At 49.2% G+C, this 60948-nt stretch overlaps 2 protein-coding genes and 1 pseudogene across 7 annotated transcripts in view; 1 reads left to right on the top strand and 2 right to left on the bottom strand.

Annotated features, from left to right (window-relative positions):
* The first annotated feature begins 23818 nt into the window (after positions 1-23818).
* TMEM185B (transmembrane protein 185B) lies at positions 23819-29355 on the top strand. The gene has a single exon (XM_032412151.1). The coding sequence runs from the start codon at positions 24258-24260 to the stop codon at positions 25308-25310; it is 1053 nt and encodes a 350-aa protein (XP_032268042.1). The 5' UTR covers positions 23819-24257; the 3' UTR covers positions 25311-29355.
* A 14146-nt stretch (positions 29356-43501) lies between these two features.
* Positions 43502-43750, bottom strand: LOC116632930 (annotated as a pseudogene).
* A 3947-nt stretch (positions 43751-47697) lies between these two features.
* EPB41L5 (erythrocyte membrane protein band 4.1 like 5) overlaps positions 47698-60948 on the bottom strand; it is a 138199-nt gene continuing 124948 nt past the window's right edge. The window contains exons 21-23 of one of the 6 annotated variants that reach the window (XM_032412124.1): positions 58181-58222; positions 57687-57817; positions 47705-52621 (exon numbers count right to left, since the gene is read on the bottom strand). In XM_032412124.1, coding sequence (XP_032268015.1) covers positions 52555-52621; positions 57687-57817; positions 58181-58222 — 240 coding nt within the window. In that variant the 3' untranslated portion in view covers positions 47705-52554. Of the gene's footprint in view, positions 52622-57686; positions 57818-58180; positions 58223-60948 lie in introns of those variants that run through there. The other 5 variants (XM_032412117.1, XM_032412111.1, XR_004300406.1 and 2 more) reach the window with 5 other exon arrangements.

Below are 60948 nucleotides of genomic sequence, written 5' to 3'. Positions count from 1 at the left end.
CTCTCAACCCCCAACCACCTGTCTACCCACCTCAACCTCAGTACTCTGAGACTCTGGACTTTACCAGTAGGATCATCTATTCAGCTCCTGGATATGCCAGGCCCTAGCTGAGTGTGGTAGGTTCAGAGGATAATGGCAGGACTCTTTTGGAGGGGCTGTCCCCCAGCGCAGGAACAGGTCCCACCAGAGAAAGAGCACTGGTAGACCCCAGCTGTCGCTGCCTCTACGGTTGACCACGTCAGGCCTCAGGATGCTCTTGTCCGCTGAGCTGCTCTTGAGGGGACTCTGCCTCCCAGCAGAGCCAGGGGCCTGAGCAACAGGAATACAAGATCCCCAGCAGGTCCTGCAAGGTCCCTCTAACCCTTTGCAGCTGTGGAAAGAACATTCTAGACACTCCCTCCTTCAAAAGTATTTACTGAGTATTGCATGAGTCTTCAGTGCCGTTTAACAAATATTTCCCCTTCTGTCTCCTGGGCACTGGGTAGGATGGAACTTTCTAGCTCCCTGTGTGGGGTGAGGCTATGTGACTGGCTCTAACCAATGACTTGTGAGTGGAAGGGACACATACATCACTTGGGGGCCGGAGAACTTATTTGCCAATGCGACACCCCCCATAGCTCTTGTCTCTATGGTATGGCCACTGGGAATGTTTGGGTGGTGGCTGCTCCATGGCCTGGGACCCTCCAGTGTGCACAGTGCTCCCGCTGCCAACCCGTGATGGACATTTAGCATGACCGAGAAACAAACCTTTGTGGTTTGAGGGCACTAAGATTTGGAAATTGTCTGTTACTGCCGCAGAGCCTAGCCTGCTCAGACGGATACAGAGCCCTCGGGTGTGCTAAGCTGGGGACACAGTGGTGAACAGCTCAGAGAAGAGAACTGATGATAAACCAGTAGACAAACAAGCACGTCAATAGTTATGAATTGTCTCCTTACGCATTACTTGAGACAGGGTAGTGAAAAAAGTCTCTGTTAGGAGGTGACATTTAAGCTATGTCCTGGAGGGTGCAAAGGAATCCATCTTGGAAAAGTCTGATGGAGAGGGGAAAGAGAGGGGCCCATCTCAGGCAGAGGAACAAGCATGCACAAATTCCTAAGGCAGAAAGAGACTTGGTCCTCTTAAGAACAGACCGGAGACCCGGGTGGGGTGCCATAAGCAGGGGGAAGTGAGGCCACACAAGGATAGAGAGGGAGGTGGGAGCCAGATTAGGTGGGGGCTTCTAGGTGTTGATGAGGAGATTGGAATTTGCTGCAAGTGTGACAGGGAGCTACTGAGGAGGTTCAAGCCAGGAGGGTGACATGTTTGATTCAGGTTTTAAAACGACTGCTCTGGCTGTTGTGTGGGAAATGGGCTGCAAGGGGCAGATGTGGGAATGCAAGGGGCAGTTGCAGGAATCCAAGCGAAGTGGGGTCCACCAGAGCAGAGGCTAGAAGGGTAATCTGCCCTCAGATAACAGGAGATGTGGGGAGACTGCGGGGGGAGGGGAGCAAGACAGCTGATGACTAAACCAGGGTTTCTCCTACCAAATCCCAGAGGAAGCAGGGACAAGTTGGAAGCCAGGCCCCCCAGAGGTGCTTAGACCCCAGGAAGACAGCGCTCAAAAGCCAGGCAGGAACAGGGGAGGGTGTGGAACAGATAGCCGACCAATGTCCTAGGACATCAGCTGGCATTGGAGACTTGTTCCCATGAGCCTGCAGTGTTATCTAAACAGATGGTATTACTAGACAGGGTCTGACAAGCTCCAACAGCCCTGTGGGCATTTGATACTTGGTGTCCACCTGGATTGGAAAAGAAAGGGTGCCACCAATCTATGGATGGAAAAACAAAAACCATTCTTGCCTACTGAACTTTATGAATCTACTGTAAATAGCAAAACTAGGGGCACCTGGGTGGCTCAGTCGGTCAAATGTCCGACTCTTGATTTCAGCTCAGGTCATGATCTCAGGGTCAGGAGACTGAGCCCCACGTCAGGCTCCACGCTCAGTGAGGAGCCTGCTCGAGATTCTCTCTTCCCCTCTCCCTCTGCCCCTATCCCCAGTCACACGTACTCTCTCTCTCTCTCTCTCTCTCAAATAAATAAATAAATAAATAAATCTTTAAAAAGAAATAGCAAAAGTCGATGGAGTTCACCTTTAGCACTTGGGTCATCTTTCTATTCTGTTTCTCCTCCCCTCCATGCCCATGTGTTCTCTCCCCACTTCCTGTGATCTCATCCTATTCTCAGGAGTGGGTCTCGCAGCCTCATTCACATGCAAGACTAAATGATTAATGACAGCTCAGTAGGTGCCTAATTCTTCCAAGACATTTGGATCATCCAGTTGATCAAAACCTAAGGTCCTAGGCCAGCGGAAGTCTTCAGGGGAGAACTGGAGATCTTTAATTCACAACTACTAGAACGGAATTATTTACCCCTCCTCAGGAAAAGGGTCAAACCCCGGAGTCCTCACCCAAGGTGCCAGATAAGGGTAGCACATGATTAGAATCTTCTCCAAAGCCTGGGTACCATCCCCAAGCCTTCCTTTCTTGCAGCTGTTTGCTGGCAGCTACCAAGAAAAGCCCCTGGCATTTACTTATTCCCAAACATACTCAAACTCTTGACTTTGCTGCTCAATCTAGGTATTGCCACTATAAAAGACTTACTAGAGGGGTTTAAAAAACACTTTTTGCTACTTGTCTTAATGAGAGCCTCCTTTCTTCATTATCATCCTTCTCTGTGGTCGCTGCAGCCCCAGCCAGCCAGCCAGCAGGAGCTAACCAGATGTTCCTGGGAATGGCCCTGCTGGAAAGGCAGAGGCCCAAGTAATTAGCTAGAGGATGAGCTTTCATCTTCCAAAAGAAATTCATCTACTTGGGAAACACGTTAGGGGAAAAAAAAAAAAAAAAAGACTCGTTTCTATTCTAAATTATTGAATTAGCTAGATTTATCTTTCTGCCATCATAGCTTACAAAGAGCGATCTCCCAGAAATGAAGTCGAATCTGTCTTGTCATCAAATACTAAGTCTTTGTCTTTATCGCTAATCCCCACTACCTGCCAGCTCATTTGTGTTCTCCCCTCCCTTCATGCCCTCTCCTCTCCCTCCCCTCCCGTGGAGACACGCGCTCCTGGCTTCTGAAAGTCTGCGCGGTGATCCACCACCACAGAGCTGGTACTGACCTCCGGGTAACCAGATCAAAGCCCCTGCGGGGGGAGGGGTCCGCACAAAGCCCCCTGGCACAATCTGGGCAGGTGACAAGCCCAGTCTTGGCACTCAGGGCCATAAATTGCAGGAAGTAATGTACTCTCCCGGTAGTTGTGTAGACCAGACACAGCAGCTGGCAGGCCAGAGGTCGGAACTCTGCTCTCTGCCCCTCTGGTCCCACTCCTGCCTGCCCTCACCTCCCACAGGGAGGAGGAGAGGTCCAGAGCTCAGAAGGGACATGTTTGGGGCAGGTGAGGCTGTGGGGAGCCTCTTAGCTGAGACCAAGGTCCACCCTCCCCCTGGCAGTTCAGGCTGGCAGCGCACCAGGTCCTGTGCCCAGCACTTTATAACGTCATCATGGCATCCTTTATGGCCACATAGCCTAAGAGGGAGCTGTGAGTTTCTATTTACAGATAGGTCAGTGAGGTTGATAGGCAGATGAGGCCTCAAATCAGCTGTGCCTGACAACAAAAATCCATACTCTTTAGCACAGTCTACCACCTTCCCACCAACAGTTGCAAGCTGTGTGACCTCGGACAAGATACCTCCCCTTTCTGACCTCAGTTTTCTCTGACAATCAGACTCAAGTCTACACTGAGCACCTGCAATGGGCAGGAGCTGTGCCAGGCGCCAGCTGTCTGAGACCTCTAGGGTCTGTGCCCTACCACCTCCTAAGTGGACACCTGGATAAGGTAGAGACCACACCTTGGCAGAACCAGCTTAGCTCCTGACTGTTGAGGTCCCACCGGACTCCTGGCCCCTCTGTATTTCTACCCCCTTTTCCTCACAGCCTGAAGCCATCTCCAGGAACTTCCTCAGAGGAATGGCTGATATGTAAAGGGCAAGGCTAAAAATCACCTGATGCTTAAACATAGGAGATCAGGACCTACGGTTAACCAAAAATTAGAGCTTATGGCTATTGTCAGCCACTCACATTTTAGAATTCTTTTAATCCCTCCTAGCAGCTGAGGTGTTATACATCAAAGTGCCTGCTACAGTGGCCCATAGTAAGCCTCAACAAATATTTGTTATGGATGGATGGGTGGGTGAGTGGATGGATAGATGGATGGTTGGATGGATGGATGGATGGATGGTTGGATGGATGGATTGGATGGGTGAGTGGATGGATGGATGGATTGGATGGATTAGATGGGTGAGTGGATGGATGGATGGATGGTTGGATGGATGGATTGGATGGGTGAGTGGATGGATGGATTGGATGGATTGGATGGGTGAGTGGATGGATGGATGGATGGATGGTTGGGTGGATGGATGGATGGTTGGATGGATGGATTGGATGGGTGAGTGGATGGATGGATTGGATGGGTGAGTGGATGGATGGATGGATGGTTGGATGGATGGTTGGATGGATGGATTGGATGGGTGAGTGGATGGATAGATGGATGGATGGATGAGTGGATGGATGGTTAGATGATTGGATGGGTGAGTGGATGGATGGATGGATGGATGGATGAGGGAATAGCTGGAGAAAGTTTGATTGGGAGGCCCAAAGACAAGGGCATGCTTTTCATGACCTGGGGTGCCCTGGTAAGGTAGGCATGGGATGGTAGACATAGGAAAGGGAACTTGGCAGCTGGAGGGCTGTCTGAGGACCTGGGCAATATAGGTAGATGACGGGGAAGGCACACACAGAGAACAGCGTGCCCCGTCTGGAACACAGATCCCAACATGTTGACAGCACCAGTCTCTCACTGCAGGCTCTGCCTGGCCCACAGAGCAGTGTCAGGAGAACTGCAGGTGTTACTCACACCTGCCAGTTAGGGACCCTGCTCTCTGCCTGGTCAGCTCACACTGGGTAGAAGCCCGACTGAGGCTGCCTCATACATCTCAGCAGAGCTGTGACAGGCTGGGTCTGGTACTCAGTGACCAACATCTGTGGCAGGCCTGGCTCTGCCTGAGGCCAGGAGGCCCCTGACCTGGGACACCCAGAGTGTCCATCCAGCTGCCACAAAGCCCAAGACTAGGCATTGCCACATCAAGTATAGATGCAATAAGGGGGACAGACTTACACTACAAATTATTCATTATTGACCTGAAATGCAACTTCAACTGGGCATCCTGTATTTTTATTTGCAAAATCTGACAACCCTACCCAAGCCCAGGGATCTCTGGGTGGGCAAATCTCAGTGGCCCCCACCCACCAACATTGTCAAAGCCCCCAGCTGCAGTGCTTGCTGAGAGGGGAGGAAGGACCGAAGGACTGTTCCCCCCCCCACCGGCACCACAGGTCATATAACATCTCCCCAGTCAGGACAGCTGGGGGACTCAATGAAACGGTGTGTGGCAGTGCTAAGCCTCAGGAGGGAGGATGGGGTGAGGGCTGCCCTTCCAGGCCCAGCTCCTTCCCCGTCATTTCCTGCAGCTTTCCTCCTAAGGAAGCCCCCCCCCAACCGCCAACCTGCTCCCATTCACTCCCTCAGCGTATAATGACTGAGCACCTCTTAGGGGCCCAGGGTGACAGTGGCAGATCAGCCACGACCTCCAGCCTTATCCAATCTCACCTCATCCTCTAGGAAGCCTCCTCCATGACTCAGCCCCCTCTGATCTGTCTGTGCATTTTCACAACCAATCACACAGCTCCTCTGTTCTGCTCTCTGATGGGTGTGAGGGCCCCCAACTGGAATCCTAAGACCCCAGCAACCCAGAGCGCCCAGTGCTACAGCATGACAGACCTATTGCCTTGAACAGAAAGATGGTTTAAATCCTGGCCTGCTACCTCCCAGCTGGGGCCTGGGGCAAGACTTGTCATGCCTCTAAGCCTCAGTTTCCTTGTCTGCAAGGAGAGAGCTGTCGCACGGAGGTTGGTGGGGGGATTAAAGAATACGATGCAAAGCGCGCTTGGTGCCAATCTGGCCTGTAGGAGCCCCTTGGGTTCCTGTAGCTCACTTTGCTTTGAGTTAGCATTTTATTATCATTTTTACTTGTGGTAAAATGCACAGAATTTAAAAATTTAAAAATTCACCATCCCGACCAGGTTTAAGCACGCAGTTCCGCGGCATTAAGCACGCTCACATTGTTGCGCAACCACCATCCATCCCCGGAGCTCTTTTCATCCTACAAAACTGAAACCTGCCCTCATTAAACACTGACTCCCCTCCTCCCGTCCCCCAGCCGCTGGCAACCGCCATCCTCCTTTCTGTCTCCATGACTTCGACCACTCTGAGTACCTCCTATAAGTGCAGCATACAGTATTTTCGTTGTTGTGGCCACTGGCTCATTTCACGTAGCATAACGTCCTCAAGGTTCAACCATGTTGTGGCATGTGTCAGAATTTCCTTCCTTCTTAAGGATGAATAATAATAAGCCATTGTGTGTATGCACCACATTTTGCTTATCCATTCATCTGTCGGTGGACACTTGGGCTGCTTCCAACTTTTGGCTCCTATGAATAACACTGCTGTGAACACGGGGGAGGGGGAGGGAGGCGAACGTCTCCTCGAGCCCCTGCTTCCCATGCTTGTGGGTACTTACCCAGGAGTGGGAGTGCTGGATCATATGCTAGTTCTATTTTTAATTTTTTGAGGAACCGCCGTACCATTTTACATGCCCACCAATGGGGCACAAGAGTTTCCATTTCTCCACATCCTCTCCAACACTTGCTTTCTGTTCTCTGATAGTAGCCCCCCCCCCAGTGGGGGTGAAGTGGCCATTTCCTCTATCTGGGGACCCTGCTCTCAGCAGGCACCCCATGGACGTTTGTCCCATGAACTGGATTCTGTCCCCAGCTTTCTCCACTGCTCTCTGGCTCCCTAGGATGCAAACAAGGTTGTTTCTCTGCCTGTAGGGAAACCTCAGGCCCGGTGGCTCTGGGGGATTATATGCAGCTAAAGCCACCTCGGTCTGCTTTCTGGGGCAGGCTTGGGAGTGGGGGGGAGGGCAAGGGTCCTCAGCACGGGGTAAGCACGGCCCTGTGGCTTGTCTGCTGGTGCGGCCCAGCGACGACATGCCCTGTCAGCTCTGACAGAGCCAAGGACAAACACAGGCCTGTCACTGATGGAGCCTGCGTCCTGTGGCTGCTGATTCCTTTCCAGCTTTCGGTATTGACTTTGGTCCTCTTCCCGGTTCCCAGTAGAGAGGCCTCCCCTCCTCCCCGGGAGCCCCCGGTTCTCACTGCCCTATCCAAAGGCAGAGTGGGTGGTGGCCTGAAATCCCACCAGGAGGGCCCCACATCCAAGTCCCCAACACTCACAAGTGGGGGAAGCCGACCTCTCACGGACTCAGCAGCACACGAAGGAGAAGGCACCCCCGAGGAGGCTGGGATGTGAAAACGGTAAGCTCCAATGGAAAATGGTAAGCTCCCATCTCTGGAATGATCTAGAACAAGACTGGGGATGGATAGCCTGCTGTTCCTCCCTTTGAGGGGGATGCTTTAACATGGCTTTGGAGCCAGAGACCTGGCTGGGTTCAAATCACAGCTCCATCAACACATGCTGTGTGACCTCACACAAGCTCTTAACCTCTCTGAGTACGTCTAGGCACGTGAGGACATAACACCCAAATCCCAGGGTTGCCCTGTGGCTTTTCAGAGCAATCTGGGTCCTCCTCACTGCACCTGGGGGGATCACACCCACCGGCCTGCCACTAATTAATGCAGAATCTCTGCTCTGTCCATCCCCACCCCCAGCTGCTACAATCCCATACATATTGAGACCATGGGTCAGAACAACACATGAAATTGAAGGATAACAGCCTTCCTTCTTCTGACATGATCTGGCTGGTTCTTAAGGGAAAAAACAGCCCCTCTGCGGCACCGGCTCCACACCACCCTTTGTGTTTGGGCTTCTAGGGAAACGGCAGTCCACTGGTGGTTTCCTTCCAGGACCACCCCGCCTCCAGAAATTCCCCAACGGCTGCCAAGCCCACTGATAAGAAAAGTGAGCAATTTCCAGAAAGAGGCCAGCACATTTCAGAGATGTGGAACAGAGGCAACACCTCTCCAGTGCCCCCCATCCCCACCCGACCCCACTCCCTGCATACACAGTCCCAGGTCACCTGGCCACACTCCCAACAGCACAGGACCTCCTGGAATGCACCAAAGACATGGGACAGTTCAACCCTGATGAGGGTTGAGATGATCATCTCCTCCACTGCTTGTGGCTCCTGTCCCTGCCCCCAAATCCTGGACATTCAGACTATGGGGGGGGGGTATTGGACACCCACAACACACCCGGAACTTGGAGGGACAGAGATTCCGGCATTCGATACACATCCCTTTAGCCATTATTTATTGACCACAAACCAGCTGCCAGGCACTGTCCTGCACACGAGTGAGCAAAACAGACCCTCTGGGCCCAGGGACAGGAGTCCCTCCGCCCTCCCCGCCCCCATGTTGCTGGTGTTCAAAGCCTCCACACACTCTGCCCGCTGGAAACCTCCTCCGCTGAGGGAGCAGAGGAGATAGTGGGAACCCCAACAGAAGAGCAAAGTCCGGGAAGGAGAAACCACCCAGCCAAAGACAAACAAGGAGTTCCGTGCACAACGTGATTACAACCATGAATGCAAGGAAGTGGGGACGCACAGGGAAATGAAAGCTGGGGACCCTAAGGAAGGACCCATCCATCTTCTTTACCCAGGTCAAGTTCAAGACAACTCCGAAAAGCAAATCCAAATTTTCCACTTTTTATTCCAGGAAGGGTGACGTGAGGCTGCAGGGCCAGGCCCAGGGTCTCTGACTAAGCCTGAGTCAGGGCCGCCCACTTGCAGCCTCCCCTGGGGTCAGCAGCCTCCTCCACCTCCTGGCCTCCTGGTCTGCCTCTCCCAAACCCGCCCCACACACAGTCAGGATGGGTGCGGTCCCTCAACACCTTCAGTGACTTCCCCGCCTCTGCCTCCTTCCTCCCTGCTGCTCCCCACACGGTGCCCTGCAATCATTTGCACCCTCCTCCTTCTGCCCCACTGCCTTCCCTCACTCCCTCTCCCCTGCTCCTCTCCAGCAGATCCACTCCTCCTCCAAACTCAACCACGCCGTGGGGCTCCCCTGCCACCCCACCCCTCTCCAGAGAAGTAAGTTGCCCCTCCGCTGGCCTTCCATCCCCCCGAGAGCCTGGGGATTTCGTCTTCTGTCTGTATCCTGGTGCCTGGCACAGAAGCATTTATTGAGTGCCTACAGTGTGGTGGCCACTGCCACGAAGGCCATCCCAAATAACGTTCGCAACAAAGCTCCATGGTATCGTCCCAGTTTGCGGAGAAGGAAACTGGGACCTCAGGAGAAGAGAGGGCTTCGGAGCAAAGAGTCATCACAGTAAAGTGAAGTAGGCAGCCAGCTGTGTCTAGAAGGAGGTGGAGCTGGAATTGGGCTCAAAAAATGAAGAGGATTCTGGCAAACCCAAAGGAGGGAGGGAGAGAAGATGGACGCATTCAAGGCAGGGGGCCACTGAGAGAAACAAAGACCCAGAGGTGGGGAAGCCCGAGAAGTGATTGGCAAGGCTACATAGGACTGTTTCACAGAGGAATCGGGGATGTGGTTAGAGGAATCGATCAGGAGTAGAAAGCCTGGAATGACAAGAAGAGTGCCCGCCTGCCATGGAAACAGGGAAGCCTCTGAGTAAGGGCTGGCAGAGTTTTCGAGAAGGGGATCCCTGGTTGGCAACCTCCAGGTACAAAGCCCTTCCCAGAAGGTTCAGAGACACTCGAATTTCCATCTGCAGAAATGGCTCTGGGAGGCAAACCCACTGTCCCCGTCCCCACCTTCCATGACTCACCTCTCCTCCTCCCAGGGGCCCTCCCATGCTGGGCACTCCTTAGCTCAACTTCCCTCAGCCCTTGCTCTGGTTGCGACCGAGGTCAGCGTTCCTTAGGGAAGCAAGTGTGCGTGTTGTATGTGTGTGGGTACACATGGGCCAGCAAACCAAAGGTGGGGCCTGTCTGCCTCTTTCTTCAGGACCCACCCGACATCTGCACACAGCTCTGGCTCCAGTTAGCTCGGCTCCCTGACCAGCTGTAGCAAGAGCACCCGGTGCCCCGCCAGCCGGCATGGGGGCTCTCACGCCCCTGCTAGACCTGGAGAACTGCACAGAAGTCATCTGGGAAACCAGGACCACCAGCCCAGGGGCTGATGAGGGCACCTGTCTCACACACGCTGCCAACCCCACTAAAGGAAAAAAGTCCTAACAGAACGGGGAAGGTCCCAGATGGTTACACTTTGGGGGGAACCCCCAACTCATGCTCCCTGCACTTGTTCTAGAATGATCAGAGTGGAAATGTAGTTGGTGGTCCAGCTCCCTGGTCCCAAATCAGCCCCAGGGATCCTGTGTACACCAGACCCTCCATCTGTAAGGCGGCCAGGCGGAAAGCTCACTACTGCCTCTGCACACACCCCCCACCCCTGCCCCAAGGCTCTTCCAGGGGCTTGGCTCTGACCCTGACCGACACCTCAGCCCTTGAATGTGATAAGGCATCCTTGGAACTGCCTGTGGGCTCAATGGAGGCTGTTGCTTGGCATGCAAGGAAAGTGGGTCTGGAGGAATTGATGGAGACACAGTTGCCGAGGAGCCCCTCACCCTGGATATGCCCCCACTGCAGTCAGGAGGGACGACACGGCTAAGTGGGGCAAGAAGCATCGCAGGGGGTCCTGTCCTACTTGGCAGTAGCCAGCCCTGAACCGTAGTCACGGCACACAACCTGACTGGCTCTTCTGTCTTCAGCGATTGAAGATCTGGCCAAACCACCAGTCAGACAGATTTTCCCCCAAGCCCCAAATTAATTGGTTTTTGGATTCTACAACCCACGCTGCTGAGCTGGAGCTCCCGGTTGTCCCACGGGGGCTTAGATGTGGAGGCCATGACCCTGAAGCCAAAGCTGGCAGACACCTGGGCTCTGCTTGCCTGCACAGCGAGCCCGGGGAAAGGAGCTCTGGGGGCTGGGCCCAAGGTGCCCTGGCTTGTGGGCTTCCAAGTTCAGGGAGGCCCCATGGCACAGGCACTGGGCCGGCCGCCCTGGTGGCCACTAATGAGCAGATGTGTTCTGGGCTGTCTGTGCGGGTTGTCTCCCTGGGGGCGGCTGCACCGGGCGGGGAGAGCCGGAAGCTGCCTGCCTTGCAGCCTCTGCTCTCCTCCCAGGATGAGCCCGCTGAGCCTGGCCTCATCAGCCACCTGTCCTTTCGGCTCCAGCCTGGCAGAACCCAGCCGAGGAAGGCAACCTTCTTGCCTGCTACCCCTTCTCCCTCTCTCCCTCTCCAACGTTCCTTGGGAGGAAGGAGGTGATCCGAGATCGTAGTTATTCCTACATCATGCTTGGCACATGGTAGGTGCTCAATAAATACTACTTTCTCCTCCATGGGTGATGAGAGGCCACCCACAGATGGTTCTGGGCTGGGCTCCGGAGTCAGACCACCCGTGCACTCTGGCTCTGCCGCTTTCCGGCTACCTGAGCTTGAACAAATCACCACCCACCGTGAGCACCGACTGCAGTGGTGCCTGGCCCCGGTCTGTGCCATGTAAGCATCTGATATTATTTATCTTTTTTGTTAAAGATTGTATTTATTTATTTGAGAGAGAGAGAGAAAGCGAGTGAGAGAGCACAAGCAGGGGGAGCAGCAGAGGGAGAGGGAGAAGCAGACTCCCCGCCAAGCACGGAGCCCGATGCAGGGCTCGATCCCAGGATCCCAGGATCATGACCTGAGCCAAAGGCAGACGCTTAACCGACTGAGCCACCCAGGCCCCTGATATTATTTATCTTAGAAGAATCCAGCTGTGTCCAAATGAGGGACTGAAACAAAATAAAAGCTCGAATCCGGTCTTAGGGGGTAACCCCTGGGTCCCTACCCTGACTAATGCCTCTGTTCTTTCATATGCCATCTAGAGATGGGGTCCAGGCTCTGAGAATTCACAGACAATCCGTGTGTTAGCCCCACCACCACCTCCCTTGAGGACCATGCAGGAAATGCCTCTGTCACACATTGCGGCCTGGCTTTAAGCACAGACCAAGTAGAAAATAACTTTTCCCACCAAAGAGGGAATACAATCAGATTCCCTTCTCCAAAGCTACACACAGAACGCTGATCTTGACAGAGGTTAGAATACAGCTTCTGGAAGAGCTCCTTCTCATCCGAGAGAGAGAGAGAGAGGGATCGGGTTGGTGGGGAAGCATTGCAGCTGGTGGGCAGCATTCTCCAGAAGCCGTCGAAGGGAATCAGTGGATAAAGACTGAAGACGACAAGACTACTATAAAAAGAACCACCCGGGCCGCCTAGGTGGCTCAGTCATTAAGCGTCTGCCTTCGGCTCAGCTCATGATCCCAGGGTCCTGGGATCAAGCCCCGCATCGGGCTCCCGGCTCATCGGGAAGCCTGCTTCTCCCTTTCCCACTCCCCCTGCTTGTGTTCCCTCTCTTGCTGTGTCTCTCTCTGTCAAATAAATAAAATCTTAAAAATAAATAGATAAATAAAAAGAACCTTCTAAACAGGAGAGCGGCTGATGGTCATGGGCCTGGGGCTTGCCAAGCCTGCACTCGGCCAATCCCTCAGCAGCCCTCCAGGGTGGGCTTGATCCACACCCCCTTTTACAGGAAGGGAAAAGATGGGTGCAATGACGAAGCTGTTTGCCCAAGATCTTGTAGCAGGTAAGCAACAAAGGTGGGATCCAGACCAGGGCTGCCTTGCCTAAAACCCAGGCTTTAAACCACAACTCTAGGGGTGCCTGGGTGGCTCAGTCGGTTAAGCATCTGCCTTCGGCTCAGGTCATGATCCCAGGGTCCTGGGATCGAGCCCCACGCCAGGCTCCCTGCTCAGTGGGGAGCCTGCTTCTTCCTCTCCTCCTCGCCCCTGCTCTCTCTTGCTGTCAAATAAATAAATAAAATCTTTTAAAATAAATAAATCACAACTCTATGCCACAACCAGAGGCGAGAATCTCCACACAAGGGCACTAGGCCAGAGGACAGAAGGCAGGACAGGAAAACTGGGGCCACACAACACTGTACCAAGGCGCTGGAAGAACTACAACTACCCCCTTCGCCAGTTCTGCTGGGCCATTTGCTTCTGGGGAGAAGGAAATGAGGCCAGAGGCCACCACTTGCCATGTGTGCTTAGAAGCCAGACTTGAGAGGTGCCCACAGGGAGGCAGACTCACCCCGGGTCTAATGTTCCTGTCCTCTCCCCCACATCCCCGTCGGTCCCCATGTTCAGGTGGGGGGATGCAGGAAAGAAGTGAACGGATGATTACATCCAGATTTCCACACTGCCACCCTGGGACAAGACAGCCGTGATTAGAGCCCTTGCTCACGGGAAGTACGCAGGATCTGCTGGCTGGATTTGTGCTCTCCTCGACACAAATGTGGATTTCAGTGCTCTGACCAAGGCCACAAGGAAAGGAGAAAAACCAGCTGTTCAGGAGTGTGTCACCTCCTCACCTCCCTGTCGCCCAGCACTGGCCTCACCCATCTTGCTGCTCCAGGTGGCTGGGACCTGCGCTGGGCCAGCAGGGCCTCACCACGACCTGGGGGTGGGACAAAGTCCCTTCCCCACACCTCGGCAAAATCCTGGGCGCTGCCTAAATTATTACCTCAGAAAACGGGTTCTTACCCACTCACCCCTCAGTTCACCCAACAGCAACACACACACACATTTCTTAATGGTTAGAAACCAGCCACTTAGGAAATAATTCTTTAAACACAACTTGGAACCAGCTCTTTGGCAGACGTCTTCCGGGTGTTTTTCCTAGGTGAACGGCCAAGCTGAGCAGTAGCGTGGACATCATTCCACTCACTCCTTGCACTGAGACCGGGGACAATGTGGTAGAGTACAGGGGCCTGGGTTCAAATCTTGACTGTGTGCTCGGTCTCCATTGGCCTGAGCCTCCTCCCTATATTGTGGGCAGCCTGCCCACCCGTACACCATGCCACATACACGGTAGCTCTTCTCTCTTATCACGCCCTTGTCATCATTATTCTACGCAACAGTGAAAATAGGTCTCTCGCCTCCTCCTTTCGAAGACCTTTTTGCTAGAAAGGGGAAACTGGGCCCTCTATTTACTTCGAAATGTGTTCTTGGTTTTTTGGCAATTAAAAAAAAATCCCAGATAGTCTTTGTACTCTGCTCCCCACACACACCCCCTCCCCCATATAATTTATGACATTCCCTTTTGCTGATACATCTGCCGTTTTTGTACCAATGGTCATAAACCATTTTTGCTGAGTTTTTTTTAACCACTTACTTAGAAACTGTAAAGTAAAACCTCTTTCTTTAACCCCCCTGCTCTGTAAAAGCACTTAGAGTTCCACAAATTACCTGTCTTCGTGGGGGGAAATCTGGTAAGGCTGGATTTGCAATAGGAATTCATTACGTGAACAGTAACTCACCACCGCAAAGGCTCCCTGGATAAAGCCGGGAAGTTTATAGCCGCTTCGGGCAATTTGGAAAGATCCTCAACGCTGGTAAATAATGTTTATGTTCTTACAGGAGAAAAATCTAAGACCAGCAGGAACTGTGCAGAATTTCATTTTTTTTCTTGGGGAGGGAGCTGCTGCTCCATGAGAAGAAAGGGTTGCTTGGTTTAGGTTTTGTTTCTTGTTTTTTTTTTTTTTTTTAATTTTAATTATATATTTGACAGAGAGAGAGAGAGTGCACAAGCAGGGGGAGTGGGAGAGGGAGAAGCAGACTCCCCGCTGAGCAGGGAGCCCGATGCGGGGCTCGATCCCAGGACCCTGGGATCATGACCTGAGCTGAAAGCAGACGCTTAACAACTGAGCCACCCAGGCACCCGCTTGGTCTAGGTTTTAACCTGTGATGTATCTCCACCCTCGGAGATGTATTTCCACTCTATATTTAGCTGAAAGGTGGTGAGAAAACATCCTGGGTGTCCGAGGTGAGCTTGTCTCCTCCCCTCACCGACGATGTCCGGAGCAAGGTACCGGACAGGGCTCAAGATTTATTTCTAAACTTAGTGGTCCCGAACTCTGGTTTAGTGGCATGAGCAGCACCAGGGAAACCTCCCTATCTCTGACGAAATCAGATGAACTCTGGCCCAGACGTACTGACATGAGACCCCCATGCGGCACAGGGTTTTTGATGGGGATGGAAACACAGACTCTAAGGGCTGGAAAGGCTTTTCAGGGGGCACCTGGCTGATAGTTCTGAGACCTGGCTGCACATGGAATCATCTGGGGGAGCTTTAAAGTAATTTGGATTCCAGGGCCCACCCTCCAGGTGTCTGATTTGGTGAGTCTGGGTGGAGGCCCAGGGATCTGCACTTGGACCTGCACTTGGAGACCCCGGACCCACCCAGCCCACTTAATCTATAAAGCAGAACCAGGCCTAGGGAGAAGTGAGTCAGGTGCCAGTCACCTGGGTTATTTATTTTAGTTATATAAGTTCACCTTTATTTTTTATTTATTTTTAAAAAATTTTTTGTGATCCCTACACCCAACTTGGGGCTCAAACTCAACCCCAAGATCAAGAGTCACATGTTCCTCTGACTGAGCCAGCCAGGCGCCCAGTTCACCTTTAGTTACAGGCCGCCTGACTCTAACAGGGATCTGAGAGCGGCCCACCCCCTGCCAGGCATTCTGCTCTCCAGCCGCAGCTTCAGGGGGGTGGGCAGAGGGCAGGGGATTGTGCTCAGACGTTGATCATCTCCTAAATGTGCCAGGCCCTATGTCTCTACTTTCTCCCCTCTGTCCTGTGAAGTAGGTGTTATTATCCCCACTTTACAGATGAGAAAACTTAGCCTCAGAGAGGCTGAGTCATTGGGTTGGAGACACACAGCTGGCTAAATGACAGAGCTGGGGTTTAAATCCAGGCGGTCCTTCTTTGGCTCACGCCGAAACACAGCATGGGCCCCCCCTCAGCGGTGGTCTCGTTCAGAGTTCTGTTACAGCCAATAGTAGAGCCTTCTCCCCTGATCACCCAGCTGTCCTCCAACCTTCACCCCACAGCTTACATGCGATGTTTCTTTCTTCTAGTTTCTAGTTGACTTTCCATTGCTTTCAGCCCCGTGACCTCAGGTTCACTCTCTGGCTCTTTCAGGGTGGCTCAGTGTTTCGTGTTAGCGCCCTTCGCAGAGAAGAATAATCAGTCCTTGGCAACAGGGGCCACAGAGCCTAGCCCACGCCAGAGCCTAGCAGACGGCCCGCCCACAGCCGCCGAGTGACAAGCGGGTGGCTTGAAGCACGAGGGTGGGCCCAGGCTGTCACAATCTCCCCATGAAGGCGTCTGCCCAGCGCACAACTCCATGACTGCCCCCGAGGCAGCAATGGTCTGGGGATTTGAGAAACAGAAAGAAGCTGGTAGGGCGGCAGGAGCCCAGCAAGCGGTGAGATGAGATCAGAGAGATAAGCCAAGGCCGGTCAACCAGAGCCTTGAAGGGCATGGTAAGGCCTGTGGATTTTTCCCAAGAAACGAGAAGCCACTGACGGTTTCGGGCAGGGAGTGCACGCTCTTGTGCTGTCTGTCCCCTGCACGGTGGGACTGACAGCCCCTTCGAGGCGAGAGCCCCAAACTGTGAGCAGGGTAACCCCAGGGCCTGGCTCTGAATGACCTGCAGAGGCGAGTGTTTGTCGGTGATTGTTGGGCTATTTAGCACCCATCACTGAAAGGGTAAAAGACAATCCATAGTGAATTTGGGATTACAGTGTTACAAGTGTCCATTCCTGCCCCCAGTAAACACATCATTCATCCAGGACACATTGCCTATGAATTTACAACAAATCCAGGTGAGAGCAGGACTGAGGATCACCTTTGTAAAACAAAGAGATCTTTTGCTGAGTAAATTAATCATGCAAACAACACTGGAGAAGAAAGCTTACATCACATAGGCAAACTGCTTAAAATAGTTAAGTGGCACCGATGTAAATGCAAACAATTGGCAACTGAAATACCTACCTTCCGTAATTCAGAAGTTTCCCACCCATGCCCCCCCAACACAAAATCAGTTTGAATTAGTAATACATAACTCTATTTGAATGCCTCACATTAAATTATCCCAGGGCTCAGCTTATCGATTCATAACATTTGGAGGTTACCGTGATCGAACCCAAAGAGACCCCTGACCCCGCATGGCCACACTCGCACGTCCAAACCAGTCCTGGTTTTTAGTTGGCTTTTAATTTTATGCGGCCCTATACCCAAGTAAGCTTCTAATTCCAGCCTCTTTATCTCGTTTCACATTAATTCTTCACCCTTACAGAGGTTTCCGGACCAAAAGCACTGAACCAGCCACTGTCAGCAGAAGTGGACTCGCACCCTCAACTTGTGAAGAAGGCACCAACCCCGTGTCTGCAAAGGCAACACAGAAAAAAGAAAAAAAATCCGCCTCGAAAAACGCCAGGCTTCATGTATCAGCATATTCACTCCTTCAGCCCGGCAATTTGATTTCTGGGAATTACCCTGAAGAAATCCTCTGGATGAGAAAGCAGCTGTGTGTAGTGGGAAAGACCACGAGGCTCCTTATCTCAGAGAAGAACAGAAATAACCCCAAGATGCAGTGAAGGAATGGGCGAGGGGAATACTGGACAACACTGATGTAATATTGCAGAGCTGTTCAAAAGAGGCTCACAGGGGCGCCTGGGTGGCTCAGTCGGTTAAGCGTCTGCCTTTGGCTCAGGTCATGATCCCGGGGTCCTGGATCGAGTCCTGCATGGGGCTCCTGCTTGGTGGGAAGCCTGCTTCTCCCTCTGCCTCTGCCTGCCCCTCCCCCTCCTTGGGCGTTCTCTCTCTCTCTCTCTAATAACTAAATAAAATCTTAAAAAAAAAAAAAGATGCTCACAATGCATTAATGGTCATCTGAGGAACGTTTCTAGTGATGGCATATCATCACATTTAAGACACCATTGATTATAAGACATGCCACGATTTCATGTATCAGGAAGGAAGAAAAAATACCCAGGATGGGTTATCTAACAAGGGGCATCTAAGTAGCTAGGACCCCAAGGGACTATTCCCTAAATGCATGGGGGATGAAAAACAGCCCTTTCCGGGCAGAAAGTATGTCTCATCCTTGCCCTGGGTGCAGGAAGGAAACAAAATCACCCTTGAGAATGTGAAGAAGCCCATACCCATACAGGTTGGAGTCTGAATTTGCACTACAGACACGGTCTCCAAACACCCCCAGCGAAAGCTGAAAATTTAAATTTAATGTAAAGTCTGCTCAAGTTGGCCGTGCCCCCAGGAGACTGTCAGAAGCAATACGAACCCACTTTGGAAGAGGTGAACTTCAAGAGGCTGACGGCGCCCGGAAAACCATCCGTTGTGTGGTGCAAGATCCAGAGATGTTAGAATGTGAAGATAGGCCAGTCTTAGAATTGATGTTAAACAAAAAGCAGAATAAAATGGCCTGTGGGCAATGATATGTCTTTGCAGAGATGACCAACTGGAAGGAAATACACTAAAATGTTAACTGTGGTTTTCTGTAGTTGTAACACTAGAACTTTTTTTTCTTTAAATGACTACATTTCCCCGATTTTCCTAAAGAAACTGTGTGTTTAGTGACCATAGAGGAAACAGAAGAGAAATAAATCGGGGTGATAGAAGTAGGGAGGGGGTGACTTCAGGTGAGGTGGTCAGGGAGGGCACCTCGGAGGTGACACCTGAACTGAGAAGGGGTCAGCATGGGAGAAGCTGTAGGAACTGCTCACGCTGCCTCCCGTGTCAGGATGGGGCTTGGATCATGGGGCAGATGCCTGAAACATATGCGTTAAATGAATATAGGAATTAAGGAATAGTTGCTAAGTCTCAAGGGGTCCCAACCAGAGTCTGCAGTCTCTTCAGTGGGGCCACTCATCAGACTGAGCTGATGAACAGGGCCAGGATACCAGCTGGACCAACGGCAGGGCTCAGCAGAGAACTGTAGTCAGAGTGCTGGACCTCAGTTTCCCCACCTGCGAAATGAGGTGAGTGCCTTTGCCGCCACAGCCCCTCAAAGTCAGCTTCGGATGACACAGTGCTTTGAAATACTGAGCCCAGTGCAGGCACGAGGGGCTGGCATGCTCCAGGAGGTCCTCGTGAGAGCCCAGCGACACCTCCCTGCAAAGCCAACACCCAGTGGCTTTAGACAAGCTGCTTTGTCGCACAGAGCTGACCTTGCTCCACGCTCAGCCAGGGGAAAAGATGCTGCATCAGCTCCAACCTTCCTGGCCGCCTGTGCTTTCCCGATACATTTACTCTGTGCAGGCCCGTGCTGGACGCTGCAGATCCAGAGATGAGAGATGGGGGCCTGCCCTTGGGAGAGGCACAGTGCACCTGGGACAGCCGGATGAGCGGGGGATCACGATGCCCCGGTGTGGGAGCGACCGCGCAGCAGGGGAAACAGGCCAAAGGAGGCTCGCTGCATCTGCTGCCCAGGCAGGAACAGTAGCCACCAACGGGGGGCAGGAACTGAGCATATTCTGGGTTTTCATACATTGTTTCCTTCTGTCTTCACCAAGTGGTGAGGTTATCGCCATTTCACAGATGGGGGCCAGAGGCTCGATTAGTTGTCAAGGTCACAGAGCTTGGAGACGGCCGAGCGAGAACTCCTGCGTTGGCCCGAGGGATTCTGGAGTCCGTGCCCCTAGCCCACTAGCACGCTGAGAGTGTGTGTGCGCGTGTGTGTTGCCAGTGGGGGAGCCAAAAGGGGGGGCAGGAGGCTACTGCAGGCAGAGGTGAGAGCCTGCTGCATTTAAGGACTGAGGGCCAAGGGCTGATGGCAGGCGCTGAGGCAGACACAAAGGGCCAGGTGCTCCGTGACTTTCCCGTGCAGCAAACTCACAAAGGGGCCTGAAAGTGAAATGCCCCTGGGCTTTCTGTAAAGGTCATCCCCCTGCCCTAAGCTGCCACTCAGAGGACATTCAGCAAAGGGCCAGGGGACCATGGCTGAATCCTGAATCCTACCCGGGTTCTAGCTGCTCAGAGGGACTGGCCCAGTGGGACAGGGAGCATACCCAGGTGTCGCCAAGGGCAACCCGGGAACCCAGCGTTGTCCCCCTGGTCTGTGTGTGGAGGGCACTCGGGCAAAGGCTCCCTGTGGCTCTCCCAGAGCAGTGGCCCCTCACGGAGCTCGGAGAAGGAAGAGCCACACTGGGCCTGAATGGAATTCTAAAGATGCCCCTGGCTGGCTCCGGCAGTACAGCATGCGACTCTTGATCTCAGGGTCGGGAGTTCAAGCCCCACGTGGGGCGTGGAGCCTACTTTTAAAAAAAATTAAAAAATGAAAAAATGAAAAAATAAAGATGCCCCAGCTTTCCCGTGGGTCCTCTGCTCATGCAAACACTAATCGAAGTGCTGCCTGTAAAGGGACTTTGCCGATGGAATCAAGTTTACTACTAGGTTGACCTTAAAATAGAGAGATTATCCCGGCTTATTGGTGGCGCCCAATGTCATCACGTGAGCCCTCAAAAACAGAAAAGGGAGGCAGAAGAGAGATGCAGCCGAACGGTCAGAGACCAGAAAGCCTGAGAACTCCATTCACCATGGGAGGCTTTGAAGGGGGCCACATGCCGGGAAATGCGGGTGGCGGACAATGTCCCCGGCCCACAGCTAGCGAGGACACGGGAGCCTCAGTCCCACAACTCCACAGGAACAAATTCTGCCAACGAGCCTAATGAACTCGGAGGCAGATTCACCAGCAGAGCCTCCAGAAGGGAATGCCGCCCGGCTGACACCCTGATTTGGGTCTTGAGAGACCCCAGCAGGGCCAGCTGAGCCGCCCTATGCCCCGACTTCTGACTTACAGAAACTGGGGGATAAGAAATGGGCATTTTTTTAAGCTGCTAAGTTTGTGGCAACTTGTTATGACAGCATTGGAAATGAATGACTAATTCATGAGCTGAGGACGGACCACCCAGGCCCAGGAGGGGCCGGCACAGGGCCTGGGGTGCGGGCAGGCTCCGGGTGTCGGCTCCACACTGCTCCGAGGAGAGGGAGGAAGGGAACCACCAGATCTGGGCCAGTCACGGTCACCAGTAGGGCCAAATTATTCACTCATTCACTCGACCAGCATTTCTCAAGCCTGTGCTATGGCCTAAGCACTGGCTGGGTTTCTGGAACTCAAATCTCACGAGGGGAAAGATGGCCCAACAGACTCAAGCCAGTGAAATGAGTCCTGTGACAGGAACAAAGTCCCTGATGCTGTGGGAGGTCAGAGAAGGGTCACCAGTCCCCCAGGGGTCAACAAGGTTTCCCAAGGCCTGAAGCTGCCTTGGGTCTTGGTGGTCAGGAAAGAAGGAAGTTAGGTAGGGGTGGGCCACCCTGAGAAGAGAACAGCACGGCCGCGGGATGCAGAGATCATGCATGGCCCATTCGGCAGACAGGGGATGTGGTAGACCACAGGAAAGGGACTTGGCCAGCAGGTGGGCCAGGGCAAGCTCAGGAGGGCCCTGAGGTCAAAAAGGGAAGATGGACTGAGGATGCTAAGCTGGGGGGGGGAGACTTTGGGGGGAGGGGACACATCTCAGGACTCTATTCACCCTGCCTCGGGATAGGCTGGCTGAGCTGGTGGACTAGAGCACCCATGTGCCCTCTGTAAATGAATGAATGCACACTTAGTGTACCGGCCTCACGGGTGGCTATGTCATCAGTACCTGGCACATAACAATCCATGTTAGTTTTCAAGGTTAACATAAAGGGCAAGGCCCTGAGAGACTGAGCACATCAGAGAAAACAGCAGGGGTGTCCAATGCGCAGCACTGGGAGTCCAGGCCTGAGCGCCCAGGAAAGCCAGCTGAGGGGACGGCACGCAGCAGGTCCCCACCTGCGGCTTTGGCACAGAGCTGGAAGCAGGCTCTGACGTCCTCCAGGAATGGGGCAGCAGCGGCACACGGTGCGGTGACCGGCCACCTCAAAACTGCCTTCCTGGATGAGAACCAGGCGCTTGTCCTAAAGGAGGAGCTCTAGAGATGGGAAAACACCCTCCAAACTCCTGTCTTCACCACAGAGCTGGCACCAGAGGCCCTGAGGTCATCTAGCTACAGGGAGGAGCTGGGGAGGATTTCTGACTGCTCTAACAAAGTATAGGGGACGTGGGTCTAGCAAGCCCTCCCCTCTTCAGGCTTTACACTCCCCAGTGTGGTAATATTAATAGCTCACATTTCTTTAAATGCAAAGTGCTTTCCATGTATTGATTCATCTGATCCTCAAAACAACCCTCCATGTTTTTCTTAGCCCATTTCAGAGTTGGATGGGAACAAAGGTTTTGAATTTTAAATTGTTTTAACCAGCAAATCCCTTCTTGAAAGGAAATAGTAAAAGAAAAACCAACGTAAGAAACAGTACAGCAACTCTGGATGGGACAAAGGCTAGAGGCCCACTTAGCTAACATCCCCCCCACAATGACTCTGAGGGGTTCTTTAGAAACCAGGGGCCCTGAAGACACATCTAGGAGGACTGGGAGGGCTCACTTGGTTGGGAGTCCCTCCCCCAGGACCACCCGATTGCCCCTAGCTGAGGTGGGAGCTGGTGAAGTTATAGGGAGATCTCTGAGGGCTAGGATTATCCACATCGCACCATGCTTCAGGAGTATCCCGTTAATGCTGACCTGGAAAAGCCAGCTCCTGCATCTGGACTGTGGCCCCTACCTCTCTCGGGAAGCCCTTCCTTGTTACCCTACAGAGACCCTGACTGACACTAGGCATGTTCTTCTGATGACCTTCCCCTCAGAGCCCAGTACTTGAGTGTCGACATTCCATTCCCATTGCAGGGGATGGACTGCGTGGGACGGGTGGGGGTCTGAAAGACAGGAAGGATAAGCAGCCGGGGCTCAGCTGGGCAGGGGGATGAGTGGAGAAGAGAGGGAGGAGTACTCCAGGGTCTGTCAAGTGGGCAAGAGAGAGGGGAGTGCTCCAAATCACAGACCTGCTGCAACAGGGCTGGCCCTTGGAAACCACTAACAGCCCAGGAAATTGAGGCCGAGATAGACCGGGGTGAATCTGCTGAGGTCTCTCAGCTGGTGGGTGGCAGAGCCTAGACTAGAACCCAAATTTCTTGACCTCTCTGGTCCAGTGCCCGTTTCCCAACACCGCTCTGTGAGACTCAGATTTAGGCAGGGCCAAATAAGTAAAACTGAGGATTCGGGACTTAAAAGTCGAGAGCCCTGAATCTGAGTTTCATTCTCTGCTCCGAACCTGCCAGGTGACCTGGGGCAGTAAGCACCTGCTCCCAGGGACTTTGCCTGGGGGCCCCACAGGGACCTAACACCCTCCCCAGCACCTGCCCTCCACCTCTGGGGTGAAAGGGGCGGTATGAGGGCGGTGGGCACCGCCGCCGCCTAGGCACTGTGCCTCAACTATTCCACAGGCAGCCTGAGAACCCGCATTGCAGAGTCCAGCCCTGGAGGTCATCTGTTCCAGGCAGAGGCCCCCACCCCACCCCGCGCGGGCCCCCCCTCGTCGGCACAGGGTAAACCCACCGCCTCACTGCACACACACCAAGCGCACTCACGTCTCCACACAGGCACGCCCCGCCCTGCGCATTCGTGGCTACCCGCACCCACCCCGTCGCTCCCAAACTCCCACACCCGCCCGGCCACGCGCCTTCGCTCGTGCCCACGCCGTTGCCCCTGCGCGCGGCCGGCGCCCGACCTCACGACGGTGCCCCAGCCCCGGCGCCAGTTGCCGGCGAGGGGAGGCCCCCCGACGGGCCCCGCCCCGGCCCCGCCCCCGGGCCCGGCCCCTGGGCCGGCCGGGAGGATGTGAGCTCACTCCCGCCTTCCCGCTGCCGGCGCCGGCAGGAAGCGTCCGCCCGAAGTCAGCCAACCGGCCGCCGGGGTGTCAGCGGCGCGCCGGGCCCCGTCCCTCCCGGCGCCACACGCAGGAGCCGCTTTCCGGATGGGTACGGAATGAAGGCGGGCGGCGGGGCCGAGGCAGCGCCACGCTCCTAGACGCCGCGCCGCCCGGGGCCCTCGGGTAGCGGGCAGAGCTCGGGCGCACTCCCACCCCCCCGCCGCGTTTCCGGCCGGGCCACGTGACCGCGCGCGCACGTGTTCCGGCCACTCGGCGCCGCGGGTCGGAACCTCCTCCGGGTCCGCCCCGGCCGCTGCCCACCTAGACCTGCGGCAGGCCGGCCGGGGAGGCGGCGGGCCCGGGAAGCGGCGGAGACGCGGCGTCCGCCGAGTCGGGCGGAGCAGCGGGCCCAGTGGGCTGGCGGCGGCTTCGCCATGAACCCCAGGGGCCTGTTCCAGGACTTCAACCCGAGTAAGTTCCTCATCTACGCCAGCCTGCTGCTCTTCTCGGTGCTGCTGCCCCTCCGCCTGGACGGCATCATCCAGTGGAGCTACTGGGCCGTCTTCGCCCCCATATGGCTGTGGAAGCTGCTGGTCATCGCCGGCGCCTCGGTGGGCGCGGCCGTTTGGGCCCGCAACCCTCGATACCGCACCGAGGGGGAGGCCTGCGTGGAGTTCAAAGCCATGTTGATCGCCGTGGCCATCCACCTGCTGCTGCTCATGTTCGAAGTCCTGGTCTGCGACAGGGTGGAGAGGGGGACCCACTTCTGGCTGCTCGTCTTCATGCCACTTTTCTTCGTATCCCCAGTGTCCGTGGCCGCCTGCGTCTGGGGCTTCCGACACGATAGGTCGCTAGAGCTGGAGATCCTGTGCTCTGTCAACATCCTGCAGTTCATCTTCATCGCCCTGAGGCTGGACAGGATTATCCACTGGCCGTGGCTGGTGGTGTTCGTGCCTCTGTGGATTCTCATGTCGTTCCTCTGCCTAGTCGTCCTCTATTACATCGTCTGGTCCCTCCTGTTCCTGCGCTCCTTGGATGTGGTTGCGGAACAGCGGAGGACGCATGTGACCATGGCCATCAGCTGGATAACGATTGTCGTGCCCCTGCTCACTTTTGAGGTTCTGCTGGTTCACAGATTAGATGGCCACAATACATTCTCTTACATCTCCATATTTGTCCCCCTTTGGCTTTCACTAATAACTCTAATGGCCACGACATTTAGGCGAAAAGGAGGCAACCATTGGTGGTTTGGTATTCGCAGAGATTTCTGTCAGTTTCTGCTTGAAATTTTCCCATTTTTAAGAGAATATGGGAACATTTCCTATGATCTACATCATGAAGACAGTGAAGATGCTGAAGAAACCTCAGTTCCAGATGCTCCTAAAATTGCTCCGATGTTTGGAAAGAAGGCCAGGGTAGTTATAACCCAGAGTCCTGGGAAATATGTTCCCCCGCCTCCCAAGTTAAATATTGATATGCCGGATTAAACTCTTCTGGGGAGCACCCATCTGTGGATCGGGCACCATATACACATGCAAAATCCACCTTACTTTTGCCTCTGTGTTCATCCATCCCAAACTTGGAACTGAAAATAGGCCCCAAACACCATCATCTCATGCCTTGTTTGAGATTGATGCCTGTCAGTCACTCCTCAGTATGCACCATAGATGTAGGTTATTTTAATACATGGCTCTGTGTATGTGTGCGCATGTGTGTGTGCGTGTGGGGTGTGTGTGGTGTATATGTGTGAGAGAACTTGCATTCCAGGCTAATGCTTTAAAAGCTAGCTTGGGAGCAGTCAGTTGAATAGTAGGTCCTCAAACGAAATAAATACACAACTGGGTTTTGTTTTGTTTTTAATGGTACCGTGACTATCGAAAGTATTGTTTCAAAGTATTTTTATACACTGCTAGTCTATAGTTGTATTTCAGATTGTACCTGTTGTGACATGATAGCAAATGTAAAGAATTCTCTTTCCCTCCACTTGTTTATAAGCCTTAGAGTTGTTATTTTTAGTGTTCCTCCTGTTAAAATAGTTTTTCTTTGGGCTTTCCTGATACTGGTCTTTAATATCATAAAAGGTGACTTTTTCTAATGAAATGAATCCATGCATATATGATATTTATATGAATATTTTAGCAACGTATTTTGTTGAATTCTAGTTCTGTGCATTACAATGTATTACGTGACAGTATTTTTTTAAGTTTCTGTGTGAAGATATATGTCTGTTGCAGCTGTCCTTAAAGATTGCTTAAAACATTAATATGTACCCAGTATAGGATCTTCTCAAAGTACCAGCATGAATATAGGGATCGAAAATCCCATGGCTTTTAATATTCAGGTGTTAGACAACTCAGTCTACACAGTTTTAAGGTCTCTGTTAGTAGAGGGAGGAGCCACCATCCTTTGGGAACAGGTGACATGCTCTGGTGTGATACCAGGCCATAAAGCGATACTGTTAATTTAGCACCTTCTAATTTTCCAACACAGGTAGTAACCTGTCTTCAGGAACAACCAAAATAAGCAACAAGTGATTTGTTCATTGCTGAGAGTCTTAGAATTTACTTGGCTATAATAAAAAAAAATGTTACTTGTTATCAGAATGCTAGAAAGAGTAGCCTTAACCAAAACACGGCCAACAGGATCAGGTATTATTTTAAGGTCCAAACTTTTTGATCTGTCAGCAACAGGGCAAGAAGACGTTATTTGTAAAGTAAGTCCTGGGTACTTATTTAGGTACTAGTGGTACACCAGGGAATCAGAAAAGCAAAAACCAAATTCTGGGAGAATAATGTTCTTCTGACTGAACAAATAAATACTTTCAAAAGGAGATTGAAATAGAAAAGTGTAGTGATATTATTACTGGAGAAAAGGAAAGGGAATCCATTTTATCATTAGCAACTTAGTAAAAATGATCCAAATTGCTAGTCGAGTATTGCAAGTCAATAGCTTGATTTACCCAGCGAGGGGCCATGCCAGCAACAAAAGCTAGTCCTGGGAGCCTGGCTCCCTGAAAGCCTGAGGACGCCACAGCTCAATTCAGTCCCCTGGACTGTGCCAAGCTCTCTCGCTGTCTCTCTCTCTCTCTCTCTCTCTCTCACACACACACACACACACACACACACGCACGCACTCTCCGTTTACACCAGCTCTCGGAATGTGGGAAGCAGCCCTGGGCAGCAGTAACATTTCGTCAACAAGGATTCATTCGTTTCTCAAATATTTATCGAGGACCTACTCTGAGCCAGCCGTGATTCAAATGCCATCCCTCCCCACACTCACGAAGTACACAATCGAAAGTGGCCACGAGAAGATAGATAGGGCTCATCACAGCAGCCTGCCTGTGGGAGGGAAAAGCCAAGAGCGGGATACGCAAAATGCCACCCAGAACTTCAGGCCCCTCTTTGTTTTCAGGAGCCTAGAGCCCCTGATCACATCTCCACTCCCAGACAATATCCCAAAGACACTGACTTGCACTTGAGTAAGATTTGGGAGTGGAGGCGCAGGTTGCTGGAGGAATCCAGGGTAGGGCTTGGGGGATCCCAGCCCCTCCTGCCTACAGTTTGAGGCTAGGGGCTTCTCGACATGGGGTGCAGTCCCTCCCCACCGCGATGGGTCCTTCCAGCGCTCACCCAGCCCCCCGGCGTTAAGAGAGCCAGGGTCTGAAAGCGATCAGCTTTCTCCCCCAGGTGGGCCATCCCCTGTCGTGCTGGCGTCAAAAGCATTAGATAACAGCGGGAGTGACAAGGTGTGGAGTGTCAGTCTGTAAGACACAATCTCTCTGCTGTGCCTGTGGACTAACCAGTTGCCTTTTGTAACGCGGACTCTCCCCAGTATGTCGCACGTGTCAAATTCTGTAACTGCAGTTTCTCCTGTCGGATGATGGATTCGCCTTTGCTCAGAAATCTCCGCGGCTTCCGAGTACAGACCCCGCGCCCCGGGCCACGAGTCCGCTGCGGGGGTGACGGTGCAGGCTGTGGGTCTGATGCGGGTGTCGGCTCCACCGCGCGCCCGGGTTCTGTCCTGGGTCCCCGGCGAAGGAGTAGTGGTTCCTGGGGCACGTTCCTCTTTCCCCGGCAGACGCACACGAGGCCAGGCCAAGCCCCCGCCAGCACCACACGGCCCCCGGCCCCCCGTGGTGAATGTGGGGGGGTACAGGTTCCGTGGCCGAAGCACAAAGCCAAGCCAGGCCCTCGGCGGGGTGGGCCCGCACACGCCCAGGGAACCACGACAGGCTGCACCCATGTCGCAACATAGTTCTAAAGACTGGAAAGGAATCACGACATCTGTAGTAGATCGTGAATGATTGTCCTCCGCTGTTTTACAAACAAACTGTGATTTTCCAAAAGTTCATTGTTTCTAATAAAAATGAGGAAATCTGTTTGGAGAGGGGGCGACGAGGCATTTGAGGGGACACGAGGAAGACCCTGCGCCTAGACCCCTCCGCAGACTAGGGCGAGGCCCTGGAGGCCCCACCTGGGACGGTTCTGCAACCTCGCTGTCCTCGGAGGACGCCCCGGGGCGGTGGTTTCTGCAGGATGCTTGGGAATGGAGGTTTCTGCAGGATGCTTCCCGGCTCGGAAGAAGCAGAGTCTAGAGGGGCCTCGGCCGCACCGAGATAGAAGAGGCGGGCCCTCCCGTCTGCCTGCCCCTGGGTTCTGGGTGGCAGAAGGCGACAGGATGGACTCCACACACGGAACTGTCAGGAGCAAAGGGTAGTTCCGTGCTGACTGGAGGCCTGGGATCCAGTGGGTGCACGGGGGTCAAGGGAAGCTGTGCTGCCCCAAACCCAGGCCGGGGTGCATCACGGGGCCCACTTGGCCACCTGACACTGCCACCAAACATAGCACATGCCACCAGCACCCCCCCCCCCCCCTCGGCCACAAGTAATCCTCAGCTGTCTCTGCCAGGAGGGAGATGATTGCTTTCCTCTCCAGAGACTCTCTGGCCTTTAGCTTTAGTAGGAGGGAGGCCTCTGCCAGAACCCACTCAGTAGAGGGTTTGCCTAAAAAGGAAGGGCGCTCAGATGCTGGGTCACCAAGGATGAGGACCAAAGTGCTCCAAGCCCTCGGCGGTCTGACATACAGCTTCCCCCATGCCTACACGTCAGAGCTACCAGCCCCATCTAGCCTGCTCCGCCTGTGCCCCCAGCAAGGCAGGGGCTCCTTCCCCAGGGAGAAGAGAGGTGATCCCCAACCCCGATCCCGATCCCCGGCTGCTTCACCCATCACTTCATCCAACCCGCAATCCAGCATCCTTGGAGGTGTCTCGCCCTCCTCTGGTTTGTCATGTTCCCATCTATTCTAGAAGGTGTGGATTGAACTTAACGACCACGACAGGGCCCCCCCTTTGCCAACCGCACCTCTGGGAGAAGCCCATTCTCCTCCTGTCTCCCACCAAGCGGCCACAGACGGGGTGCAGGACAGACACGGGAGGGCAGTTGCCTTCCTTCTGCGCAGCCAGACCAGAAAGGTTTGCAAAATGCAAAATCAGTATCACTCCTCTGCGCAGCCACTTTTTTTTTTTTTTGTCTTGGAAAATACGGTTATTTTTCATTAAAGGAAGTTAACATAATGGATTTATTGTTTTTACATGAGTTACTATTTTTAAAAGCTACTGGCTTTAATTTCTTCCATGCTAAATGTTGATATAACTCACTTAAACCAAAGCTCCTTGGGGTCCTCAACCATTTTTAAGAGTGTGAAAGGGGGTCTATGACCACAGACTTTGAGAACAGCCACCCTATGTTACGGTGGGGGAAAGAGAGGAAACTGGGTGTAATACATTAAAATCGGTATGACATAGCACGGTTGCAAAATAACAGACACTGTCTTTTAAAAAAAAAAAATTTTAGAGAGAGCAGGGGGAGGTGCAGAGGGAGAGGGAGAGAGAGAATCTCAAGCAGACTCCACGCTGAGCTCAGAGCCAGATGCGGGGCTCGATCTCACATCCCTGAGATCACGACCTGAGCCGAAATTGAGAGTCACACTTAACAAACTGAGCCACCACCCAGGAGGCCCCAGATGCTGTCCTTTCTGCAACAGATCACAGGATGGCTTCTCCCCTCTGCGACTCTCCACACTCCCTTTGTCCTCTGCAGGCCCCTGGTTTAGTTGGGTTACTTAGCGCAGTGCGGTAATTCACGTTTGCCCCTGCAGGGCCAGAGACCTTTGCTGGTCCTGCTGGTGGCTTTCATTTCACGAGAACTAAGAGGAGCCTAGGGGACCACCCAGATTCTGGCCACAAGCCTCTCTCCATTTTGTGGCAGCGACGCCATTTGCCCTCGATAGTCCTTCCAAAGGGCAGTCGTGTTGGCTAGGGTGCTTGAATCTGACCTCCAGGAGGAAATGGGGATGGACAGCCACCCGCCAGGGTTCACAGGCCACCTTCTGTCCGCATTTGCAGGATGTCCTGTTTGTTCAACAGCTAGCGGAAGGGCAGGGCAGGGGAAGTGGGTTTTGAAGCCTTTCTCCACCGCAGCTCAGCTCTCTGCTCCCCACAGCCCCTGTCTCCTCCCTCCCCTGTGTCTGTGTGTCCCGCCTCTCCCCCTGCACCAGGCCTCAGCCACAGCCCCCCTGGGGCCTGGAGCTCTCTCCTGGGACATGAGCAACACTCCTGTGCAGAATCTTGGGCCCCGCGTCCATCCCAGCTCTTGCCCCGCCCAAACCCCTACCCCTGCCCTCCTGGACAGGTGCCTCCCCCATCCCTCCCATGAGTGACAGCAGCCCTCCTTCCTCTTCTCCACGCCATGGCCCGCCTCCCCTTGGCCCGAGCCACTCCTGGAGCTGGAACGTGACCAGCCACATGCGGCAGAAGTTCCACTCCTTACAGCCGCCCTGTCATTTTGACCTTGCCCTTCCAGGCTTTAACCAGGGGCACTGAGTAGGGTGGGAAGTTCAAAGACTTGCCCACCAGCCTGAGACCTTTCCAGGAAGCCAGCCCCCACCTTCCTCCCCCACGCGCACTGGGTAACCAGCAGACAATGAGAACAAAGTCTGGGCCCCCTACTCTTGGTTGCCCCAGGCCAGTGCCGATGTCCATCCAGGGCTGCCCCTGACCTGCCCCTCAGGTTGCCCTGTCCCCCCCCTTCCCACTGGGCAGCATGTTCAATGACATGTTGGTGGAGAGGGGGGCCTTGCTGTCCTGATCATTTGAACATTGCTTAAGGCTCCTTTCTCTACTCAAGGCCTGGCTTGTCCTTCTCTCAGTCCACCTCCACTTAGCCTTCCACTCTGTCCTTGGTCCCTGACAGATTCTTGTCCCTTTGCATAAGATACCTGAGCCTGGCCTCCTGGCTCACCTTGAGGACCAAGCCAGGCTCTGCCCCAGTCCGGGGGTGCTCACTGTGACTCACAGGGACTCTAACAACATTAGGCACACACCCAAGAGCTGGGGGATCAGGGCTGTGGCCACCTTGGCCCAGGCCCAGTCCTCAGGAGTCCAGACAGGGCCAGAATGTCCTGTCTGGGAGTGTCTCTGATGGTCACAGTCCTCCCAAGAGGCTTCAGGCAGAAGTCATGAGTGGGGAGAAGGAGCCTGGCCTGAGATGTCCCTGAGGCCCTGTCTATCCATACACCCCCGTGGAGGACCCTTAGCAGGGGGGAAAGGGCCATTTCAGAGCAGGCCATGGGGGCCATCGGGTCCTCCACTGGTGGCCTGGGACAGCCGCCCGGGTCCATGGGAGGGAGAGGCCAGAAAGGAAGAGGGTGCAGGCTCCACCCTGAGAAGGACAGCATGCTCCCACACCCCAAAGGTCAAGCAACAGTTGGCCACGGCCAAAAACACAGTCTTAGCTCAGGCTGCCATAACAAAACACCAGAAACTGGATGGCCTAACACAGATGTATTTCTTGTAGTTCTGGAGGCTGGAAGTCCAACCAGGGAGCAGCATGATCAGATTCTGGTGAGGACTCTCTTCGCAGCTTGCAGATGGCTACCTTCTTGCTGTGTCCTCACATGGTGGAGAGAGAGAGGAAGTAAGGCCCTCCTGTCTCTTCCTATAAGGACACTACCCTCATGACCTCATCAGAGCCTAATAACCTAATAAAGACCCCACCCCCGAATATTATCACATTGGGACGTAGGGCTTCAGTGTATGAGTTTGGGGGGTGGGGGCCCCCCAAATGATTCAGTCCATAGCGCACACTAAGCCCAAAAGGCCTAAAGGCAGGGGACCAAGCCCAACATTCACTCAGCTCACATTTCCCGAGCACCTGTGTACCAAGTGCAGCACGCTCACCGCAAACGAGACATGGCCGGTCACCCAAGGCCTGAGAGTGTCCAGGGGAGTGACAGCGGTGCCCAGCAGGGCCTCAGGAGGGCAGGCCCAGGAGAGGGGAGTGGGGCAGTGCTGGAGCGTGAATGGGGCCTGCCCACGGCAGCTCAGGCTGGCCCAGGACCGTGGAGGGAAGGAGGAAAACTCTGTCAGGACGCCCTGGCGAGAATTAATAGTGACTTAAACAGTCAGGGACATCACAAGAAATCCCGAGGCGGAGTGAACTGTGACCCAGATGCCCTGCTCCACATTTCATCAAGGAAGGCTGGCCTTCCATCTTGTTGCGGTGCCATTCGCACCCTCAACTCTGGGGGACATCTGCCCCCATAGTCACCGGGCACAACTGCAGGTGTCACAGTCACGTGGAGTGACGGTCATCCGAGAGGACTGGTGGTTCCCCTGGATCTCTTTCTATCAGAATGGAGAGCATCCCCCAGAGTCCCAAGACCCTTCCTTCCTTCCGTCTGTCCCTCCTTCCTTCTGTCCGAAGTTCCACTCCCTTTGTCCTCTGCAGGCCCCTGGTTTAGTCCATCCTTCCTTCCTTCCTTCCTTCCGTCCATCCTTCCTTCCTTTCTTCTGTCCATCCTTCCGTCCTTCCTTCCGTCTGTCCGTCCTTCCGTCCTTCTGTCCGTCCTTCCTTCCTCCCACTAGGCGGGGATCAGGACACAGACCGAAGCACTAGCAAGGAGGATGCAGCTGCCCGCAAGGGCAGAGAACTACCCTGATCCCCAACCTCACAGGGGGTGGAGGATCACCTCCTGAGCCATGGAGGTGAAGGCGGGAACAGCCGAGTCCCTTATGGGTGATGGTGGACAGAGGGGCACTCAGGACACCAGATGTCCATGGTCCTTTGGGAGCGATCCAGGAGATGAGGGAGGGAAGCACATATCAGGTCATGACTAGCCTCGAGAGCTGAATGGTGAATTTTAATACCCAGAAGGCCATGGAAACTGCCAGAGGATTTAAGCAGATTTATGTTTTAAAAGATCATTCTATCACAGCAAAAAAACCTGGAAAGAACCTAAATGCCCAAGAATTGGGGATTAGTTAAATACTTCAGGGAGACAAAGGCTAGAATCTTTTTTTTTTTTTAAGATTTCATTTATTTATCAGAGAGAGCGCACTCACAAGCAGGGGGAGGGGCAGACAGAGGGAGTGGGAGAAGCAGGCTCCCTGCCGAGCAGGGAGCCCGATGTGGGGCTCGATCCCAGGATCCCCAGGACCATGACCTGAGCCGAAGGCAGACACTTAACCGACTGAGCCACCCAGGCGTCCCCAAAGGCTGGAATCTTAAGCAGTCTCTTAAATATATATTTTATAAAGAAATTTCATAAAATAAATATTTTATAAAGAAATATTTTATAAAATAAATATTTTATAAGGAATTTTCAGAGTCCAAGAAAATACAATATTATACTAAGTTGGGGGAGGGCAGGGAGGGCAATGCCAGATAAAAACAATGTTAAAATAGTCACAGAAAAAAGACTGAAAGGAAGTAAACCCAAGTGGTGCAGCTGCTTTGCCCTTCTTTCTACTTCTCCCTATTTAATCATTTTCCTACAGTGAACGCATTTAACTTTGATATTCAGAAAGGGGAGTCGTTTTGCATTTTGACGAAGTACAGTTGTTGTAGGAACAATGAGTAAAGGGGAAGGGAAAGGTATGAGAGCCACTTATGAGGAAAATCTGCTAGGAAGGTGGGAAGGACGTAGGCATGCTGAGTTTGAGATGTGACCCCAGTGGTGAGGCGGGAGGATGATTCCGAAACTCTTCCAACCTGGATGACCTCAAACATCTATTCCCTCACAGATCTGGAGGCTAGAAATCCAAAGTCAGGGTGTCCACATGGCCGTGCCTCCTCTGAACGTTCTAGGGAAGAATCTTTCCTGGGTGCTCTCCTTACTTCTGGTGGCTTCAGGCAATCGTTGGCGTTCTTTGGCTTGTGGGCACATCACCCCAGTCTCTGCCTCCATCATCACGTGAACTTCTTCCTGTGTGTCTGCGTTTCTGTGTCTGAATCTCCCTCTGCTTTCCTTTATAAGGACCCCCGTCACTGGATTAGGGCCAACCCTACATCCGGTAGGACCTCACCTTACCTTGTTTACATCTGCAGAGACCCCATTTCCAAATAAGGTCCCGATCCCAGGTATAGGGGGTTAAGACTTGAACAGATCTTTTGGGGGGACACCCTAACAAGAAAGGTCACAGTAGTAGGTGGCCTCACCTCTTTGCGGGATGAGTGAGCCTAAATGGTAAGCAGCAAGATTTCTGCCATTTTGGGGAGACTTTTTCAACTAGAAGAGCCTCCCTCCATCCCTGTCTGGGGGGCCTCCCAGTCCCCTTTCAGCATTTCTCTCCCTGGCATTGGGAATGGGGGTGAGGTGAGAGACAGGACTGCCCCGCTTGCCCTACCGTGACCGGGGCCCTTCCACTACCCAGAATCCCTGGGCATCATCTGCTCCCAGAGCACTGAGAGGGGGCGAGCGCCCACCTGACAAAGCAGCCCACCGCTGGCCCCTTCTCTGCGAGTTCACATCTCACCTGAGGGCCCCTGCGGGGAACACTTCTATGAGGGGAAACTTCAGGGCCCCAGGGTGCCCTCCGGCAGAGCTGGTTTGAGTCAGGAGGTCTGTCTTCAAATCCCCCCGGGTAAGTTCAGCCCTAATTACTGAGCTAGTGAGGGGGACAGGCAGGGCTCTGTGTGACCAAGGAAGGTGGTCGGGGGCTGGACTCCAGCTTGTCTGCGGCTGGTGGTGCAGCACCTACACATCATTCAGTTGGCCAGAAAGATGGAGGAGGTGCCCTCCGAGTTCGTCCTCCGCCGCGTTATCTTTCGTGGTGATGCTAATTTTGTTGGTGCTGGCTGCCCCCAGAATCCGGCCCAACGTGCAGTCCTCACCCCTGGCACACTCTGCCTGGGGCCACCGAAGGTCTGCAGCTGATGGTGAAATTCTCTCTCTTCCTTCACGTCTTAGCCTCGGCACCACCTCCTCCAGGAAGCTTTCCCGGACCCCCTTGCCCAACTGACTCTGCCTCAGGGACACGATCCCCATCAGTTCCTACATCTGACTCCTTCCAGAGCAGCGACCTCCTCAAGGGCCGAACTAGTCATCCCTGGATCTCTGAGGGGCCCCGCACGTTGTCAGTTTGAGAATAAATCGGACCTAGAGGGCCTTATGCTACGTGAAATAAGTCAGAGAAAGACAAACAGCGCATGATCTCGCTTATAGGTGGAATCTAAAAACAAAACAAAACAAAAACCACCGAAACCGAACTCACAGATACAGAGAACAGACTGGTAGTTGCCAGCTGTTGGGGGGGTGGGGTGGGGCTGAGTGAAATGGGTGAAGAGGATCAAAATGGACAAACTTCCAGTCATAAAATAAATAAGGTATGGCCACGGGGATGTGACGCAAAACACAAAACCAAAGCACACAACAATAAGCAGGTGAGTGAACGAGAGCATTTGTGCCAGGGTTCCTGGGTTGTCTGAAGGCAGCAGAAGTGAGAAGCCAGGCCCCAGAGAAGGGAGGTGGAGGGATGGGGAGCAGCCAGGCCAGGGCCACCATGGGGAGGGACAGCGGCAGGGCGAAAGCTCCCATCTGAGGCCACCGGAGGAGCCGGGCGAAGGCCAGCCTCGAGCCAGGAACCCGCACCGTGCCAGGCTCCGCAGCGGCCCTCACCCCGTGCTCAACCCTGAGGAGGGAGGGCCGCCTGGGCCCCGGCCCTCTGGACCCCCAGCGCCCACGACTGCCACTCCCGAGAGGCCAGCCAGCGAGCGCAAGCTCTGTTCCAGGCCCCGGCAGCCCAACAAAGCCCGGTGCCCTCCCCGCGTGTCCTGGGCCTTCCAGGTCCCTGGACTGAGCAGCTTCCACCAGAGGGACACGGGGCCTTTCAGACAGGCCTCTGAGCCCGGTGTACATGAGCCAGTCTGGACAGTGGCAGCCCACTCCTCCCCAGTACTTGTCCCCCTGTGGGTCATGGCTGAGACCCCCTGGACCATCCAGGCCCAGGGCTCCTCAGTGGCCTGCTGAGGGGAGGGTTCTGGCTGCCCTCCTCCTTCCCCAGCGTGGACGCCGGCGGTCACCGAGGGTCACCCGGCAGGCCCAGGGCCTTCACTTCTCATGGCCCTCTCATCCCAGCAGCCCGGGGAGGCCGAGGTCAGCAGAGTGCTGCCATGTGCCCAGCCTCCGTGCAGGAGTGTGGCAAGCGGGCCCGGCCCGTGCCTCAATCCCCCATGTAGCCGTCAGTTCCCTCCCCCTACCCCACGTGCCCCTGAGTTCCCCTGTGAAAGCCTCCCCACAATGACCGTCAGCACTTGGGGGTTCCCACTTGCCCCACCGTCCACTCTGGGAGGGCTCTGTGTGAAAATTCATTTCTTTCTCTCGTTGAGTGCAGGGAGGACTGAAGTTTCTGCAAGAGCCGTTTCTGCGTCTCCCTTTGGAACTGTGATTTTCCTGACGGCAGGGCAGACTTCTCAGTTTGGAGATTTTTACTACGATCTGGAAGGAAATCCACAATTTTACCTTCTTCAGTTAATTTGGCGTGTGTTCGTTTCCTTTTTTTCTGTTTTCAACAGTTTTCTTTCTTTCTTTCTTTTTAAAGATTTTACTTATTTATTTGAGAGAAAGAGCACAAGCCAGGGGAGCGGCAGAGGGAGAGGGAGAAGCAGGGAACTCAATCCCAGGACCCTGGGATCATGACCTGAGCCGAAGGCAGACGCTTAACTGACTGAGCCACCCAGGCGCCTCAACAGTTTTCAAATAAGAATTGAACCCAGCCACATAGACTTGTTTCTCTAAAACTGCTTTTGCTTCATCTTCCAGGAGGTCTCCATAGGAACCCCCAGGATCCCACCCCCTCACCCTCCTGGGTCCAGAGTTTGCTCACGTCCTCTCCATCCTGTGGCTCCTTCTGCTTCCCCAAAGGGGCAACTATCCTCCAAAATATCTTCTACTGTTCTCTACAGTTGTTCTTTGCTTCCAGGGACTATGAGGGCTGTTCTGGTTGCAGCTACTTGAAAGGTGATGTATTATCATCCATCTTCTTAATCCTTCAGGTAGGGCTAAGCCATCACTCCAACTTCTCTGATCTTTCAGGTCTTTCGGGAAATACCCTATTTTTTTTAAAGATTTATTTATTGGGGTGCCTGGGTGGCTCAGTGGGTGAAGCGTCTGCCTTTGGCTCAAGTCATGATCCCAGGGTCCTGGGATCGAGTCCCACATCAGGCTCCCTGCTCAGCGGGGAGCCTGCTTCTCCCTCTCCCTCTGCCTGCCACTCCCCCTGCTTGTGCTCTCTCTGTCTGTCAAATAAATAAATAAAATCTTTTTAAAAATAAATAATAAAGATTTATTTATTTGAGAGAGAGGGGTGGGGAGGGGTGGAGGGAGAGAATCTCAAGCAGACTCCTTGCTGAGCATGGAACCCAACGCGGGCCTCAATCCCACGACCCTGAGATCATGACCTGAGCTGAAACCAAGAGTCGATCGCTTAACCGACTGAGTCACCCAGGCACCCCAGAAAATTCCCTATTTTAAGCTCAAGCAAAGAATTGGCATTTTTTAGCTCTTTATTGTCTTGGGTGTTGGTGTTTCCTTTTTCTAACAAGAAGAAAGTTATTATCCTACGTAACTATGAATCCCAAGAGAGGACTGACTCTATGGCCCATTGGTTCAGTTGCTTAATGACATCATCCAGGACCTATGCCTTTCCATCTGTCACTGCTTTCCTGGTGGTTTCATCCTTCAGCCTAATGAGCAAGATGGCCACAGCAGGTCCAGAGAAATGAAAGACAGCATCTTATCCTTTGGCTCTCCAGCAAGTTTCTCCTTCTACATCGTTGGCCTGAATTGGGCAACATATCCACTTTTTTTAAGATTTTATTTATTTTTGCAAGAGAGAGAAACACAGAGAGAGCGAGAGTGAGCATGAGCGGGGGTGGGGGAGGGGCAGAGGGAGAAGCAGGCTCCCCGCTGAGCAGGGAGCCCAATGCGGGGCTCGATCCCAGGACCCTGAGATCATGACCTGAGCCAGGCAGACACTTAACCAACTGAGCCACCCAGACGCCCTCTTTTATTTTTTAATTGTGGTAAAATATATAAAACAAAATTTGCCAGTTTTACCATTTTTAAGTATTCAATTCAGTGGCATTCATTATATTCAGACAGTTGTGCAACCATCAATTCTATCAATTTCCAAAACCTTTTCATTGTCCCAAACACAAACTCTGCAGTCATCAAGCAACAACTCCCCATTCTCTTCTCTCCACAACCTTGATTCTACTTCCTGTCTCTATGAATGTACCAATTCTAGATATTTCAGATAAGTGGAATCACAGAATATATATCCTTTTGCATCTGGCTTATTTCATTTAGCATGATTTCGAGGTTCATCCATGTTGTAGCTTCTTTCAGAATTTCACTCCTTTTTTTGTAGGCCGAATAGTAGTCCCTCGTATGGATAGACCACATTTGTCTATCCATGTGTGCTGGTGGACATTTGGGCTGTGCCCACCTTTTAGCTATTGTGAATAATGTTGCAACAAAAGCAACACTCATGGGTGCCTGGGTGGCTCAGTCGTTAAGCGTCTGCCTTCGGCTCAGGTCATGATCCCAGGGTCCTGGGTTGGAGCCCCACATCGGGCTCCCTGCTCAGAGTGGAGCCTGCTTCTCCCTCTCCCACTCCCCCTGCTTGTGTTCCTGCTCTCGCTATTCTGTCTGTCAAATAAATAAATAAAATCTTAAAAAAAAAAAAAAAAAAAAAAAAGCAACACTCAGGATCTCTTCCAGTCCTTGTTTTCAATTTTTTTGAGTATATACCCAAAAGAGAAATTGCTAGATCATAGGTTAATTCTCTTTAGCTTTTTGAGGAAATGCCAAACTATTTACCACAATATCTGTACCATTTTACATTCCCACAAGCAATGTATAAGGCTTCCAATTTCTCCACATCCTTATCAACATTTATTTTTTTTTTATGATAGCCATCCCAGTAGATGGCATCTTATTGTGGTTTTGATTGCTTCCCTAATGACAAGTATATTGAGCAACTCTTCCTATGCTTATTGGACATTTGTATATTTTCTTTGGAGAAATGTCTATTCAAGTCTTTGCCCATTTTCTAATTGGGTTGTTCATCCTGTTATTGCTGAATTTTAGTTCTTCATACATTCTGGATATTAATTCCTTATTAGGTATGTGATTTGCAAATATTTTCTCCCATTCTCTGGGTTGTCTTTCCAATCTGTTGATAATATCCTTTGATGCACAAAAGTTCTTAATTTTGATGAAGTTTAACTTATCCATTTTCCTCTTGTTGCTCGTGTTTTTGGAATCATATCTAAAACTCCATTGCAAAATCCAAGGTTATGAAAATATATACCTAAGTTTTCTTTTAGGATTTGTATAGTTCTTATATTTAGGTCACTGAATCACTTGAGTTAATTTTTGTGTACACCGTGAGCTAGAGATCCAACCCCATTCTTTTGCAAGTGGAAATTCAGTTGTCCCAGCATCATTTAAGAGACTGCCCCTTCCCTACTGAATGGTCTTGGCATCCTTATCAAATATCAATTGGTCAGGGCACCTGGGTGGCTCAGTCGGTTGAGCATCTGCCTCCGGCTAGGGTCATGATCAGCCTGCTTCTCACTCTCCCTCTGTCCCCTCCCCCCGCCCCCACTTGTACTCTCTCTCTCTGTCAAAGAAATAATAAAATCTAAAAAAATATATATCAATTGGTCATAGATATATGGGTTTATTTCTGGACTCTCATTTCTATTTGATTGGTCTACATGTCTAGCCTTAGGCCAGTACCACACTATTTGATTACTGCAGCTTTGTAGTAAGTTTTAAAATCAGTTAAGTGTGACTCCTATGACTTTGTCCTTCTTTTTCAAGATTGTTTTGGCTATTCAAGGTCCCTTGAAATTCCTTATGAATTTGAGGATAAACTTTTCCATTTCCGCAAGAAAGGCTGCTGGGATCTTGTTAGGGATCGCATTGAATTGGTAGATCTTTTGGGGTGGTTTTGACATTTTAACAATATTGTCTCCCTACCCATGAATGTATCTTTCCACTTATTTAGGTCTTCTTTATCATTCAACAATTTTTGTTTTCAGTGTAGAAATTTTTATTCTTCTTGGTTATATTTATTCCTAGTTATTTTATTCTTTTAGATGCTATTGTAAATAGAATTATCTTGTTAATATCTTTTGGGGGGTTGCTTTTGCAAGTGTACAGAACCACAGTGCATTTTGTGTGTTGAGCCTGTACTCTGCAACTTTGCAGAATTCACTTATTAGCTCCAGTAGCTTTCTTGTGGATAGTTTGGGATTTTCTATATATGGGACTATGTCCTTTGCAAATAGAGATAGTTTCACTTCTTCCAATTCAATTCGAAGGCCTTTCATTTGTTTTTCTTATCTAATTTCTCAGGCTAGGACTTCCAATGTGTGTTAGGTAGCAGTAGTGAAACGGGCATCCTTATCTTGCTCCTGATCTCAGAAGGAAATCTTTCAGTGCCTTACCATTCAGTACAGTGTTAGCTGTGGTCGTTTCCTATATGGCCTTTAACACGTTGGGGTAATTCCCTTGAACTTCCAGTTTTCTGAGTGTTTTTATCATGAAAGGATGTTAGAGTTTGTCAGATGCTTTTCTGTGTTGATGGAGATGATCATGGTTTTTTCTTTCATTCTATTAATGTGTTGCATTACATTGATTTTGGGAGGGCTGAACCCTCTTGCACTCCTGGGGTAAAACCCACCTGATCATGGTGTATAATCCTTTAATATGTTGTTGGATTCAGTTGATTATATTTTGATGAGGATTTTTGCATCTATGTTCATAAGGGATATTGGTCTGTAACTGTCTTTTCTTGTGATATCTTTATCTGGGGCAATGGGGAAGGGAGCTCCAAAACTCTGAGCAGAACCAAGAAGGCGATTCCAGAATATCTGAAGGCAGGACTGTCCGCCTCATCGGGTCAGCATGGCCTCGGGGACCACTTGGGAGGACATCGGTGGTGTGGAATCTCTGTGCAGACAGGACTGTTGTGGAGGATGCTCATTCCTGTGTCCTAAACACCTGATAGAGAGCCTGGCACATAGTAGATGCTCCATTTGATGAACAAAATTGGAGAAGTTCAGAATCATACATCCAGTATGATTCTATTTATATGAGGTTCAAAAGATGGCAAATCTAAACTCTGCTGTTCAGGGATGCATAGACTGTGTTACCTTTGGGCATGTGGAAGGGGCTGGGACCTAGGGTTGCCCAAGTTCTATTTCTTGACTGCGGTGCTGCAGCGCCCCCCTGTGGTCACTGAGGACACCATGGCCCTGTGATTGCAGGGATTTCCCTGGTTGGGGCAGCCTGCCCACAGGGGCCAGGCGGTCCTGACAGCCCTCTAAGCATCTCTGGGCTTCTGCTCTGCTCCGAGTAACAGTTGCTGTGATTGCTGACAGAGGCTCTGTGCCGGTTAGTGTACTCACCCCAACTTCCAGGCTCTGCAGTCAGATTCAGAGACTGGCATGGCAGTGCTGAAAGGAGCTGCCTTTGGAGCTCATAACCCAAGCCCATCTTCAGAAACTTCTTAAGATCTGAAGCCCAGCATCCAGCCTTCAGGGGGAAATGAGTGAGGTGCATAAGATGTAAAATGTAAGGAGGCACTTCCTTGCCAGTTTGTGGGCGCTTCTGTGATCCTAGGAGTAAGCACCTCCTTAATGGTATGCTATAGGCACCCCACTCACCTCACTCTAAACCCAGCCCTGCTCAGAAGTCAGAGAATACTGCAAAACCATGTGCATTCACTTTGATGCTGAGCTGCAAATGGGTTAGCTTTGAGTGAGTTTCACGGAGGCAGGGCTCTCCACTCTGTCCCAGATATGGAACTGGTGGGGAGGGCCAGTTAGACTGCAGGCAGCTCTCGGATGACAGGAAGTGTCAAGGCAGAGGTGAAAGGGCTCAAGACATAAGCCCTCAACACTCTGATTGAGAAAAGAGCAAACAGACGGTTCCAAAGCTAGCTCAAATGAACCAGGTCTTCCTAAGGACCTGGGCCTGTGTTCTGGTTCTGCCTGAGATAGACCTGGGTTCATATCCTGTGACAAGTGTACCATCTATGGCCCAGACACACTGCTTAGCAACACCCCCAACACACACACACATACACACCCAGACATCGCTAATAGGATACTCACTCTTTGGCTTCTTAGTGATAACAGCCCTCGTGGGGAGGCTGTGAACTGAAGGAAGGAACCCACACACGGCAGTGAGCACTGACCCTCCCAGACCAAGTTACTGGAGGGAAGCATAGTGCTTCTCGGGAAGAGCTCAGAGGCAGGAAGAACAGCTCATGAGTCTGGGGAAGTGCAGGTGGACCAGGGTTTCACAAAGCAGGCCAAGCTCTCACCCTTGAGGCTCTGTGAGATAGCATTATGTGATATACAACAGATAGACCACTCTTCCTTTTAATAATTGTATTTCACTGCACATTATCGAAACTATAACCAGCCCGTCACAATTGTGATTTACGTTTTAGGATAAGGCTGTGTAAAAGCAAGTTGATGATAACAATAATGTTAAAGTAAGTCCTGGGCGCCTGGGTGGCTCAGTCGGTGAAGCATCTGCCTTCGGCTCAGGTCATGATCCCGGAGTCCTGGGATCGAGTCCCGTGTGGGGCTCCCTGCTTGGCGGGGAGTCTGCTTCTCCCTTACCCCTCACCCCATTCGTGCTCTCGCTCTCAAATAAATAAATTAAAAAAATAAAGTAAGTACTAAGTAACACAGATGTGGCACCCCTGCAGCCTGTGAATACCGTGGGTGACAAGTCGTCCTGAGACGCCTGGGCCTTTCCTGCTGTTAGCACTGGAAGTCCCATGTCCCAGGAACCCTCTCAGTCCCAGGCAAACCAGGACAACTGGTGACCTGTGGTGTGAATGCCTGAGGTGTGCGACATAATGGTTTCAGGTATTAGAGTCACACAGACTTGTTTCAACTCCTGGTCCAACACCCACTGGAAGCCAGACTTCTGGTTCTTTGTAAGACCACAGAAGTTGTGGTAAGGAGTATACGGGAAAACCTAAATTAAGGATCCGACGGGGTCTGTGGAACACAGTGGATGCTTATCATTCAACCAGTATTTTCTTACACTAAAAAATTTGACACTTTTATGCAGGAACCACCAAAGTTTCAGTGTTTAATATTTAACAGCACAACTGACCAAGGTCTAAGATGTTAAGTGACCATGTTCAAGAAACTGGGGGTGGAGGCGGGGGAATCAGTCTATAAACTATATAATATGCGTTAAGAAGAATGCATGCTTTGTAAGAGAAAACCTGTCTACACGTAGTAGTTGCTTCAAAAAGCCGTTTGGTCTTCTCTTGGCTTGTAAAAACAGTGTTCCAGATTTCAGTATACATTAGCAACCTTCAACTCTGGTGTGGCAGGCATCTTGTATTTACCTTCCAGTTCTTCCACTCCAGCCTGTGTCGTGAGGTCTGCAGTGTTTTTCTCCGGGTGGTCAATGGGACTACTCATGTCCTTGATTCTTCCAATGATCTGGCCGGACATGGTCTAAAATTTATCTTGCATCTCTTGCAGGAGTGTCTGCACCGCTGAGGTGAAATCCTGCATGGTCTTGGGGTCAGTCTCGGCCATCTCCCCAGGTCCCTTCATTCAACAAATATCTGAGCACAAACTGTACACCAGGAGGCAAGCTAGGTGCCCCCAATTTCAGCAAGGGACGGGCTTATATTATCAGGAAGGCAATTAATAGGTAACTCACAAAGGTGGTGACATGGAGAGGGGCTGATATTGGAGTGCACAGGGGGACATCAGGATGTAGTATGCAACCTGAACCCTAAACAAGAAGCCTCAAGGCACAGAGCCTGGGGCCACCAAGCTCCCAGCAGAAGGAGGCAGGCCCAGTTGGGAGAGTAAGTGCGGGTCACCCAAAAGAGTGGAAGCAGCACAGCCGAAGACCATGCCATGGAGGCCATCGAAAGAGTTTGGATTTTGTGTTCTGGGCATGGGAAGCCATTGCGGTTTCTTTACTTTTTTTTTTTTTTAAGATTTTATTTATTTATTCATGAGAGAGAGAGAAAGAGAAAGAGGCAGAGGCAGAGGGAGAAGCAGGACTTGATCTCAGGACCCTGGGATCATGACCTAAGCTGAAAGCAGATGCTTAACTGACTGAGCCACCAGGCGCTTTAAAAAAAAAAAAAAAAGATTTTATTTAGCCATTGTGGTTTCAATGCAGAGGAGCAGGACTTCATTTCTGGCTACAGTTGGAAGATAGAGTCACCCAACAACAGCGATTGCCTGAGCTCAAGCCAGATGCTAACTTGGTCAAGGGGTGTAGCCACAAAAATGAGGAGGCACTTCAGAGACAGACCCAGCAGGACTTAAGGCCTGGGCGGACATGGGAGGGGAGAGAGATGAACCAAGGGCAAGGAAATAACTCACCGTGACCAGGATCACGCAGCAGCTGCCGTTAGGGCATGCGTCGGGGTGGGGGCTTCAGCAGAACACTTCAAGTCTAGCTTACCATATGCTGAGCCGGAGGGGCTTGTGTAATAGCCATACGGAGCCAGGAGGGGGTGCAGGCAGAGATCTGGGTTGGAGACAGGGACTTGCGGGGCATCAGCACGCAGATGGATTCCAGTATTAACTCCTCGAACCTTCACCACCTTCACCACACCATGAGGCAGGCACTAGTCTCACCCCCATGTACAAGCACAAGGCAGAAAGGCTGATGGACAGGGCTCCAGCAGGGTATATTTTTGTACTTATATTTATAATTCAACAGTTGGCCTACAGTACTGTGCTCGTGACTATTCTAGGTTGAGAACTGTATGCCTTCAGGCCTTGGTTAAGCAAGCATCTGTTGAGCTTGTACTGCTGGCCAGTGCTGCAGACAGTGGTGAGGGGAGCCGGCAGTTGCCCAGGAGAACCACTCCTTCTCTCCACCCCTCTCCACCCCTAATACCTCCCCTGGCCAGATATTCCCATCATTAACCCAGCTCTCAACCTGAGGACCCCTAAGGGATCCATGAGCACGTGGAATTGTATGCCAAACTACCCACATGTCCAGACGTGTGAGAGAGTCCCTAACCTAAACTGATTAAGAGCCAGTGGCATTATTCACAATAGCCAAGAAATGAAAACAACCTACATGTTCACCAGTGGTTGAATGGCTAAAGAAAATGTGTCATACATACAGTGGAATAGTATTCAGCCATGAGAGAGAAGGAAATCCTGCCATTTGTGACAACATGGATGGAACTTGAGGGCATTATGCTAAGTGACATAAACAGGGAAAGACACATACGGAATTATATCACTTAATATGTAGAATCTAAAAAAGGCAAACTCAGGAACAGAGAGTAGAATGGTGGTTGCTAAGGGCTGACCAGAGCTCCATGCTGTGGTTTCTTTCTGAGGAGGCTTTGCTTAGAGCCACAGAGGTTTGAAATGGGTAAGCTTCTCGCATGGGAATTCTGGACCCAGGGAGGAAGGGCCTTGGGGGTGCCACAGAAAAACTGAGATTGTGCTCTGTGGCAACTGTGACCGAGGGAGCCAAGACTAGCAGTGCTGAGCGAAGTTAAGTGAGAGGAGAGCGGCGAATTCCTACCCCTAGCCCTACAACCTAGGGCCAGTTCCTTTTCCTTTCTGGACCTCTCTTCTGATCTAGGCACTGAGGAGCTGGGACCAGGTCATCTTGAAATTCTAGTTCCCACCCCAACATCCTAATTTCCTAGCTTGAGAGTGTGAACTAGCTCTGACCTTTGCCTGATGCACTTGGAGGAGTGAGGGTGCACTACAGAGGGCTAGGGAGTGGGCCACCAGGGCCCACGCGGGCATGGGCAACCCTGCTGTGGTAAGGCTGCTCTGCACCCCTCTGGGTCTCTCCTCCAGGATGGAACCTTGGAAGCTAAGCACAGTGGGGTTGACTGTGGGACAAATCAGCCTAAGCCCACCACACCGCCCCCAAACCAACACTGAGCTAATTTTCTTGGGCCTTACTGACCTGAGCTCCCTTTTTGACCCTCCTGCCTTTTCTTGGTGCTGACCACAAAAGCCCTTTCTGGGTGGCATGCTGGATTCATTTTTTTAATATTTAATATTTTAAAAACAGAAATCACATTAAAATAGATGGTTGTGGAGTATTAACATACATTTTTTTCAAGATTTTATTTATTCATTTGAGAGAGACAGAGAGAGCACAAGCAGGGGAAGTGGGAGAGGGAGAAGCAGGCTCCCCGCTGAGCAGGGAGCCCGACGTGGGGATCGATCCCAGGACCCCGAGATCATGACCTGAGCCGAAGGCAGATGCTTCACCATCTGAGCCACCCAGGCACCCCAACATACATTTTTTTTTAAAAAAGTGCAAGCCCTGGGGTGGAAGGCATGGGGCGGCTGGGTGATAGACATTGGGGAGGGTATGTGCTATGGTGAGCGCTGTGAATTGTGCGAGACTGTTGAATCACAGATCTGTACCTCTGAAACAAATAATACAATATATGTTAAAAAAAAAAAGAAGAAGACAGCAGGAGGGGAAGAATGAAGGGGGGGAATTGGAGGGGGAGACGAACCATGAGAGACAATGGACTCTGAGAAACAAACTGAGGGTTCTAGAGGGGAGAGGGGTGGGAGGATGCGTTAGGCTGGTGATGATGGGTATTAAATTAAGGAGGGCACGCTCTGCATGGAGCACTGGGTGTTATACACAAACAATGAATCATGGAACACTACATCAAAACTAGTGATGTAATGTATGGTGAATAACATAACAATTAAAAAAAAAAAGTGCAAGCCCTATCTCCAACGCTTAAAGAGCAATTACCCAGCTATAGTCAACTTCCCTGAATTTTCTGGGTCTGAATTTTCTTTTTCTTCAGATTTTAACAACTGTGATACATAGTGTCTTCTCCCAAATCTGTGACTGTCTTGGTAGCCCATTAACCATTCCCCTCCCTTCGGGGATCCACAGCCTTCTTCGGTGTCCTGCCCTCTCCAACTCAAAATGCCAGTAAGGGTGAGCAGCAGGGAGCAGCCAGACCATTCCTGCTGGTGCCAGAGAAGGAGTCCACACTTCCACCCATCCTCTCAGTTCAGAGAGCTCCCCATATCTTTCCAATGAGTCACTGTGCTTCAGTTAGAGTGCTCTGGTTGCTTAATGCCCAATGTCTTTGAGGAGAACTTCCAGCATAGGTGACAGAGCCCAGGTGCCTGCCTCACCCTGCACATGCATTAGAGCCTAAGAAAAGCTCTTTGGTTTTCAGGGCCCATTGCTATCTGTTTTCTGGGTGGAAGGGGGAGGAGGGGAGCAGAAAAGAAACTGTTCTCAGGAGCCTCACTGACCTCTGCCCAGCAGCATGTTCTTCATTGGGATGGTATGATGGAGGACATCTACTACTGTCTCCCGGATGCTGCACCGTGTACAATGTACCATCCCGTCCCAGACAAAGGACCCGAGGCGCGGGTTCATTAAGCAATTTATTCAAGGTCTCCTGGTACTGAGTAGTAGAGCTGTGTTTCTACTGTACCATGCTGCTCCTGGGAACAACCACTGTGCCTGCCAGGATATGCTGGGAATGACCAATGAGGTTTTTAAACTTTGAAAATGCCTCTACTCCCAAATTTGTACCACACATATTAAAATGGTCACTGAAAACTGGTGCTGCTTCTGTTCACGGCTTCCATGTGGTCCCTCGTGTTCCTATTAACAGCAGCTCTGATCTAACAATGGTGTTGAGCACAGAAAACAGGCAGCATGCAGGTATTCCACTTGCAAGAAACTGAAAACAGCTCATAAGAACAGAAATGTTTCACAAAAGCTTTATTTGTGGTCACATCTACGGTTCTCAGGTCAGTATACAAACAACTCAGTGCAGTGCAGTGCTTCTAATACAAGTCATATAAAACTGCGGAACACAGTGAAGAATAGTGCACTCGATATAAAAATAAATTACACTTTAAAAGCTACTGCAAAGCTTTACACATATAAAAAGTAAACACAAAATAGTTAGTGAGGTCCTTTTAACTGTCTATCATATCCAGAAAAGAAAATTTACTTATGAAAATAAAGAGCCAGGGGTCTGTGCTGAAACACCTCCCTGATAAAGAGAAATCCTCGGAAGTGACTGAATTGTTGTCTCAGGCAATGTGATAAGAGCCTCACGTGCCCTATCCAAGAACTGGAAATCGCTACAGCTAGCGCAGCGGCGTTCGGCTCAGGACCAACTTCTATGCCCCAAACACACTTCCTCATCCTGAAGGCTGAGAGATAGGAAAAGCTTCCAACTTTCCTCTGATCATTGAAAAAAACACAGTGTTTACCTTTTTGAGCGGAAAAAAGGACAAATAATATAGAAATGTACGTTCTTCAGTCTGCAGAAGATTCCAGGCTTCTAAGTAACTGAAAGGCTGAAGGCAAGACTGGTTAGAAACTGGTGAGGCCTCACAAAGACTCTCAGAGCTGGGAGACCCATGACTGCACCCTGCCCGTGTGCACATGAGGGTGCCTCCACGTGCAGCTGCTGCTGCAGAACCTGTGTGAACCCCGGCCTGACCCCCGGGCGCCAGGCAGGCACGGCAGCAGCGTGGGACTGGAGTCGGCCCCTGCTCCTGTAAGTGCAGCCCGGGGGCAGCAGAGCCCGCCGGTGCGGGCTATCGTGTGTGCCGCGCTGGTGCTTGGGCAGCCCAGCTGAGTGCTGAAGTATCAACGCTCTCTGCTCTTCACAGAAGACTTCGCTCATCCCTGCTCTCAATGAGAAGACAAGAACTTTGCTTCTCAAGACCCTTACTTATAGAAAAAGATGGAAGATTTTTCTTTATGTAAGTGACTGCCAAATAATTCTGCTCTAACAAAGTCTCTGAAGTGACACCTGAGCTTTCATTCTGGGGCTTATTAGGCAACAGAAGATGGGGGTTTTAGCGTAAGAACAAGCAGTCAAGATGCAAGGAACAACCCAGGGCTTTCATCCTTAACTGTCCACAGAGCATCTGTGATTGTGCGAAAGCAGATAAAGGTGAAGACAAACAGTCAGTAGGCTGTAAGAGATATTTTTAAACAGAATTTTTCTTAAAACAATATAAACATTTTAGGAAAGCTGTTAAGGGTATGTCTAAATTTATCAAGACCAAAGGAACCTAGTCATTCCTTTGTTCAGCAGTGCTTCTTGAAGGGCAGGCATGAAAGAACAATGAGCCATTCCAGTGTATACAAAGGTGAGACTACCGACAATAGTAAGGAATAGGATCTCGTTTATCATTTTACAAGTTCAGAAGAAGAGTTGAGGGCAGAAAGCTGAAACCTAGCACTCTTATTTAAACCACCATGCCAACCCTCCCTTCCCGTACCCGGGCTGTCAGAGGGCCTGATTTGAGGTTCCTCTCCTTTCTGCCCCCCGCCCCCCAAGGCCTGCAGCAGACGCCTACTGCATGGTTGTACTAAGTGTTCCTGGGGCGGAGCGCACAGTAAGCCATGAGACAGGGGCAGCAGCAACAACCCAGTCCTTGCAAGCCCCACAGACCCACGAGGCCTGGCAAGACAACAAAAGAAGCCCTGCCACTCTCTCAGCACCAGCCTCAAATCTGCTCCCAGTCACAAGTTCCATCATCGCTGATCCTAATGAGTTACCACAGTCAAATCCGGTACTGGAAAATCTGGGAAGAAAGTAACCACAGAGTAGCTGAGCCTGTGGCTAAAAGCCTCCTGTTATTTGTTGCCAATCTGGGTCGGTTATCTCAGCTATAAATCACCTCCAAACTACCTTCAAACGGAAGAATGCTAACAGCTTTCTAGCTGGAGCCCTCAAATAAACTATTGTTCTTGCTCTCTTTTCAAACATGTTCTCATTACTTCTGACTTAATTAAATGCTGCCAATATTTCTTTTTAGCTACATTTACTAAGGTGCATGGGAACCTCATTCTAGAGAGAAACTTCCTGCCCAACTAGCTGTCATTTTGAACAGCCAGTACGGCTATTTCATCTCATCTGAGGATCAGAGCTTTAGTTAATCAGATGATTCTCGGATGTGCAGGTGGGTTTTAATCTTTGTAGGGGAGGACTATGCCCTGAAGGTCAACAGCGGGTCATGCCATCAGAGCTGTCCCTCCTCCCACTTCAATGTAACCGACCTGCCTTCTTATCCAGTATTATCTCAGATCTCACTCTGCTCACATTCTTTACTGACTCACATATATCGGCTTCTCTCTCATCACGGAGGCAGACTTCCTTTCCCTCTCGGACACATTCACAGATATCCTGAGCCCTGCCATTCTCTCCCCTCCACTCTCAGATGAGCAAGAACAAGATCAGTGTTACAGCAACTCTGGGGAAGGCACCAGCAGCAGTCATGACAGGGAAGTTATACTTGACAGGTATCTAAACTGCCAGGGCTAATTCATCATTAAAGTATTAATTTCCATGTTTACCACTTTGTGTCAGGACAAAAGACAAAATTTCCTCCTTTAAGCCTGAGATTTAAGTAAATTTTAAGAAAGTCCTTTTCGATATGCTAACTGGCAAGAATATATACTGAAGACACAGAGGTTATAGAATATTTTCAGCAACGTATTCCTAAACTACAAAAAGTTTAAAATAAGGATGGTGCTACCTCCTAAACTGGATGGGAAGTTTAGGCCTTCCAATCTAGTAATACCTTAGCTGCTCTGTGGTTAGATGCACAACTTTGACCTTTCAGTACATCTAGCATTGTCACACACTGGAAATTTGATGTCCAGTCCAGGGTGCTTCGGGTCAGGCCCCTGGTCAAGCCCTTGGTTCTAGGTGTCACTTACAGCTGCGAGAAAATTTGTTTTACAATTAAGAATTGGCAAGAGCTCCACCAATGAAATTCACAAGCTCAGCATAATGGCTAAGGGGAAGCAGCCAGCAAGAAGTGCCAACTTTCTTTCCTTCAGCAAAGTTGTTCTGTGCAAAAGTGGTTTCCAAACTCTACAGCTCCCTGGGAAACAGCACAAGATTAAAATTCCTGAGCTTTCCAATCAGACACTAGTGTGTGTTTGCCTAGCCCATGACTATGCTACAGGGAACCCAGGATAGTCCAAACCATGGAGTTTTAAAGATCACAAAACTGGATGTTCTCTTGTGCTGAGCAACATAAATTCACACTCAGTTATATACATAATACAGGGCAGAAAACTAAACATCAAATTCCAGGAGGTATAGTTTGACATCAATCCTTGATCACAGGGATTAACAATGATACCAACATGGTTTCTACCTCATCCTCATTTCCAGCAGCAACTGCAGTTTACCTCCTGCATTCTGAATTTTTAAAGCTAAAATAAGAGTGTTTTTCTGGAAGTCAGGATTGCAAGAGGTTATTTTTACACTCTTCTTCATTTTCTATATGCACATGTGCTACTTTAACATCCAGAAATTTTTTTTATACCAGAAGTGATTAGGAACTTCTAGAGACTTTTTAAAATTAACAAAAAATTCCTAATGTAAGGTGAGATACGAGTTCTTAAAGTATGCTAAGTACAGTTTCAGACACAGGTGTTCAAGAAACAAATCCCCTTCAACCCGCGATTCCTTATTTCTGTCCTGGTATTTTTGTTTTTGTTTTGTTTTCTTTAGTTTACAAGTTCTAAATTTATTCAGCTCACATTAAAAGGAGATGGAGCCTATATCCAAATCGGTGCCAGTGTGGAGAAGTGACTGCTGTCTCTGTCCAGGCTGAAAAGTTAGAGAGTATGTGTGTGGTGCATGTGAGGGCTTCCTGTGGGGAAGCAGGGCTGAAAAAAACAGGACACAAAATATGCACAATTGATTTCTCTGTATTCTTCTCAAGGTTTAGCTTACCTTGACGTAAACTTAGAAGTATTAAGATAGCCAGTCCAGTAAGAAGTCAAAAGTATGGGAGACACTTGAAAACCTTCTGTATTCTAAACTTCTCTTTAATAATTATAAACAATTAGGCCTCAAACTACCTACATGATGTCCTCATTAATTTCCTAAATTCCTGATTTCCAGGTACTGCATGGATAAGGGCAACTTCTCTAACAGGTGCTCAGATCAGGGACACACCCTGATACTAGAGAGAGAAATAACATTCAAAAGGCCATAACTGACTATCAGACAGCCTGGTTATGGAGGGGTTATGAACAATTTTAACCACTAGATGGAGCCAAGAGTTTGAAGGAAACAACAGGGAAAAGAATTCCCTTGTTTCAGGAATATACAACTTTAATACGATTATAGAAAGTAAGACCAGATACCTTCATTTGGGCAAATATGTAGTGTAATTAAAAATTTCCAGTTGGACGGAAAATGTTTTTCATTGAGTTGAAGTCAAATCTGGGTGAGCATTTTACTCACAAGTAAGGACAAGCTCCTGAATCTGAACATTCCAGTGGAAATGGATTCCAGGACGGACAGCTGCAGAGTGCTGGATATTCCAGTTATAGGTGAGAAGGAGCCAATCCCTCAGAGCTCAGTTGTCAGTAAACACTTCTGCTTCAAGATGGTTTCTTCCGCCAACGTTGGAACAGAGCTGAAAGGAAGAAAGAAGGGGTTATTATTCAGTGAAACCACTGGGCTGGGAGCAACCTGCATTTCTTCACCAGTGTTACATGGAGCAGGTTGAGAGTAAATTACAGATCTAAATGACTGTGTTGCAACACCTAATTTAGTAATGAGATATTTACAGAAGGGAATTTTCTAGATAAATGATGCTTATTTCATCTTGAAATGAAATCTAGAGATATCAATTTCCCCTACTGCCTTGAATAAAACATACCAAACACTTAATCATTTCTTAATGAATCAGGGTTATTATTATGAATGGCAAGAATAATACTGTGGTGAGCATGATAGCAAACCTGCTCAAGAAATACCAAGGTAAGTGGGTACACTGTTCTGTGCTTTATACAGATAGTCCCAGATGGCTGTGGCTGAGTTCCCACACCAGTTAATCTGCTTTGTCAGAGTTATGTGAAAAATAAAAGGATATGGGCTTTGCATGAGCACCCAAGAGTCTCTGCCATAGTTGAAGAGCATGAACTCAGAGGCAAGGATGTAATGTCATCTATCTCGGTTTCATTAAAACTTAACATCAAAATACACAGTACAAAGGACATAGTTTAACATGTCGAAACTACTAACAAGCTTGATAGTTGAAAAAGCAGTCATGTGTACCAGCCCCCTCCATTTCTACTACATAGAGACAAACACTTTCAACAGTTTTCTTTTTTTCCTGGCATTTTCCTTCGTTTTTCTGTATCTCTGTTTCTCCAAGTATAGTCCCTTGGATTTGTTATAAATGCAAATTCTTAGGCACTACCCCAGGCATACTGAATAGGAGGCTCTGAGGATGGGGCCCAGTAAGCTGTGATTACTTGCTTTAAAATTTTATTTATTTATTTGAGAGAGAGAGAGAGAGAGAGAGAGAGAGCGCATGTGCATGAGTGGGAGGGGCAGAGGGAGAAGGAGAGTGAATCTCAAGCAGACTCAGCCATTGAGTGATGAGTGTGGAGCCTGATGCCGGGCTCGATCTCATAATCCTGAGATCACAACCTGAGCTGAAACCAAGAGTCAGTTACTCAACCAACTGCACCACCAGGCACCCCCAAGCTGTGTTTTAATAAGCCCTCCAGGTGATTGTGATGTACAACCAGCAAAAGTCCAAGTGGCCTGTTTCTACAATGACTTCCTGCCATGGATTATGAAGGCTTACCATTCTCAGAACCCACTCACCAGCTCCCCAATCCTTCCTTCCTACCTTTTCAATACAGTTAAACGAACAACTTTCATCATGTTAATATTCAGTGTTTGTTGTAATTATGTAAATATTTTCACAACTGATATAAGCATACATTTTTTTCTTATATAATTTGTTCTTCCTGAATTGAAGAACTGCTTCATTTTTTTCACTCTTTGCTCTGTTTTCTGTACTTATTTCTAATTTGTCCTTAAGCTTGCAGCCTAGAACCATGGATCTCTCCACAGTACATTCAAACATGTCATGTAATTTTTCAAAAACTGGGGTAAGCCACGTGTTTGTGTTTTTTCTTGGCAATATCCTTCCTGGAACTCTGTATCTCCTCTTCAAATCTGTACAGAATTGTTCCTAGACCAGTGGGGCAGCTGCTGCCTCAGAACTTTCCTCCACCTTCCTCCTGGTCAGTTCCTGCACCTGTTTCCTGGGTCCCTTGTCTTCCTCCTTCTTGGATAATCACCTTGTTTTGATGGAACACATCCTCCAGTGAGTAAATGCCTGAGTAAGACCGCATGAGTATATATTTTAGAGAAACTCCAGGTCTACTCATTCTAATCTCACACTTCATTGATGGTCTGGATATAAACATCTAGGTGAAAAATAATTTTCCTCCAGAATTCTGAAGGCATTGCTCCATTATCTTCTTGCTTTCAGAAAAGTATGCTGTCGTTCTGATTACCAATCCTTTCATGTACTCTTTTTTACCTCCCTCTCTGGACTTATATATCCTCTCTTAATTCCGATATTCTGAAATTTCATGATGGTCCTTGGTGTTGTCTATTTTCATTCTCTCTGCTGGGTACACAGGCCCATTTAATCTAAAAACTCAAGTACTTCTGGGCACCTGGGTGGCTCAGTCGTTTTAGCGTCTGCCTTGGCTCAGGTCATGATCTCAGGGTCCTGGGATCAGGCCCACATCGGGCTCCCTGCTCAGCGGGGAGTCTGCTTCTCCCTCGCCTTCTCCCTCTCCCCCAGAGCTCATGCTCTGTCTCTCCCTCAAATAAATAAAATCTTAAAAAAAACAAAAAACAAAACTGAAGTACTTCCAAGAAATCTCAATTCCTTCGACAATTTTCTCTTATGTGCTCTGTTCTTCTTTCTGGATCTTCGATGATTCATATATAGGACTGCCTGGACCAATCCTCCAATTTTCTCTTCTGTCCCAGTTTTCATCTTTTTGTTCTACTTTTTTGGGAGATTTCCTCAATCTTATCTTCCACACATTCTTTGGATTTTATTTTTAACATGGTTAATAATTTCTAAGAACACTGTGTTTTCTGTTTCCTTTCTTTTTCATTTCCTATTAGTGTTGGATGGATGCAGCATCTCCTCTCTCATGGAACTATCATTTGTGAAGTTTCTGATGCTCATGTTCCCTTCTTTCCTCCGTTTCTTTTTCAGTTTACCGGTTTCAGTTTTTCCTCAAACATCTGGAAATCTTTGGCTCTCTTCACATTTATGAGGAAAGCACCTATTCGTATTTAAAAGTAAAGCACTGGTATGCCATTTGGAAACTGTACATACAGGCAAAACTCACTAACTAATGGGCTTGCGGTAGTTGCAGAGGACCCAGCAAAGCAGTGTCCAGACTTCAGACCCACAGAAAATGAGATTATAAATGTGTGTTGTTTTAAGATGTTAAATATGTGGCAATTTGTTACACAACAAACTAATATACATAATTATGTTTACACAATTCATTTGCATTGCTATTTATGTAGTTGACTATTAATGGGCTTTTGGAAAGTTTTCAAAGCTTGGGCTATTATGAATACAGCTGCTGTAAACATTCTTGTACATGTCCTCTGATAGACATTTATTTGTATTTCTACTGAGTATGTATATAATAGAATCACTAAGTCAGTGGGTATGTTCAGCTTTAGTAGATATTGCCAAACCTATTTCCAACATGGTCATTCCACTTTGAAAAGTTCCAGTTGCCCCATACCTTCACCAACACTTGATACTATGTGTCTTTTTCACTTCAGTGATTCTGGTAGTATATAGTGGTCACTACATGGTGGTTTGAATTTGTATTCCTCAATGACTAGTCAAGTTGCACACTGTCTTGTATGCTTATTGACCATCTGGATATCCACTTCTGAACTGCCTTTTCAAGTCTTGCCAATTTTTCTATTTAGCTGTTTTTTTCTTATTGATTTACAAGAGCTCTTTATATTCTAGATATATAAAGATTCTTTCCTTTGTCAAAGAAAGAGAGATAGAGATCAAAGGGGAGGAGGGAGGAAGTGCAAGTATTTTCTCTCACTCTCTGGCTTCCCTTTCTGAGATCTTGAAATTATTTCTTTTGATGAACAGAAGTTCTTGATATAATCCAAGTTATTGATTTCTTCCCCAGTATTAAAGCTTCTTGTGACCTGTTTAAAAAATTCTCCTGATCTCCAGGATGTTTGCTTATATTTTCTTCTAAAAGCTTTATTATTTGATGTTTCACATTTAGATCTGCAATCCATCAAGAATGGATTTTTGTGTATGGTCTGAGGTTGGGTCAAGATTAATCTTTTCCCACATAGATATTTAATTTGTCCAGCTGATTTACTAAAAGACCATCCTTTCCCCACAGCAGTACACCATCCCTTTTTCACAAATCATGTAACTGTGTATGTGTGAGTTTGTTTCTAGACCCTACTCTGTTCCACTGATTCATTTATCTTTTTTTTTTTTTTTTGAGGTATGACTGGCATATAACATTATATTAGTTTCAGGTGCACTACCTGTCCTTTTTGATCTCTTTAATTCCTCTATGACTATTTTGTTTTGGGAAGGAATGTAGACAATCTCTTCTTTCATCTGTAATTTTTAATTTAGAAGTCCTAAGGACTCATATTTTATTGTATAAACTCAATTACAAAGCATTATTACCTGGTTCTCTGCACATAATCTCTATTTTTACAGTGGCAATTACTAGGCATATAAATGGTTAGAAAAATAACCTATTAAAATTGTATACAGTGCTATTTGACAACTACATGTGAGTTCCCTACGGCAAGTCCCATGCCTGTTTTGTTCACTGCTATCTTCAGTGCTGCCAAACCAGATAAAATCAATGCCTGGTACATAACAGACATTCAATAAGTGTTTGCTGAGTGAGTGATTATATTACTTTGAAGACTGTGGGGATAAGAGAACAACTTTAAAATGAAACTATCAATTTCTCTCAAGTTAATCAGCTCTAATAATTCTTCCAGTTAATGAGGAAATTTCTTCTTTAATTAGGAAAGCATCTACTTCAACTGACCTACACTCTCTCAGCACCAGGAGGATGTGAGAAACAGACCACCAGGAAAAAGTCTGAGGTGAGAATGAAGGCAATTGTACATCTTTTGGTCCTAACAATGAAGAGTTGAACTACATGCCAAACAAAAGGTCTTTTGAGTCCAGCTTCTGTTTGTGGCAAGCAATATGTTGAAATGAACTTGTAACAGGTATGAGGGCTCACTCAGAGGCCTCATCTTGGGAATCTCCTACCTCACTCTTATCTATGACTCTTCACCTTATGGATGGACAACATAATAGTAAAAGAATGAAAGGAAAAGACACAAATGAATTTTAAAATAAATATAAATTTTTTAAGATAAGCCTATTAACATGTTAACATTTATGAAGACTTCATAAAAATATATAAGGGCTACTTTATAATTTTGTCGAAAATTGTTACTGACAAAAAAACACTATTCTAAATAACAGAGAAAACATTTATCCATTTTCAATTAAGTTCAGTTAAAGAACAATTGACATTACTGCTATAAATATATTAATTTTATTATTCTTTCCTCCTAACAGATGCCTAAGAACTGCAATGGAGAAATAATTTCCTCACCTGGTCACAGCATCCACCAAGAATGGTGCTGGGGGAGAAATCAGCGAGATTACTTCTCTGTTACCATGTCCCTCCTTCCCTGCCAAGGATGGTCCACTTCCTACCAGTCCATTGGAAAGGACGCCACTCTGCTGAGGGAGACAGATACCACACCTGAGCAGAGGTGACAACATAGGCCCGGGCATCAGCAGTTCAGCTCCAAGCCACCTTTCCCTAATGATTATGGTAATAAGTAAGAGGATTTTGATGGTCATGGGCTGTTTTGGTTTGTTTTTTTTACCATCCTCCACCTCAGATTTTTATTTTTGTTTTTGTCGGCAGCTTTAAGCCTTTACAAACAGAAAAGCTAAATCACTAGTTTGAAGCCATTAAGTTATTAACAGAACTTTGGGAATGACCCCATTTTTAAGGAAAAACAAGAGTTTGGTAATCCTTTAGGCCTCACTCTTCAAGGGTAATCAAAATAAAAGGTAAATTAAATATCATTAACTTACTGGTACAATCCACCGTGGTGTGATCATGGATGTTGAAGATACCTAAAATAAATTTTATATATGTGTTTACTTTTAGGGAAGACTTATTTTCATAATCATTCTCATAATGTTTCCTTCTACTACTACAGAATGCATTGTAGAGGGAGACAGTTCTTAATGGCTCCCCCTGAGGTGACATGCACTTTGAATCCAAGACCCTTTTCTACAACACAGATGCCGTACTCACGACTTAAGAAACTGTCCTAATTTTGAGAATCTCTTTAATTTAAAAATGTTCTACTCCAAGAATGCTACTACTACTTTCAGTTCCTTATTAATAGGACTTCCCCGACCCTCCAACCCCAGCATCCAGTTTAACATTTTATTTTCTGACATTTCAGTTCATTACAAATAATCATAGCCTTCTTGGTAGCATCCTGAACAGTGGATTGTGACTAATCCAAATGAATAGCACAAAGAAAGTACACAGAAAAAAAAATCTGTTTATATACAGGTCATTCTCTAATTATCATTCATGCATATAGAAACACTCACATTGCTCCTGACTCATAGGGGCTTTGTTACATTCTTTTTAATGTTTAATTTTCTAGATCTTACTTCTATGTGTAGAATTAGAAGCTAATGAACTCCTATTTTATAGAAACTATAGTCCTTAGACTCATGGTCTTAGATTCTGATAAGAAAAAAAATTTATGTAAGTCCATGTCTTATTAATAAGTGAGCACCAGAAGAATAAAAGTACAAAGTATGGCTTTCCCACCAATATTAAGAAAATGCACTTTTACCATAGGAAATACAAGGGAGAGAGAAAGAATATATGGTAAAGGTAAATAAAAAATGGTTTGGCAGAAACAAGTCCTATAATAATCATAATTACAGTAAATATAAATGGATTTAACTCAATCAGAGGATAGAGATCCTCAAATAAGATTTAAAAAACAAGATCTAGCGGGCGCCTGGGTGGCTCAGATGGTTAAGCATCTGCCTTCGGCTCAGGTCATGATCCCAGGGTCCTGGGATTGAGTCCCGCATCAGGCTCCCTGCTCAGTGCAGAGCCTGCTGCTCCCTCTCCCTCTGCCATTCCCTCTGCTTGTGCTCTTCTGTCTCTCTGTCAAATAAATAAATAAAATCTTAAAAAAAAAAAAAAACAATATCTAGCAAACTGTTGTTCACAAAAGGTCCACCTAAGACCAACAGATACAAAAAGGCTGAAAATAAAAGGACAGGAAATTATACACTAGGCAATATAAACTTAAAAGAAAGCTAGGGTGTCAATTTTATATCAGTCAAAAGGGAAAGTAAGAGAGAATAAAGGGGCAAGGAAGAACACTTTAAAGTACTCAAAGGAGTTGGAGAAAGTATAATTACCAATATATATGCACCTCACAGCCTATCTAAAATGACAGATTTAGCAATAGATGAGAAGTGAATTAATCAATAATTGTAGACAGGTATGAAACACACCCTAGAAGCTGACAGAATATTAAAGATAATCAGCAGATTGATTAATGAAAGAATTCAGCAAGTATGCTAGACACAAAATCAACTTAGGAGTTCAACAGTAAAAAATTAAATACCAACAAAACTTTAAAGTATTTAGGATTTAGCCTAACAATCTATTTTTTTTTTTTTTAAAGATTTTATTTATTTATTTGAGAGAGAGAGAATGAGAGACAGAGAGCATGAGAAGGAGGAGGGTCAGAGGGAGAAGCAGACTCCCTGCCGAGCAGGGAGCCCGATGCGGGACTCGATCCCAGGACTCCAGGATCATGACCTGAGCCGAAGGCAGTCGCTTAACCAACTGAGCCACCAGGGGCCCTAGCCTAACAATCTAAAGAAGACTTACAGAGAACATTTAGAGACTCTAAGATGAGAGAAAACAGAAATATCTATCACATTCATGAAAATGAAAAGATATTACAAAAATGTCAGTTTTCTCCAAAATAATCTATAAATTTAATATAAACTCCATTAAAATGCCAGCAGAATTTTGGGGGAAATCTGATACTGATGCTGAAATTTATAAGTAAGAATAAACTAAGTATCAGTATAAAGCCAGAGTAATAAACACAATAGTAGTAGAGCAGAAAAAGAGAGCACCCACTGGAACACAACAGAAATAGATTAGTAACACACCAACTGGGAAAGGATGAGTTATTTAGTAGATAACATGGGGAAAATTTTATCTTTGTATGGATAAATACAAATTTGGGTCATATCGAAAGCACAACTGACATCTTCCCCCAAAACCTCAAACTGTTCAAAATTTGGTTAAAATCTAAATGTGAAAGGTAAAATAAAATTAAAGCTAATAGAAACAAACAGAAAAGAATACCTCTGTGACCTCAGGGGTTGGGGTGGCAGAGGAGGAAGGATTTTTTTAAACCCTAAACCCCAAACTACAATGAGAAAAAATAAGAATGTGTGACATCAGAATAGAAGGTTACTCATCCACCTCCACAGTGGTAGACATAGGTTGTCTCAATGTCATTGCTACTTATCACAAATGACACGGTGATAAAAATGCCTCAGATGTGTTAATACACAGATTAGGAGAAAATATTTTTAATATCTAAGACTGACATGGAATTAATATCTAGACTATACAAGGAATTCCTGAAATTAAGAAAAAGACAAGAAAACTGACAGAAAAATGGGCAAAAGATACAAATAGGGACTCAATCAAAGAGGAACCCTAAAGCAGCATTAAAATAATGGAGGAAATACACCATTTAACCCATGCAAATTGAAACAATGAGACAAACCCA

The sequence above is a fragment of the Phoca vitulina genome, unplaced genomic scaffold (genome assembly GCF_004348235.1).
Source record: "Phoca vitulina isolate PV1807 unplaced genomic scaffold, GSC_HSeal_1.0 scaffold1, whole genome shotgun sequence".
NCBI classification, from domain to species: domain Eukaryota; kingdom Metazoa; phylum Chordata; class Mammalia; order Carnivora; family Phocidae; genus Phoca; species Phoca vitulina.
The sequence above is the reverse complement of the archived record's forward strand: the minus strand, read 5'-3'. Positions and strand labels throughout refer to the sequence as shown.

What these genes read in the sequence shown, in the direction of transcription:
- TMEM185B (XM_032412151.1), top strand. Translation starts at nt 24,258, where the DNA reads ATGAACCCCAGGGGCCTGTTCCAGGACTTCAACCCGAGTAAGTTCCTC.